The 60948-nt window shown below is 38.1% G+C and overlaps 1 protein-coding gene, 1 long non-coding RNA gene and 1 other non-coding gene across 3 annotated transcripts; 2 read left to right on the forward strand and 1 right to left on the reverse strand.

The window, feature by feature from the left end:
• The first annotated feature begins 5848 nt into the window (after positions 1-5848).
• On the forward strand, positions 5849-11310 carry LOC124159136. The gene is made up of 2 exons (XR_006864903.1): positions 5849-6121; positions 9921-11310. It is a non-coding gene; the product is annotated as an uncharacterized LOC124159136 (long non-coding RNA).
• Positions 11311-17167: 5857 nt separating this feature from the next.
• Trnan-guu lies at positions 17168-17241 on the reverse strand. Its single transcript has one exon. It is a non-coding gene; the product is annotated as a tRNA-Asn (tRNA).
• An 8727-nt stretch (positions 17242-25968) lies between these two features.
• Positions 25969-57504, forward strand: LOC124159137 (bromodomain-containing protein 4B-like). The gene is made up of 4 exons (XM_046534714.1): positions 25969-26229; positions 50376-50534; positions 52207-52659; positions 56277-57504. The coding sequence occupies exons 1-4, from the start codon at positions 26178-26180 to the stop codon at positions 56918-56920; spliced, it is 1308 nt and encodes a 435-aa protein (XP_046390670.1). The 5' UTR covers positions 25969-26177; the 3' UTR covers positions 56921-57504.
• The last annotated feature ends 3444 nt before the right edge of the window (positions 57505-60948 follow it).

The following is a 60948-nucleotide window of genomic DNA, read 5'->3' on the forward strand; positions in this document are numbered from 1 at the left end:
GAATTCAAATGCCTTCAGTGTAGAAAAACTTTCCGCTCCATCACTAAGCTGGGAGATCATTTCAGTATTGGATGTGGTGTGAAGTTCTGCAGACCATGCGTGTATTGCAATTTCCCTATTTACCTGTACTTGTGGAGTGGTGCCAAAGCTGGGAGTCCTTATGTGAGAGAGGAAATATATCACAAGTGTCCGAGAACAAGTTGAGAGATATTTGTGGTTAAATTGTGCATCTGTATTAAGTCTAGTCATTATGGACTAGCCCTGCCATGAAAGCATTTAGTTCCCATTTGAAATGAAATTCTAAGTTTCTATCTACCTATTATCATGCATTCATGGTTAAGTCGCCTACTTAAGATTGATGTCAAATAATTTATATCTACAAGATTCCTATTTATGGAGTACATATTCCTTTACAGAAAAGACAGTGCCAAAGTTGATCTGTTGAACAGTGTAAGTGTATTGAGTCCAATATATAACACTATTTGCAATCTCCTAAAAGTCTGTGCCAGGTTACAAGCACATGTGAATCTGGTGCCATTATTATGGATCAGTTAATTTGTAAGTTTGCAGTTAATAAGCACCAGATTTTACCCCGTGGAGTGCAAATGTGCAGCACCCATAAAATTCTGCTGTCCACAACATGTGATAAGTTCATTTGGTTAATCATCACAAACCAGGCAAGAATAACTGGTATAATTTTATTTCTCTTTCTTTTGAAAGTGGTTTCCGTAAGGTGCAAGACCTTGTGCTTAATTTTGAATCCAAGGTGAAAATATTATATTGAGGGAACTCAAGTTTTTTTGGTTCAAACTATTTATCTTTGATGAAGTCTTTTAATGTCATCAATGGATAACTTATTGAATGTATATATTTTGTTTTTTGAAAGGTGGTTATTTTTTCATGAAGTTTTACTCCCTGTTGATCAATTTATTGTTATTGTTTTCTGAAATAAGTTTGATAATATGATGATGATATTTATTTGACCAATATCTGAACCACAGAATTGTCAATTGTAACTAAATTCTGATTTTTACAATTATTTAATTGCATGGAATCTCATTAAGAACACAGCAGAAGAAGCTGATTTGATAATAAATAAATATCATCCAGGAGCTCTTTGTCTATTACTTTACATGCCTTGAAAAATAATTGCAATTTATGCATGTATATTCTTGTATACCGTCATCGATGAAATCTGCATGAAACGTTTCGTTGTCCCTTACACATTTGATAGACACATGGCAAAGATGAAATAGTATGTGTGTTATCTAAAGTGTCTTCAACTGCTCACATTTTGGTCTATTGTTAACCTACTCAGTTATTTTCAATGGGTCTGTGATGTGGAAAGCTAGTTAGAGCATTTCTAATTTTATCTCAAGCTCACACTTGTTTCGCATTTGAAAATTTACTCTTTGAGTGAATACTTACTCAAAATTCATTAAACAGAACATTCAATGATTTTCTTAAAACCAATTAATCTTGTTCAGTAACGCATGGTCACTGAAAGTATTATCCATACATTTTTCACCATTGTTAAAACTCTAACGTGAGTCCCAAGACATGAGAGTAGAGCTCACTCCAGATTAAGCCATAGACATGTGAATTTAGCACATTCAGAGTGGGATGGGAGTAGCCTCTTTCCCTAGATCTCCTCAAACTGCAAGGATTTTTTAAGGGGGTTTCTAATAGATGCAACCAGGATTTGAACCTGGGACCATATGGTCTGCAGCCAAGCACTCAACCAAGTCACCATATTGCAAGCCATACCTAAGTGGAATGTAAAATTAATGATTATTTTTCAAATATTTTACACAAACTGGATACCATAGTATCACTAAAGTTAATTTGAGCTTGGACTACGGTTGAATGGGTGGCCATTCATAACTCAACCATCGTTATTAGGATATATGTAGAAGGATAACATGGGGTTGGCGTGATGATTCAAGAAAGGCGTAAGTGCTAGGGCCCAGACAATGGTTATGCAATCTACATTAATCTGTTAGAATGGAGAGAGGGATTAGAGGTGCTGATGTATCAATCAATTAATCATTGGTCAACAATCCTAAGATCGATGTTATACTCAAAATCTTCCCCTACGTCTAGTGTCGGCATTCATCTTTCAGGTTTCTGTCTCATTAGTTGAGTTTTGTTGACTGCAGTTTATGGATAAGCAACATCATACTGGCATCTTAGGGCCATATCCCTGACATCCTGCGAGATGGTGTCTACAAAATCAAATGCAAATGTGGATATTAGGGTAGTTTCCTTCATCAAAGAAAACGAAAGGCATTGATTGCGATTCGTTACCCACCATTAGTGTATTCATAATACACAAATTATTTGGTTTTTGAAATACCGGTTTAGACGAATGGCAAGGTTCAAATTTTATCCTCATTTGAAAAAGGCCAGATTGGCGCCCATGCGATTCCACTCCACGTGATGTCACAGGGACCTAGTTTCTACACGAGAAGATAGGAGTTATACATCGTCTGAGGTTACCAATGCATGCATGAGGCACAGAGCTCAGGGAAACATGTCTTAATAATCACTTACTAAAACTGGCTAAGGTCGGAAAGTTTTCTTCGTTTGATAAGGTATTAATAAACCTTTTTTAAGCCAAGCGCTACCATTCAGCAAGGTACTCAGCTACCCGCTGACAGCCTGCGACGTATCAGCGCTAAGCCTCGCCTCAAGGTCACCTCATCGGGTGGGAGGGGGAACCAGAAATACGACGTACGGAGATATTTCCCGGCATTCATACTTGAGCGTCGCATTTTCGCCCGCTTGAAAGTTTTCACTTTTCATTTAATCGCGAAAAATAGATATTGTCATTTAAAAATCTAAAAGCGTGAAATACGTACTCCAGGAGTAATAATCTTTTGATTAAGGCAATAAAAAAATAATAGGAAACCACCCTATTATAAATAGGACAGACAAGAAGAGCCATTACTGGCAGAGTCAACACACATCTTAGAGTAATAGAGATGAAGCCATGCCTTTAAATGTCCATGAAAGAATATGCTTTGTCAGACCTAGGAATTAGATATTCTTTGATGGCATACAAGTGTTGGCAAGAGAGAAGCACTACTTCCCAGGGTTGAAGAATCTCTCAAGAAATGAAAAAATGTTACAGTGCATATGAGGACATAGAAATTTTAATTCGACCATGCGTACCATATTCCCCACTATCAGATAACCATTAAAACATATAAACTGTTATGTCTGTGAATTCTCACAATGTCTCACTAATATATCTTATGATACAAGATTCACTTTAGATTACTTATTCTGTACTCAATGGCATAGCCTCAACCAATCCATAATATACCGAACGGCATGGTCTTATGGCCATATTCCTTTGTTTAATAATTACCACAAACCTGGTCTCAATTATAAAGCTTGTGATATTATGATAGGAAGTCAATGACGGGAGTGCATATCCTTGTTGAGATCCCTCCTTTTCTGCTTCTCCTGACTGTAACCCAACTTGGTCACGACAAAGTCAATGACCAAAACAGTCAATGAATGACAAATAATGAAATTTCCTACCTATAAATTCAATTTACTATCTTCCTAAGCATCCCTAAGTGCAAAAATATTTCATCACCATGAAGGTGGTACTGTTGAGCTCCGAGGGGAATTAGGTACTAAATGTCACTGTTTCATAATTTTTGTGGCCATGTGTAAAGTATTGTAAATGGTCAGGTGTGTTGGAAGCCATTTTTACCTGGAAGTAACGGTATGGATCAATGTATTCTTCATGTACCTGGTTAAATAGCTGATGTTTATTTAATATTTAATTTATAATATGTACCTTGTAAAAAGAGTAATTACCTTTTCAAATCCTTATGACCAAATGCTCATTGATCCAAAAGATATTTTCCTCTTTAAATGTACCTTTAGACTTTCAAGTAGGTGGATTTTAATGTGAAAATTATCTGTCTGTTTCTCATTGTTGAACGGAAAATAGATAATATATATTGCTATTTTTATATAAATGTACAAGATGCGGTGTTTTTTGAATTAAAACCTGTAGTGTTTTCAATCTTGTATTCTTTTGAATTCCTCGTCAACCCTGTGACTCCTGTCTTGGCAGTTGTGGAATTAATGCATCCTAGGAATTTGGTCAATGAATGTGTATTATGTACTTCAATATACCCAGTACTATTCCCTTTATTGACAATAGGATTATTTCTTGGCTTAAGCATATGCAATTACTTTATTGGTAGGTACCTGGTGTAATGATTTCTTTGCAATTTCCTAAAAAATGGGTACTAACTTTATTTTTAGCTACAGGTTTTCACTGTCATGCAATGACACAAAAGAAACTAGTTGTACCTAAAGTTGTTTTTTTTTGCAATATTTGCCAACAAATCATTTTTCAAGTTCTTTATAAATGAAAAATCTTTCCCATTACCTACTTCCAGCAATGAAAACTACTGTTCTTTTTGAATTTCCTTCTTAGAATATTCCCTCGGGTATAAGGCTTTGCTAATTATCTTGTCAAGATAGCCTTGCTGATGCCATGCTTTGCATATTTTCATTTTTGCATGTCGATTGAGTCAAATCCTAAATATTCTCAGTATACTGATTCAGAAAGTGTTGCAAACATTCAGTTTCATTCAAACAGTTCTTCCACATTTTTTATGACTGTGATTCAAGTTGGCTGCACAGTTTCTCCAGTTTTTCAGTGTGTTCTTTTGGCTGGTTTATACTTTATTAATATTAACCAAATACATAAAAGCCTACTAAGCTTGCTGTAGTGTAGAACAAAACCAAATAGTGGAAAACCTGGAAGATGATATCTTTAACTTCGCACTAAGTTTTCTATGATGCTTGCAATGTCTGCCAGGAGAAAAAAAGGCATGGAATGTGATGACTATTGGCTAACGTGTTTTTGAGAAATATAACCGATGACTGAACATGAAAATTAAGAGCAACTTACTACTAGCTTGGCTGATAATCAAGTAGTAGCTTAAAAGCATAGACCTAATATGTAGAAGTTGTCATTGCTACACTTAACTGATTTTAAACTGTAATAAGGAACTTTAACTTAGTCCAGTTATTTTTTTCTTAGTACTTAACTCATGTAAGATTTAACACTTTCCCGGCGAACAACATGTGAAAACTCTTCTCGGGATACCGCACGGGTAAGATTATATGAGGCGCTCTCATATAATCTTACCCGCGCGGTATCCCGAGAAGAGTTCTTACTTAAGTCATGTTTGAATGTACAGTACACTCCCGTTAACCGGGCTAATGATAGGAAGAGACAGCACGAATATGTAATCGGGAAACACCAATAATCCAAACTTTCACTTAAATTTCTTGTAATATTCATAATTTACGTAGAACAAACAATTTATTATTATTAATGCAGTTATTCTGATATTTTAGAGCACTTTCCGGACTCAATGAGAGCTTTCTTCGCCAGTTCGCAATCTTTTTAGCGGCGATAACATGGTTGCGTACTCGTATGCTCCATGAAAGGCCTGGTTTCGAAAACCACACATCCGTGGCTGTGTTGTGGTTAATCCGCAGCCCTAATCAACCGTAGCCGGATAATCGGGAGTTTGCTGTTATATTATCATCAAAACTAATTTACATACTAAAATATCAGCTGTTATAAATCACTACATCCGACTCTCTTCCACTATCTCACAGTATTACCAGTGATGAGATCACCACAAACTCACTTCCTGGAGATAAGCCAGTCATCTTCTTTCCTCACAGTTATCAAGATTTTGAGTAAAGAAGATATTTTGATTTTTTTTCTTTCTTAGATAGGTGTGAATTAACTTTCCTGAATAAAAATTAACAGCTTATCACTTATCTAAGCAAACTTGAATCCCTCTGGGTGGGTTGACAGTTAGGAATTTCTATTGTATCAGCAGAAATTAATCAGGATTCGTGCTCAGTAAAGGTTCAAGTTCTCTGAGATTACAAAGGTGATTTTTAAATTATAAAACAGGGATTTGATTGTAAATCTATGTGGAATTCACTTCGTTAAAAATTGGGTTACAAGTGAAATACTAGATATTCCAGATTTTTCTGAGGAGTGTATCCATCTCACAGATAGATACTGCATTTGTAAACTTATGGCTTCCTCATATTAAAGAAGGTAAGAAAGTCATGCCATCATCATTCTCTTGAGCTAATGCTCCAAGAAAATTGATTTGGAGGTGTGAATACGATTCTCCTTACACATATGTTTTTCATTATCTTCAAATTGCATTACTTCCAGTTATCGCCTTCTTTTATATTTTGAATAGTGATTTTTAATCAACTGGTGTACCCCTCATGCCGAGGTTTAAGGTGAAAGCCATTTTCCTTATTCTATTTAAACCTCAATGATGATGTGTATGCTCAAATGATGTAAAAAAATACCACATGTTAAAAATGTGAAACGTTTTGGCAACACACCAGGTATCGAATCAAATGTAGCTGGAAGGGTGCTTTGGAAGAAATTTATGGCATGATATTTGAAGGAGGCTATTGACTGCATAGGTCATTAGTGCTATAATGGAAGGAATGATAGGGAGAAACCTGGTTAGCCTGATCTGAGCATCATGCTAATCAGAATCTACATATTTTCTTATTGTGATGTACGTATTATTATTATTATTATTAGTGTATTACATATTTTCTATATATAATTCTACCTTTCCTTAAGGTAGAATTATATATAGAAAATCTTGTGTTGGATAGGGATTCCAAAGACCCCTAGAGCGGTCCTATCAGGAGTAATTTTCAAGTAGTAGGTACCAGAAGTTTCAGATAGGCTGTCAGATGAAAGGTATGACTATGATAATTATGATCGAGAATGTAATGTGAAATATTGTCGGAATATACATAACAGAACCTACCAATTACCTCATCTGAGAAAGGACGCAGCCTTTGGTAGTGGAAAAGTAAGCCTTGGAATCTCATCCAATGGGACGAAGGTCTTCATACAAGAATGCATAAGAGATCAAATTAATCTGTATTTTAAATGGGCGTGTGTACTTTATGAAAGTGGTGGTAGATAGCATGATTTCCTCTTGTGAATCAGCTACTTTGTTATACGATATATGTTTTATACTGTAGCACTCCCATTATGCAAAATTAGACGCTAGAGATGTAAAAATCGGTGTCTCTACACTATTCATGATAAACTAAGTGTTGTATTAGGAAGGTAAGTGTGATCCACGTGTGGGTCATGCAACCTTTGAAAAAAAATTATTTAACACTGGGGCAGACATGACCCGTGGGTCACACTCTTGCCAAACTGACTGGTGCCTTGGGAACTGGCAAACCATTCACAACTTAGGCAAGGGCTAGAGGATGAACCTATATGTGGCTCATCAGTGGGTCACACCACAGTATGAAGTACACCCATGACCCATTAGCAAGTCCCAACATAGTCTGAACCCAGGAAGATATATTCAGCTCGGAAGAAAATGTGTTAAACCTTACTGCAGTCTTCAAGTTTATTTACCTTACTTTCTCCCGCTGGTAGATAACCTTTACTTCCATTTTCTTCAGCCACCTGGAATCTGTCCTTCCCAAGTGATGCTTTTTATCCTGGTTCTAAAATGGTGCGTAGACTTCATCCGATGATTCATAAATGAAGAGTACCTACCTACTGCATGTAGCAAGTAACTTTGTATGCAGTCATGCACACGGGTGCCAAGTTATCTATTCATAGGGTGAAATTTGCCATGGGAAAATCATTTGGCTTTGTCTGGGATTCAGCCTGGATATTCCAATAGGATAGTTTCCTTCATCAAAGACAACGAAAGGTATTGATTGCCATTCGTTACCCACCATTAGGGTTTTCATAATATACAAATTATTTGGTTTTAGAAATCCCAGTTTAAACGAATGGCATTGGTCTATTTTTACCTCATTTGAAAAAGACCAGATTGGCACCCATGAGATTACACTCCACGTGACGTCACAGGGACCTAGTTTCTACGCGAGAGGATAGGAGTTTTACATCGTCTGAGATTACCAATGCATGCATGAGGCACAGAGCTCAGGGAAACATGTCTTAATAATCACCTATTAAAACTGGCTAAGGTTGGAAAGTTTTCTTCGTTTGATAAGGTAGTAATAATCCACATTTAAGCCAAGCGCTACCTGCTAGCAGGGTACTCAGCTACCTGCTAGCAGCCTGCATCGTATCAGCACTCTAGCCTCGCCTCAAGGTCACCTCACAGGGTGGCAGCGGGAACCAGAAATATGTCACAATACGTCACTTTTCCCATCATTCCTACTTAGCTGTCGCGTTTTCGCGCACTTGAAAATTTTCACTTTTCATTTAATCGCGAAAAATAGATATCGTCATTTGAAAATTTAAGAGCATGAAATGCGTATTCCAGGAGTAATAATCTTTCGATTAAGGCAATAAAAAAATAATAGGAAACCACCCTATTGTTGGTAAGGCATGATACCAGATTTATTAGCAAGCCATTTTTCTCCAAAGATAATTTCAGACTGAGTTCTCTGAATAATGAGTTCCCACATCATGTTCGCACTGTGGTGCTAGGGTTGAAGGTCGTGCTTAATTAGACATTTCTAGCGAGAAAATTTAGTGGTAGATATTTTCCAAAACACTGCAGGGTGAATGAGTAACTTAGAATTCAGTCACACACGTGGGTGCAAAGTAATTTGCACCAAGGGTGATAAATAAAGTGAAAAAATTTAAATAGTGAATGCAATTTGATACTACTCCTGAAGAAAAATAAGTCCTGGCTCTAGCAAAGTTACTGGTTTGCATTGAAATGGTTGAGTGACATTTAATAAGCAATTGTGCATACACTATGCGAAAAAATAGTGCAAATAGAATGTTGTAATTTTTAAAGATTGAAGAGTATATTTATCTCTGAGTAGTTGGGCTATTTTTTGACTCATGAGTAATGTGAGTTAACTAATAATTTTTAAATTTATGCATTGAATATTTGATTCTACTAACCTAATCAATATTTTTTGCATGAGAAGTTATTCAAATTTCCTGAATACCTGCTCCAGCACATGCATAAGAGGATTTCAATAAATATGTCCGACCTAAATCTCTCTTTTAGGTGCATGCATAAATTATTTTTGAAGTTTTCCTTTTTGCCACCTAAATGCTGAAGGGGAATTATCATCTTTTATTATTATCTTTTGGTGTCTTTTATTTTTTTTCGCATGAAAGAAAATGTGTTACTGTGCTATTTTGTAGTCTTCATCAATGGGTATGACAGAATAGAAAAACCCCTTACAATTCAAACAGTAAAGAAGATGTCCACAAACTCTTTTATGCCTGTTGAGACCTTTGCAGAATGTTTAGTATTAATTCTGGAAGCACTGAATTGTTGAGGCCTTTACTTTGTAGAATTCCATATTTAATGTTTGGAAGGAAATTTCTTAGCTTTTCTACAAAAACACACACTTTATTGCCAACTAGTTTCGGTTACACTGTACCATTTTCAAGAATGGTACAGTGTAACCGAAACTAGTCGGCAATAAAGTGTGTGTTTTTGTAGAAAAGCTAAGAAATTTCCTTCCAAACATTAATTCTGGAATGTGGTAATGGATGAATTTTTTTCATTTGTATGTAATTAACTTAACAGAATGCTTGTGAAACTGTCTATGTATATTTTAAAAAACACCACATTTCAATGACTATAGTCCCCCTCCGAATATGTATTCCCCCCCCCATTTTTGAGATTTGGGAGTTATGGGAAAAAAATTTAAAAATGCATGAGTATATAGTCCCCCCATTTACTTTTACCACTGGTATTTTTGGAAAAAAAGTGGGACTATATTCAGATAAATACAGTACCTTGAAACCAAAAGGTAATTTTTCAATAATACTATGAACAATGAAGATAAAGAATACATACATAGTATGTTTATGTAATTTTTATTATTTTATAAACTATTATATTATTCAGGTTCTATAATATAATCCACATCATGGAAGATGAACCAGTAAGTCATCATTATGTTGAAGAAGAAGATGAAAATGATGGGGTTGCTAGTGATGCCATTCATGGAAGATTCCAGCCACCTTTAGCCACATGCCTGGACTGTAGACAACTGGTGAAGAAAGAAGACTTGGGTTACCACAGGCTGAAGAAGTGTTTGGAAAATTGTGGTAAAGGATGTGAGGCACACCTGTGCAAAGCCAGATTTAAGGGCCATTGCAAGTTCTGTAGTGGCTATGTCTATCCTTACCTTCAAGGGATGGAGATTCTATTCAGTCATTCCTGCAATGAAAGGGTTCATGATCGAGGTTGCAAGTTTATCTGTGCTGCCTGCTCCACATCTTTTAATTCGCGGAAGCACTTTAAACATCATGCAGACAAAGATTCTTGCGATAATAAATGTTCTTATTGCAACTGCCCAATGTTTACAAAGCAAAGTGTATTTGGCATTAAAGTAGACCATGTCTGTCATACACTGTGAATACAACCAATCTCATCGGAAGTGGACTTCATTACTGGAGGTTACGTACATCAACTTAAGGAAATGCATTTGGATAATAAATAGGATGCTCTCAAATATTTTCTGTACCATAATGATTTAAAATATTTAAGGAATTTCTCTGGACAATTTATTGGAAGAAGTGTAAAATAATTTTAAGGAATAGATTTTGTACACAGTTGAAATACCGTTGTCATGAGAATGAATGGAATGGATTTTTTACCCCCTTTTTGGATGAGCTGGAAACATCAGATTCAGAAAGAAATGCATGCAAAACATCTACTTTTGGAGGGGGAGTGCATTACCATGCCCACGAAAGGATTAGGTGCATTCTTAACTCTCAAGATGTGGTAGTCGAATGATTAGTCTTCCATTGTATGCCAACTTTATGGAGCCTGTCTTTTTTCCACACTAATTTATTTCCTGACCATCTTTTCCTAGTCCTGCCACCAAGATTCTGACAAACAGTGACAAAAGTAATGTTGGTAATGATAATTATATACCTTTACCAGAGCAAGTTAGGAACTTGGTTGCCCCTTCTTCCATAAAACACATGGCAATCAATTTGTGGAACTTAGAATCAAGAGAGCAAAACAGTGTACGGTCTAAATTGTTTCAAATGAGATTATTATAATGAGCTTCCTGGTCATTTATTGATTACTTTGATGAAATCAAATCACCTCTTGCCTCCAAGTGGATTCTAATGCGAGATAGCAAAGACTGCCTGAATATGCTGAAGAGGACTGATGCTTCGAGCATCAGTCCTCTTCAACATATGGGCAATGAAGCACAGGGCCAGTTCTACACATTTTTCTAGTGTAAGCGAACAATATTCTGCCCTCCCACTGCATAACCTGCTAACCTGCGAAAAAGTAGGGATTCTTTCCGGATACATTTTAAAATAAATACAAATATTTTAGGAATAAAGGCCGAGATTTAAATATCAGCTTGAAGTTGTAACGTGCCTATTCTTTTATATATATTGAATGTGATTATTTTAGGGGGTATAAACCAGGGCTTAGGTGCCCCCTTTTGTTTGGCACGCTACGTGGCTGCTTACTTTGCTTTAACACATTCAGCAGGGAGCACGTCAATTGACATGGTCCCATCCAAGCCGAGATAGGGAGCAAGTCAATTGATGTGCTGGGAGACGGGAGCTGACTTCGGGCCGTGAGCCCTTTCTGTACACAACTAATATCCACTTCCGAGTCTTCCGATTGTGTGCATGGCCTTCAGCAAGTTTCCCTCTTTCGACCCGTGTGCACCGTTTGTAAATAGCAGTATTTGAACGGAAGTTATGGCGTGAAAGCATATCTATATTTTTCTTTCTTATTTTATCGGCCGATTCTGACGACTTTCATGAAAATCGGGTCCACATTGAATGTGTTAAACCGACCTTGATGAAGCATAAAATCCACAAACGAGGGAAGGAGAAACTGGTTTGGGTCAGGGGAAAGGACCACCACTTGTCTCCCAATAAGAACAAAGTCTGAGTCTAAAAGATAGGTAGGGACTGAGGTAGAAAGAGCCCCTTCATTATGTAGAGGCATGAACACACACATACTTAATATTTTTCCTATAGTCTGCCAGTGCACAAGTATCCTCTACAGCTGAAGGTTTAAGTAATCTTATTTCCCAACATTGTTTTTTCAGCCTTTTAATTCCTGCCCATTAGACATCAAGAAGTCATTTATCCAACAGAGCCTAAAAACTTTTAAGCATGAGATCGATTTCAGTGGTCATGTGTATTGCAATTTGTGTTATTGGTGCTAATAGTACTGATTTAAAGCTAAATGTTACATGTTCTATTCTGTGAAATGCTGTAGGTATATTTTATTGATCAATTGAATACATAGTCAGATTTGGTTGGCAACTACTTATTATTGAACGTCATGTCATACAATTCACATGCCCACACAAGAGACAGCTGCATCATCTACTCAAAAATGTTCATTTAGTGTTTGATTTTTGATAATTTAATGAGATGTTTTGTGTTGAAAGAAATATATGTAATGTATGTTAATAATTAAGCTACATAGCTACTTTACTAAAATGATCGTTCGACAATTCTATCCTTCCATATGTATGCCCTTAATATGTGTTGCTCTTTAAATATTTGAATTTTTGTGTTTTCCATTCATCATGTAGTAGGAATATATTTTGAATCAAGTTCCTGATATTTTGATGATCCATTTATTATAGATATTTTGATACAAATTTATATTATTTTTTACTACATAATATGTATGTACTTTAGGGCTAAAAGTTGACTGCCTGTCATAATATACCCACACTACATCATGCTACCTTAAATATTTGAATTTTTGTGGCATTGTTAGCACATATATTTCGTTGATACTTTTTATTCATGGGTTTTAGATTTATGGTGTTTTATTTAGTCATGCAAATAATAGTTGAATTTAGAGACTATCATGTAAACATGCATGGAAATGTTTTTTTCATTTAAGATTAAAAATATGACAAAAAATACCATGCTTTAATATCATTTGTTTGTGGTTTTCTTCATGTCAGATTGTGTCCATAACTCTCTGCAGTTTTCCCTTTGAATATTTAAATCTCTGTGAATTATAAACTTTATTTCATGGCATTGGAATTAATTTGTATTCAAGAGTTTTAACCTACAGTGGCCATTATTACAGCCAGAGGATGTGCCTAATTTTCCCTCATTACATATTATTTTAAAAGTAATTCATGTGCATCAATTTTATTGCAGTTTAAACTCGTGAATTTTTACCAGATTTCAAATGAGTAAAGTATCTTTTCCATTTTCAGAACAGATAATGTCATGTGGGAGCCTTAGTTTCTTAACATACTGAAATTGTTTGCAGTGGCTCCTATAGCTCCATAACAGTGAAAGGAATTTTATTATTTTTAGTATTATTTTAGGTATTTTTTTGGTAAAGTTGCCCTCTTAACAGTTTGTTTCAAATATCTTTGCGGCTGTGAGGTAGGCCGAAGTTTTTGGGGGGTAAGGGCAGAGGGCACATGACTTCCTGAATACCAACCAAAGTGCAATAGGCAGAGCCTAACCTGCGGAAACTTTAGTGGCCTTCAGACCTCCGTGGTGTAAGCTTCATGGGTTACGTGAGGCATTTAGGGGGATGGTTCAAGTCGAGTCTCACCCAATTTCATATGAGGGGGATCCTGGCAAGAATTATGTGATTTTTTTTCCGCAAGAAATAAACACTGATCTTAGTACATATTCTTAAAGACTAGTCTTTCTTATTCTTACCGTATTTCTCAGACTATAGTCCCCATCTGAATATAATGCCCCCCCTAATTCTGAGGCTTCAGTTTCGGGAAAAAAATTTTAAAAATGCGTTTGAATGTAGTCCCCCCCTTTACTTTTACCATGCACATTTTTGGAAAAAAGGGGGGACTATATTCAGATAAATACGATAAATAAAAATAATTAAACAAAATGTATTTTTTAAATAAATTCAGCGCTATGAAGCATAGATTAATGTATTTTAACTGAAAATATGCATTTTTAACAATCTCACGTGAGATTAGAGAGAGGGGAAGGGGGTCGATACAAATCTCACTAAGGGGGTAGGGAGTTCAAAAATCGTCAAAATCACTTCACGAAAGTAATGGTCTCCCCATTAGCTGTATAACCTTAATGGTTACGAAACATGGGTCGTGCCCATATTAAAATAATAGTGAACCTAACAAAGTTTTATTTCTTTATTTCCAAATATGTCAATGCCCGCCTCTCTCTCTCCCAATCTCACAACCCTAATTGTGTCGCAGGTCCCATTTCCTGCCTCAATGCTGCTCAAAACATTTCGAGTTTGCACGACTGATCCAGTCGCAAAGATATTTGAAAAGTTTCATTGCAGTCTAGGTCATGTGATTTTCTTCCTTTGGAATCGAGTCCTTCAGGGGCGGATCCAGGAATGTTTTCCTGAGGGGCACAAGGATCTCAGCGATCTTTTCATATTTGAGATTAAAAATCAAATATAACAATTGCTGTAGAACATTTTCTCTTCATTTATTTAAAGTTAATAATATTAAATTAAATGATTGAGGCTTTGTAATACACAAAAAAAAATGAATGTTATGTTTACCGTATTAAAAATCTTGTATACATTTTAAGCTTATTGGGGGGGGGGGAGGGGCACGTACTCCTGTGACCCCCTCTAAATCCACCTATGGAGTTTTTATGCAATGTATTTGTTGGTGACTTCTTGCTTTGCATCACTCTTTTGCTTACTTGTTAAACCACATCTCTTTACACAAATTTTATAACTTTTCATATCTATTGCTTGCATTTTATCCTCAGAAGGCTAATTGGGCCCATTTCAGACCATTGGCCTGCTTATGGGTACTTTGTGCCACCCACGGCTTGGGTTTCAGTGATGAATGTAGTCATCTCATGGTGCAAAAGGAAGAGTAATTGGATAAGAATGGGTGTCCTGATCATAGAAATATTTTCCAGCGTAGCTCTGCGTGTCTGAAGAAACTCACTCAGCAACCCTTTGTTATTTACAACTATGGAACTTGGAACTTATTAAGTCACAGGCAAACAGCTATGAGAGGCCTGAAATGAGCCATGTAGGATAAGTTATTAAGGATGTTAAAGGATGAAATATGCAAATGTGAAAGGATTAGTTTATACCAGGAACAAATCTGGATGAGGGATGAGTTACATTTTGGGGGATTCACTTGAACTGCACAATTAAAATTGATTTATTCCATTGTGGCGATGATGATGAATTCAATTCAAAGCCAGAAAAAAATCCTGAATCCACCCTTGCCCCACTAGCAATAGCCTTAATTGAGTCAAGAATTGAGCAGAGACAGGTGTTGAACACTAGAGAAAGGAATTACGTTAGTGCTCTCAAAATAGGAAAATAGGGTTATATGAAAAGGAACAAATTTCTCTGCCGAAATGTAGGTTGCTTGCTGTCGAGTCCACTGTGGAATTTACTTCTTACCACCACACTACATCATAATTGCAACACGCAGTGGCAATGTCTGCCCACTTACAATTAGTGCTATGACTTTCTTTGAATGAAGCATATTGTGGTAGAATATTCCAGTGGACTAGTTTGATCATTTCACATTTTCCTACGTTTTGCTTCCCAATGGATCCAATCATAGGCGAATTAAAGGGAGGCGCACCCAGTGAGAAATGGGTGGTGGAATCCACGTTGAGTGGTGGATATTTGGTGGTGGTGGGTATTGAGTGGTTGGACCCATGTGGAATCCACGTTGATTTCAAGTGGATTTGTGGTGATTATCATAAAATGTTAAACAGAATTTCTAATTTGTGCAACTTAACTCTCTGGTGACATTGCGTCATTTATCATCCTGAAACCACGCTAGTTATGTGAAAATGTATCGCACATTCTATTTTTATATAATTCGTGGAAAGGCAGCCATGAGAGCACAGGAAAAATCGTAGACACATATATAGAAGGTTTAGATATAGAGTGGTTGAGGTTTTAATGGTTTTAGGACAGCACCTACTGCTGTTTTAATTTTTCCACCAAATTTCCACGTGGATTCCACGTTGATTCCACGACCAAAAACACGTGGTATCCACGTTAATTCTCCACGTGGGTTCCACGTGGATTCCACCACCCATTTCTCACTGGGCAGGGGGGCATGTGAAGCTTAAAAATAGGATGCTTAAAAAATGGACAAAAATTTTTATGTGGATATCATTACGTTCCTTTTGTTTAGTGTATTATGGAGCCTCAATCATTTAATTTCATATTAAAACAAAGAAAATATTTTGGAGAATACCGTTTGCTTGTCAGACGTTTATGCCCCCTCCAGAAAAAAATCCTGCATCCACCCTTGGATCCATTTCAAATCTTTGCTTGCTAGAAGTCTACAAGTGTCTTGTGACCGGTAGCTGTACATGGGACTGGGTTTATCTTAGTGGTCTTCCTTGGATGTTTTCTTTTATCGCTTTCCTCAACCAGACTACAACCTCTGTGAGAAGTGTGTGATTCTGGTGAAAATATCACCTTTGAAAAGCACGTTAATGTGTAATTTGCATACGATTCGGCCAAAAGGTGTGGGAGAAATTTGTTTGCAGTGTCTGCAGAACTCACTTCATTTGTGAGCATTCTAAAGAAGATGAGAGTCAGTCGCTAATTTTTCAACTTTCCCAAATCTGAAGGATGAGAAATGCAGATTTATTAGCTCTTCTTTGGAATTAATTTTACTATTGAAAAATCATTAAATTTATACGCAGTTTATTTTCCGAAATATACTTCGTTGATTAAATATGAGGAAAAAATTATTCTCACAACAGGGAAAACAATAGCATACGATTATTTCTCTCAGGGTTAGGGGGGATCTATTATAGTTACGCCACTGCATCTTATTGTTAGTATTATTATTAGCTATATTATTGAAACTTGCAATTATGGATTAAATGCCATTGTATTTGTATAGTAAGTACACCTAAAATAGTTCAGAGAATTATACTTGTGGCTACATTTATTTCAGTAATGAAATGAGAGCTTCAACGTCAAGAACGTAAAAAAATGTTGAAGCCTGGGAACCTAATTTAAAAATTCAAATTTAGCACACAGGGTGTCAAAAGTTTTTGCAATTGCAATTTAGGAGCCTTTAATTTTCAATTTATCACACGAATTATGGAATGCAATACCGTTACTATGACAGATAGTGAAAACAAACATGCAATAAAACCATTTTATGGATGAAAAAATTTCGCCCCCGGGTGGGCTCGAACCACCAACCTTTCGGTTAACAGCCGAACGCGCTAGCCGATTGCGCCACGGAGGCTGATGAAGGGAGGCGGCGAAATAGTGCAACATATCAAAAAAAGAGAGAACTGGTCGCAGTGAATATTAGCGGACATTGAATTTGAACTTGGTGAGTACCGTATACTTAGGGAGTAATTAGTAATCCTAAGAGAGTTAGTTACAATCTTAGAAATATAAATAGCTGTCCATCGAACTTAACTGTGAGTTTTAAAAGGAAGCGTTTGATTGCGGAGTGATATTTTTCGCCAGTTTTGTGAGGAGTTTATGTAGGAGTAACAGTTAAAGATAACATAGCACATTGCAAAATGCTTTATATCACAGAATGCAAGTCCGAAAAGTAATTTTGAAATGCATTAAAAATCCTCGCCTACGTGCAAAACTAAGGTCTAAACACAGTATATTCAGTTCAGAATGTATTGTATCTATAGCGATCAGATTTGCACGCGTAAACTATAATTAATGCTTTCTAATTAGCGATCAGATTTGCACGCGTAAACTATAATTAATGCTTTCTAAAAATAGTTTTATTTCCTTAAAAACTCGCACTGAGCGTCCCTTTCATTAAGAGGTTAAATTATTCGCTCCGATAAACGCATACGCTGTTGCTGTCACTTGGCCGTCTCTCGAACCCGCTTCTACGCGTTGTACTACGCCGCTAAAAAGAGTGGGGAGTTCAAAAATTTTTATCCTCTTCAATTTTCTACATCTGCATACTAGGAGATTCACCTCAATATTTTTGGCGTGGGGGATATCTTACAAAAAAATCATTAAAAAAAAAATGCCAATTCATTTCGCAAAATTGTGATCACTCTTAAGAACCACCGTTTCCACATAAAAATCAATATTTTAAAAATTCACGAGGCTAAATATTTTCAAACAGCGTCAAAGATATTTGCGTGACCGAACATTTTGTAGTCGACTGGACGATGCGCAGCATATATAATAATATAATATACGGAAACATATTCGAGAGGGGGGGAGGCACGTGCGATTTGGTAATAAGTTTAAGATACATGATTTTCAAGTAAAACTTTAGCTAAACAAACAGATACTACAGTACATGAAATACCAGAGCAAGCTTTCTGTCACAAATATTTACGCTGTCAAAAACAGAAATTTTTGTTGAGTACTTCTCATGTGGTCACCAAGGAACTTCTTCATTTTAACGCGGCCGTAAGAGGTGTACTCGAAATCAAAGTACTCGAATGTGAACAATTCTAATGCACTTATTACTCATTTTTAAATTTTCAAAATAATATTTTTCAAAATAATATTTTTCAAAAAACATGAATAGCACCAAAGTTTGGCGTCATTGTCGTAGCCCTTCATCAAGTACCTACTGTAAAATTCGTTTAGGGAGGGGTAACTTTTCAGGAGGGTACGTGTGGAGGTGAAGGTAATCCAGTGGCGGATACATATGGGGGGCGTAGGGGGCGCCCCCCCCCCTTGCGGTGCGGTGCCGCCTCCATTCTATAACATTGTAGAACCACAATTGTAACTATTTTAGATCATAAGATGGCATTGTCTTGAATAAGTGTATAATCAGTAAAAATAAAACTTGGTTAAAATTTGCATGCAACTTATTTTTCTTCACGACTAAAGTAAAGGCAGCTCAAGGTATGTTTTGTGCCCCCTTAACTTTTTTCTGTATCCGCTACTGAGGCAATCCCTGCCCCTCGCTCGTTACGATCTTGCAGGCGTCAGACAAGTGACCGACAGGTAATTGCTCAAAATTCATATTAACGACGCTTGAATTTTCTTACTGGTTACTTCGGCATTTCATGGTTACCAAGGTAACCGTGAAATTTCGGAGATAGCTCGAGGACGCATGAGCTGGGTCGCATCTTCGGTCGCGGTCAATTTTATGGGCGAATAATAACACAGAGAGCCTCAGGTGCGCGGCGCCGCGCAGAAAGGATAGGGTGGTTTCCTATAATTTTTTTATTGCCTAAATCGGAAGATTATTACTCCTGGAGTACGCATTTCACGCTCTTAGATTTTCGAATGACGATATCTATTTTTCGCTATTAAACGAAAAGTGAAAATTTTCAAGCGCGCGAAAACGCGACGGCAAACGTAAGTCGGAATGCTGAGAAAAGTCCGTGTGACGTATTTCTGTTTCCAGATATCGCCGTGTGAGGTGACCTTGAGGCGAGGCTTTGAGCGCTGATACGACGCAGGCTGCTAGCAGGTAGCGCTTGGCTTAAATGAGGATTATTATTACCCTATCAAACGAAGGAAACTTTCCGAACTTAGGTAATTTTAATGGGTGATTATTATGAGATGTTTCCTTGAGCTCGGTGCCTCATGCATGCATTGGTAATCTCAGACAATGTAAAACTCCTATCCTCTCGTGTAGAAACTAGGTCCCTGTGACGTCGCGTGGAGTGGCATCGCATGGGCGCCAATCTGGCCTTTTTCAAATGCAGTTAAAATTAACCATTGCCATTCGTCTAAACTGAGATTTCTAAAACCAAATAATTAGAAAATTATGAATACACTATTAGGGTGGTTTCCTATTATTTTTTTTGCCTAAATCGAAAGATTATTACTCCTGGAGTACGTATTTCACGCTTTTAGATTTTTACATGACGATATCTATTTTTCGCGATTAAATGAAAAGTGAAAAATTTCAAGCGCGCGAAAACGCGACGCGTAAGTATGAATGCTGGGAAATCTCTCCGTGTGGCGTATTTCTGGTTCCCGCTGCCGCCCTGTGAGGTGACCTTGAGGCGAGTTGAGCGCTGATACGACGCAGGCTACTAGCGGGTAGCTGAGTACCCTGCTGGCTGGTAGCCCTTGGCTTAAATAAGGATTATTAATACCTTATCAAATGAAGAAAACTTTCCGACCTTAGCCAGTTTTAATAAGTGATTATTAAGACATTTTTCCCTGAGCTCTGCGCCTCATGCATGCATTGGTAACCTCAGACGATTTATAACTCCTATCTTCTCGTATAGAAACTAGGTCCCTGTGACGTCACGTGGAGTGGCATCGCATGGGCGCCAATCTGGCCCGTTTCAAATGAGGATAAAAATGTACCATTGCCATTCGTCTAAACCGGCATTTCTAAAACGTAATAATTTGTATATTATGAATACAGTAATGGTGGGTAACGAATCGCAATCAATGCCTTTCGTTTTCTTTCATGAAGGAAACTACCCCATTGCCGGCGCCGGCCACAAAAGCTCTCCAGCACATATTCGTACATATGCCCTCTACACTACGCTACTGAACATGTTTTTTTATGACGAATAACTTACACAAAACTTATTTCATCATATTATAATATTCAAGGAATAAATGTATAACCTGGACAGCATTTGCCTGCAAATTAGAAAATTTCACCGCAATATTTTGTTCAGATTATTTCTTTTAAATATTTCAAATGCAGACAAATGTTGAAAAAGGTTTGCTCAGTAAGCTCTGAATCATATTAGTCATAAAGAAGTAGCCAGTCGCCAAAAAATACGAAATGCGACCAGTAGAAAAGGAGTAAAACATCATTTCAATGTGATTATCTTCGAAGTTGCCTTGTAAAATATTTTCAATGTACGGTAAGGAGGTTTCTCATCGCAAAAAAAGCTCAGATACTCAGAACAAACTCAAACTTGTAAACCAAAAAGACGATAACTGCCCCGGAGAATTGCGCTCTACCAAAACGAAGATTTTCGTCTTTTTGGTTTATTTTAAGTAAGGGGAAAAATATAAACATTTCCTTACATGAAAAGTTTATAAATATTTTTTTTACATGTAGCATACGTAACTTCGATATTCATTTTCTTTTGTACACCTCGGAAATTGAAATCTACCTTTTGGCCATTTAAAAAAATCGAAGAACGGGTAAAATATAGTTTTAAAAAGTTTTTTGTAATGCGACACTGTAATCTCAATAAAAAAATACAATTAAATGCACCAATCGAATATTTTGTCCATGACGAGATGAAGAAGACGATCGTTTCGCCGTTCTCATAGTTTTTCGCCTGTTCTTCTTCACTCTTTTGACCGTAGAAGCTTAACGTTTACGTTTAAACAATGCTTAATTATTTATTGTTGAAGTTGACTAAACAATTAGCAAAGCGATAAATGACATGACCTTATGGAGCTTCGGCATTATTTCATACAAATGCTTAAAGTTCCGTGTTATACCTTTTTTGCGCCAATAGTAGTTAGTAACAGAAAACTAAAAGTTAGCATAGTAAGTGAATCATGCATGAGTTATGACATACCAAGAAATGCATGAAGATAGTAGTCGTGACATTTACAGTTAGTTCCCTCCAATTCACGTGAGATTGTTCAAAATGCGTAGTGCCAGTGTAAATACGTTAATCTATGCTTCATTGTGTTGGATTAAAAAATAATTTCTTTACGTATTTTTATTTGATAATCAGTTAAAACTAGTATTTAAGATTACTAAGATGGCAGTTTTACACTGTTTCTTGCAGTTAAAAAAATTACGTGAGAATTGCCATGACCCCCCTCTTCCCCTCGTGAGATTGGGTGAGAATCGGATTGACACCCTCCCTCCCTAAACGCCTCACATAATTAATGGATGATTCCTTATTAACTATACCTGCGGAACCTATTTTATATAGTCCGAGTCAAGCTATCCTAGGGCTAAACTATCGCAGGTCCCCTATTGTACGCGGAAAAAACGTCATCTTAAATCTATCGGTCCTACAGTCTCTTTCCCTAATCTTATACTTGTGATCGTTTCTACATCACGCATTCTATGCTAAAAAAATATGGTTCCATCATTAGTGATACGTCAACGAGTAAAATGGTGCGTTCAAATACGATTTTAATACAGACTAAATATGACCAATCTCCTGTGCCTAGCGTTGCCAACTAACTAACGTCTTTCCGATGTCTTTTTTGTCTCTCCAAAGTGGAAAAAAACATATATAGCAAAAAAATATTTAGCTTAAAAACTCCCATTGAATATTAATCGATGGCGCTGTCAGAAGGTTTGGCTATCACGAATTTAAAAAAAATTGGATTTATAGGTCATCGATTTTCAATTTCCTGACCTTTTTGCGTGCCACATCGCTCATAAATGTGCTTACGTTACAAAACGATCCAACTAAAATATATGCATGCTGGTGAATGGAAAATATTTTTTGATTGAAAAAGCTAAACGAACCCTTTGATTTGAAATTGCCACGCGTCGAAGGATAGATGACCCGAAGGTTCTAGTTATAGAATGCCGACACATAGCCCACGATAATTTTTCCCAAAATTTGTACGAAAGCATACGCGTAAATGGGTTGAAAGAATGGTTGGATATTTATGTACTACATACTTAACCAACTTATCGATGTACTGCTATTTCAGTCATTAGGAATAAATTTAAAAACAATATTGATCCAACATCGAGGAAAATACAGAAAATTGTAGGCAAGAAATATTTGGGAATAAAACATTCATTGACGAAAAATTTCGGCATAGCATTGGATATTCAAATAAAGAAAAGCAGTTATATCGAGAGGGTAACCACTTTGGATTTAAACTTACATAAGTGATTTATTACCAGAAGCATCGCAACGCTGCATTCCAGGAATGGGAACGAAAATGCTTGGGCCCCTTTTATTGTCCACGGACGTCTGAATGAAATTTATTGATTGACTAGTATCACTTTACTGGAAAACCTATCATGAATTCAATACAATCAAGCACAATTGATTGCAACACATACTTAATTTAATTTTTACAACTTTCCTTTGAATTTTGTAAATAATTTGACGACTTTTAAGCTGACAAATTTAATATGATGTATTTATTATAAAAATCTTGGTCGAATAGAAAATATAATTTAGAAAAGTTCTTGTAGAAAAGGGGAATAAAATAATGACGACGTACCATCACGGGATGGGAGATGCTGCGAAAACATTAAGGATCCATTAGAAATGGGGCCAATTAATTAGAACACACGAGATATACGGGGGTAAACTTTTCTCAGGGTTCCCACCGGGTTGAAAACTATATTACTGCTATGCATTTTTCAACCCGGAGGGAATCCTAAGAAAGTTTTATCCTCATATTTCGCTGGGAAAGCATCAAATCTTGTTCCACAAGATATACGGCTTGAGGGAAACAACAATGAATATACCATGGAAGAGTGCGATAAACAAATGAAATTAGGAATGGGAGATCGGGTTGGTGTGATGGCTATAGTGTTGGCATTCCATTCCGTGGGCTCAGGTTCAAGTTTCAGCGGTGGCAGAGATTTTCAGAGACTTCCCGAACCCTGCTTGAGAGTTGCTTGGAGGACAATTCCAGCTCAACACTTCGATACCTCCACTGTGTAAACGCTCAACAATCGCCCACCGAATCAAATCGTAGCCACCGATTTGATTCGGTGGACGATTGTTGAGCGTTTTTGCCATGGCCACCTTGGCCATGGTTTTTGCAGTGGAGGTATCGAATTCGTCCGTTGGATGTGACGTTAAGCCGTGGTACCCTTGGCCCTTTCTTTAAGAGTAGGCTTATTCCGACGCCGGGTTTCTCTCCACCATTCCTTCCATGAGAATAATATTATAAATTTTTATTATGTATTATTAAATTACCTTATAGTAACCGTGCAGCCCATTAATGACCGATGAAAAATTAAAATATTTCGGATTCTTTTTAGAAAATGGAATAAAATAAAATATGGAAACACATGGATCGGCTCAATAGTCATATTTCTCATAACAGCTGAATAAAAACAGAAAATGGATGATACATTTTGCTATGGCCTATTTCCGCGATACATAAGATCTTACAAGTTAATATCTAAATTTATGAACGCGAGAATGGACGCCAAAATGCACCGCGTAACCACCCAACTTGTACAAATACATGAACACAAAATGGAACCTGTCCCATTTTGATTTTGTACATGTTCCGTTCCGGTCCACAAAAATCGTTCATGAAATCAGACACTAACTCGTACGCGTAAGTGAATCGTGTAAACACAGAACTTGAACAGGCCTTTGGAGATTTCATCTCTTGAAAATCGTCTAGGTAAAGAGGGTAAATAAGTCTCGAAATTCTCGATGCTGTCAAGTTCATCGCGATAACAACATTTCCGCTGGTACAAGAGAACGAATGATATAAGGGTTCTCAGGAGAGATGGTTAGGAAGAAGAGGCTTTACCCCACCACAGGTAAAGTAAATCCATGAAGAGCGAGGTGACCTAGGAGAAAGAACTGGCCCAGGAAAAAAAAGACCACAGTAAATCTCCTGGGGCTTAATCCGGAGTGAGATCTACTATCACACCTCTCACATATCAAAACCAAACTCAGAGTGTTGAAACACAGAGTACTCTTCACGGCATTCATCGCCGACAAGGTAACATTCATGAGAGCATAATATGGAAAGGAAAATAATCAGATATCCGCTGAAAATCTACAAAAATAAAAATAAAATATTAAAACACAGCAAAAGTGTGGAGAACTGGAAAGGCATTAAAGTGAGTAAACAAAAATTTGATGAGGTGAAGGAGTTTTGATACATGGGAAGCCGATATACTAGCGATGGACGATTGCAAAAAAGAAATAGTTAGTAGAATAGCACAGGCGAAGAGGGCTTCTACAAAAAGAAGAATCTACATGCAGCAGAAAATACATATATGTAAGTAAGGAAACGATTCATCAGAATTAGCTACATATGGAGTATGTCTCTGTATGGGAGCTAGGTTTGGACGTTGACAGCAGCAGAGAAGTCAAGATTGGAAGCATTGGCAATGAAGTGCAACTGAAAAATGATGAAGAAAAAATGGGTCTACCGTGTAAGTAATGAAGAAGTGCTAAGTAGAGTGGTAGAAAAGAGAACTATTCTAAAAACCTTATGGAGAAGACGGGAAAACTTAGTTGGCCACATTATGAGGCATGATGGCCTGATGAAAACAATTGTAGAAGGACAGGTGGTAGGGAAGAACGGCAAAGGACGGTCCCAAATGAGGTACATAGGGCAGGTTACAAATGATGTAAAAGAGAAGAAATCCGTCGCTATGAAATGGCTAGCGGATAGGAGAGAGGAATGGAGAGCTGCGTCAAACCAATATCACGATTTTACGTAATGAAAGCACTCGTTTATTTTCCCACTTCTTTATTTCCACCGACCCAGGTTTCGGCACGTAACGCCATTACATGACTTTTAGATGACAGCCTATGCATAGTTTTAATGGGAGAGGGACGGGGTGGAGTTTTCACGGAAGAGGGGGTTACAAAATTCATGTACCTATCTTGAAAATGGTATTTTGTGCCGAAGCCTGGGTCGGTAGAAGTAAAGAAGTGCGGAAATAGACAAGTGCTTTCATCATCTTAAATATCAAAGATTTCCACCGAATTGTGCCGGAAACTCTGTCTTTTACTTGATGTCACGAATGTTGACTTACGATGAAGATAAGCGATCAGTTGGGTTCGTCCAGATTTCCGTTTCGAATCGCGCAGTCTCACTGGAGCCATTACATCGTCGAAGCGTCTTAATTTACAGTCACAGGTTTCAATTCCCCGATTCAACCGTCACGAGGACGCAACGCGCGAATGTGCACGGCACGCGGACTAAACTTTAGAAGCTCCTCCCCTTCCAGATAGACCGCTTTTTTCCGGATGAGACGGTTTTGTCCCTCAAGGATTGGTGGAGTGGAGTAGCCCAGATAGCGCCGGAGGAGGAGGTGGGGGAAGCGAAGGGGCGGGAGAAGGAGGAGGGGTGCAAAAACACTATAAGGAGGGAGGGGGTGAGGAGAGGTGTGTTGTCGCTCGTGAGACGAACGGACGTACGGAACTGCGGAACCAAACACTGTCATCATCCATTGCTCCGTCTCGAACGCGCGGGACTTGTACAACTTCGGAGGTGTCGAGACGCCGGCAGCCGAGAGATAACTAACTCCGAGGTTTTTTCTCCACGTGGTGAAGAGATCGAGCGAGTGGATTTTTTGACCGGAGGGGAGGGAGCTGGACGGAGGCCAAAATGTTCAGCTTCTGCGTTGAGCAGGTCTCCCGGATGGAATACAACCCGGAAGGTAGGGTTGAAGTGGCCGTACGACCTTGTTTGGCCGGGATGGTCCCCGTTTTGATGGCTTGTGAGGGCGTCCCGTCGGGTTTCCGAAAATTCTCTACAACGTCCCGGTTTCGTTCAAAAAGTATTGGGATTATGTTTTACAATAACAGCTTTTATGTTTATCCGTTTACAATAACAGATTATGTTTTGCCGGCCTTGGTGGCGGCGGAGTTTGGCCCTTGCCTGCCAAAGACGAGGTCGCGGGTTCGAGTCCAGCCTGGATGGGTTGTCCCTGTCTAGAGCATGGTTGTTTGTGCACGTGTAATCATTAAATTTGTTGAACACTCGATGTGAAATGGCCAAAATGTGCTATATGTGGTGGTAAGGGAATAAATTAAAAATAAATAAATAGCAGTAAGCGTAACACAATACGGCAATATGTGTTCCGAGTTTAGTTTGTCAAATAGGGAAAAAAATAAAATAAAATAATAGTAATAAAAATAATCTTAGTTTTGATTTTACAAACCCATTTCCATTGAGGAAGGCTATGGTTTTCGGACTTCACAGGGGAATGCTTCCCTCCCCCCCTGTACTAAGATGTCCCAGTCTAAGACAAAACATTTTAGCCCCCCTTAGTTAGGGTTTAAAGGGAAATGTCCATGGAAAATGGGACTACCAACACATTGGAGATGCCCCAGTCCGTCACGCAGAAGCTTGATTTTTGTTGCCGCTTCGGGCGCATTTTAATAGGTTTTAAAAATAAATGAACGCCGTACAGCCGTTAAACAGTTGAATCGGTGGCGGCGGGGTAAAGTTCTTGTCTGTCAGGCATCGAGTTCCGCCTGGGTAGATTTTTCCCCTGGACAGGGCAAATTAACAAATTGTTAAGACGTTAAAAAGCCCGATGTAAAAGACCATATTTATATAAAGGCTGTTTTCGGTGGTATGGGAATAAAAAAAGAAAGAAATGAATTTCATTAGGCCGTAAAAAATGTAAACTAAAAACACGAGAATACACACAAACGTGCGAGATCGCTAACTCACCCAGCAGATTTGCCTAAGGTACAAATATAATCACAGATACATTAATATATCATTATTAAAGGTAGTGAATAGTGTCAAAACCTGGGTCAGACCATTAAAAAATTTGTGGAGCATAAAACTTACAAAAATGAAGAAATAAGATGGAGAGTATAATAATTGTAGAGTAAAGTATACTACCGCGCAGCTTCAATCAAGTTCTCTTTGTCCATTTTTGCTGCTATAGATGCGCACAACTCAAGTTCTGTGAATTAACTGACCGGAGGCTATTTTTTCAAACGGAGAGAACAGCATCAGACTTATTCCGACGCGTAGTGCGTCAGACAAAACATTCTTCCGTTGAATGACGAGGAATGAGCCCGCTGTCATTCCCTGTTTGTGCGGAAGCGCAACTAATAGTATGGACATTCCCATTTAACTTGCCATAAGAAAGTTATACAGGACGGCAACAATACAGACACGCCCCGTGTCTGAGCGGACAGCATAGATCCACCTTAGGACGCTCAAGCTCCACGTGGAAGCGAATCAGCCGCTACGGCTTGAAATTCCACGGTTACACACGCTATATTCCCCATTCTGTTTGCCAAGGGCTCATTTATCTCAGGAGTTCCTAAGCCTTATGCCTCCCACACATGTCGCCTTCCCTATTCTGCCCATGCAAAGGACGTTACCTCTCGCGATGGCTGTGCCATGAACACGGGACAGATTTTCGCATTTGACTTTGTTCATTGACTTACTTCGGCATATAGGCAAAAATAAATGAGGAACAAGTAAAGAGAGTATAATTAATTGTTTCTCGGTCGGAACTAAGTGGAACTGCCTCATAAGGAAACACGGTATTAATCCACACTTCACGTAAAATCAAAGAGCAAGATCAAGACGGATGACCGTGGTTTTCGAAAGACCTTGATAATAACGATTATCGTCGGAACCTTACCAAACGTAAAAAGCATTACAAAATTCCAATGATTTATTTTCACCGATGTAAACACCTCCCCTGAACGATAATGCCAGTGACTAAATATGTTTCCAACACCCACCAAGTTATTTATTCCCATTTAAGTCACCTTTTTATTATATATTTATGTTGTTATTCTAAATTTTATACATGTTTATGTTCTGATAATATATTTTATTATTTTGGTAGCATTTTGGCGATTTCACGAGTTTTCCGCCTCCGTAAGTGAATTTAAGACGTAATACTATCCTATAAAAGTCCAAGTCTCAGAGCATCCATTTCAAAGAGGCGGCATCGGGTATCACTCCAATCCTTTCGGATGATCGCCAGAGAATTGCCTCTTCTTACGTCAGAGGTATCGCGAATACCTGTTGATATTGTTGCGCGAATCGAATCGATCGAATTTCAAAAGTATTTCCTCTTGAAAATAAAAAAAACAATATCAACAGAGGACTTGGCGTGACGGTGACGCCAGAAAAGTCAATTTGCACTGACGACACTTTTATGTCCATACAGCGCCTATATTCAATATTCTGGCTAATGCAGACAAGTTATTTATAACTGCGCCCCGAAAATTTCAAGACGAATTGTAAAGTATCATGTAAATACGAGGGTTGTTTGATAAGTCCGTGACTTTTTGAATTTCCTGCATAGTTACTGTGGGAACAACAATACTCCCATTATTTGCCAACTAATATTAGTGATCAGCTGTGAAATTTTGAGCTAGTTCGTTGTTCAGTTTGTGTTTCACAAGCATTTAAAGCTGAAAACCTTATAAATTTTAACGGAAATGGAAAAAACTGAATTTCCTATGCCAACTTAACATAATTTTTTTGCGTAAAAACTGTCGCCGTAACCAAGGAAAGATTTGTTAAAATCCTATAGAAACTCTATACCATCAATTATAATGGCAAAGAAATGGTTCACTGAATTCCTTTGTAGTTGTACCAGTGACATCGAGCGTTCAGGACGCCCGAAAGAGGACGTCACGCCAGAAGTCGTCAATAAAATCCATGGAATGATACTGAAATATCGGAGAATGACAGTGCGTGAGATAACTGATGCTTTAGGCATCTCAAATGAGCGCTTACATCACATTTACTAGAATGTTTTCTCATGAAAAAGCTACCCGCGCGATGGGTGCCGCGATTGCCCACACTCGAGCATAAGCACAACCGTATAATAACTTCTAAGGAATGTTTGGCAACGCAACGCAGAATTTTCTTATATACTCTTGATCGAAGCTCCCAGCCAATGAGCTGTCTTCTCCGGGTTTCTGCGGCGGTGGTGGTTTCTATACTTTACTGGTGAATTTTCTTTGAAGTTTCAGTCCGGGCAATTGCAGGGGTTATTAGGGTAAGGGAATATGGGAAGGGATGAGGGCACATTTAGGAGTTCTGTGGGTAGAGGAGTTAGGAATAGCATAGTCCCAAAGATTACACAATAATTTATTATTAGTTTTTGCAAAAGTACGTTGAAATTTGTTAACAGTGGATTTTAAGAGCATTAAGATTGGTTCTAATTTAAGGAATGTTTGGCGATGTGCAGTCGCAAACCGAACAAGTTTCTGCGCCGTTTCGTAACCGTGGACGATACATAGATTCAACGCAATACACCAGAGACCAAGTCATAATCAAGACCATTGGTATATGCGGGTGAACGTGCAACAAAGAAGGCTATGGTGGGTCTGTCGGCCAACAAATTCATGGCCACAGTTTTTGGGATGCACGTGGTGTCATCCACGTAGATTATCTTGGAAAAGGTAAAACGATCAGTGGTGAATGTTAATAAGAGGTTTTGGACTGATTCGATATTGATTTGAAGGAAAAACGACCGCATCTGAAGACGAAAAAAGTTCTGTTACATCCACAAAATGCACGGGTGCGCACGTGTGTAGTCACCATGGTGAAAATCCATAAATTAGGCTACAAACTACTTATTCATCCAGCATATTCTCCATATTTAGGCCCATGTTGTTTAGGCTACTTTCTGTTTCCAAATATTAATAAATGGCTGAATGGTAAGAGATTTGAGCCGAACCAAGAGATTACCACTGAAACGAACGCCTATTTTGAAAACCTTATAAATGCCATTTTTTAGATTAAATTTTAAAACAATTGGAAAAACGTTGAACTAAATGTATCGGGCTAACAGGAGACTATGTAGAGAAATATAACCCTTTTTCCCCAAAAAATATATTTTATTAAAAAAGTCACGGACCTATAAAACCATCCTCGTAATACCATAATAATCTGTAGTAATACGTCACGAAAAACACAAAATTTGCTCAGTTGAGCAGGAGAAAATCATCCTGACACGGGCATTGTGGAATGGTTTTCGTTTTCGAGACACTAACGATTCTTTAAAAGGGTGAACTCTCAGTATTCATAAAATTACAAGATGATAATGAAGTATGAAACCAGTGATCTGTCGCGGGAAAGGATTAAATCTGACCGGTCGAGATGGAGTGATGCGTCTTCTTAAAATATATGACCATGAATTAATGTTTCTCGCCTAGGAAATAACGTGATGATCAATAATTTTATGAATAAATTCAAATCCTGAGGTTTGTGATTTCAAGGGTAGGTTCAGATGACGGTTGCATTGATTTGGTGCATAGCGACGAACCAATGTCAAGATATCGAGTCAAATGTGAATTGAATGACGTTCACCGCTTTGAATTTGCGAATCCATGTCAAGGATGTCAGTCCATCAGGCATTGCCATTTATCTCCCTGCATCAATCAAGCGTTCTTCATTCTATTCACGTCGACCTCGTCTCTTCACACTACTTGATCCGGTTTTATCCGAGGGATGCAGTCATTCGAAGATTTCGCTGTCGCGTTCGCTATATTGAATCTGTACTAGGTACTCGTGGTTCATAAAAATGACATAGCTATGAAAAATATCACGGATTTCGTGAAATATACCCTAGGTCGTCTTAGGGGTCTGATTTGCACGTCAGTAAATCCGAATATAAGTATCTGGTTTTTGAAAAAATAGAAATATATCAATCTTATTTTTTAGTTGTTTTTAGGGTTCTTGATACCTAAAAAATGATATTTTGTGCGAAAAATACTTAGGCAGAGAATGTGTATAGATAATTGATACGAATAGCTAAAAAAAAATAATAAAAGGCCCTAATGCCCCACTCAGTTGATCAAGCAATTCCAACGCCACAGTGGCGTGATCATTTCATAAACACGATTTAAGAAACATTTCGTAAAACATATTAACAGATTTACATATTGCTTGGCAGAAAAAGTAATTATACTGGCGAGTAAGATTTAAGAAGATGTAGGGACACCAAATTTCAGCAAAAAGGGTAATATTTCTCTAGAGGCTCGGATAACATTCTCATTGTGTGAGTGCGCCATTAGCGTCAAATTACGGATCAGTTTTAGCAATATATGTTAGACTTCCACCAAATGAAGTCTGAAAACAATCACAATAAACTGCCATATTAAATAGGGGATAAATCACGTCGGCCTCCTTTGAATGTGAATTTTACCACGCGCTGAGCTTGCAAGGATCGTTGATGCAAATGAAAAGGGGCGGCCTACGAGAAGCACGGATAAATATTTGATCAGCTCCGAGATGAGATCCTCGGTGTTCCCATTAATGACTGTATACCTTTCTCTATTCCGCTAGGCCTGTACCTTTTACCGCTTAAAAGAATAAATCAAAAACGTCGCTGCGAGAAAAGCGATGTTTTCATCTGTTCCGATTGATGCCTTTTGATTTCACCACACAACCTAAACGTTCACCGATCACCTCCAATTCATTACAACTCCGCTAGGGTTGGTGCTGTGATGACTTCCCTGCCATATTGACCTTCGGATTCTTCGCTTATCTTTTAGGCATGAAGCTCTTTCGTCATCGAGCGAATATTTTTACTGTCACTTCTCTATCAAATCCGCACGACAGGTATTGTTTCCCAGGCTGTGGCGTAGCGAGTTTTGAGGTCCGTGGGGTGCGGACCCCTCTCCCCCCCGAAATACGCAAAAACACAATTATTTCCCTTCAGAATAGAAAACAAATTATTGAAAAATTATGAATCTACAAAAGATTTCTTCCACAAATGAAGTTTTTTCAATTTTGAAAAGTGTAAAAATTATTTTAAAACCCTCCGCTCGGTACCCTGTTTTTCAAACAATTTCCCTCCTGTATTTACTCCCCCGAACGAAATTCCTGGCTCCCCCACTGTTCCCAGACACATTAATCTCTCAAATTTAAGTTACCTTCTTAAAATTTGCAGAGTTTATGGAAATAGCTCCCGTCAACATTTTCTCGTACCAAAAGTATAATAATTTTACCCAAAATAAATTATAGATTAATTAATTCATTCATTCATTCATTTATAAGAGGTAAAAGTTTCATGATGGTAAATTCCGACCAAGTTTTGCACACATATAAAAATAGAAAGTTTCAAGATGATTTTATGACAGCAATTCATTGTAAAGTATACAAAATACTGCCGGCTGAGGGGGAATGATAAGTCCTCTTAAGTCACGTTCACGACAACTTAACTCGGCGCATTATAGCCCAAACCATCATGGAAAATAGTCCACCAATCATAGCTAGGATTCGTCTAATTATAACGGTTCCAACGCGAGTGTGCAGTCAGAAACAAATAAGTTATTATATATTTTCAAAAATATTATTTTAGATTTACAGCTTTTTCGTTGGATATCCTTCGATATAGAAGCGTTGTGGTGATTCGTCTTAGCATGCATATCAGTCAATGAATATATAACTTTAAATACTTCTCAACATTCCCAAAATTTGATCCAATTGTGGAGCCATTATCATCATACTGGCAATTTATTTGTAGGATAGCGTTTTAAGGCTTTCGTAAACATTTTTTATGGTTTCCTGTTAATTTTTTTTACTAGTGCAGAGCAAAAATATTACAGTGAAAATTTCTTCAGAACTATAAAATCTGTAGAACTTTTTTGAGTTTGTAAGGAATTCAATACAAATCCCATTAAAACCGCAAAGTAATTCAATAGAATGTTTTCGTAATTCTACAGAACTGCGACGGATTATGCTGGAGTTCCTAAAAAAGTTTTCCCATTTTTTAAGGTACACTTACAGCGTTACCTGAGGAAAGTTAATGAAATATTTTTGAGTATGACCTACCAAATTTTTAAAAGTAGCTCTCAGTTCAGAACCTACACTTTATAGTAGTATTATTTTATGCTAATAATTTAATTTATTACATAAAGTTACGCCACCCTAAAGTTATGAAGGTTGGGTTTGACTGGTGAGGATAGATCTCACACCGAACTAAGACAAAGACGTGTGAATGTTACTCTGTCAGGGTGGTGGGGCCAGAACCTTTTCCTGAGTCACTTCATTATCTGAGGATGTTAGTGTGGGATACCCGATAGATGACTTGATTACCACGTGGGAACTCCTCAAGTTCACTCCGAAAAACGACCTTCGGATTCTCTGCTAATGTTTTAGGCATGACGCCCTTACGTCATCGGGCGAAATGTTTTTTTTTCTCTTTTTTTAATCCAAGCGTCCGACCTTCCTCGAATCCGAAGTTCAAATCTGTTTCGACAAATGTAAAATGTTTTCCAGAAAGAGTGTTGTCTTCCCAATCCGAAGAAACGCGACCCTCCTCGTCGACGAAAATCCCTTTGATCCGATTTAATGAGGAACAATTCTGTCTTCTTTTTTTTGTTCCCGTGATTCCGCCTTGAAGATAAATTGGTTCGACCGTGTAAGCCAAAGGGACTTTAAAGAGAAGACTCAATTCCATCCCTTAGAAGAATGATATCTGTTGCCACTTCAGTCGCATTTTAATCGGTTTTCAAAAATGTCCGCGGCGCGGTGATGAGTGCAATGCGATCCACTTTTTTTTCAATATTTTGCAGGATGTATGACCTTAGGTTTTTCCCGGCGTATCAGGTGCAGAAAAGTTTCTCGGGTTTTCCACCGGTTAATGTTAATCCCCTTAGGATGAACAGCAAGTCGCTGCTCGAAACGTCGGTAGACATGGAGAATATTAACCGGTGGAAAACCCGAGAAAATTTTCTCCAATTTCGCAGTACGTTTGCAAATGCGAGAAAGAGCATTGAAGAATTGTGGATTTGATAAAAAAACATCATCATTAATGTAAATTTCGGTTGACACCCAAAATTATACCTTATCTCCCAAACTAATAATGATAAAAATAAAATAAAAAATGACCTCGGCGCGGTGATGAGCGCAATGCGATCCATTTTTTTCCAATATTTTGCGTTACAGAGTTTGTCATTGCGAGGAATATCATTGAAAAGTTATGAATTCCATGGATCACATAATCACGCATGTAAATTTCGGTTAAACCCCTAATTATTTATTATTTCCCCGTGAAACTCGGATCACTTTGTCTGTCAGCGACGCTAGTGGCGACTTTTGTGAACCCATTTAAAATGCGCGGTGTGTGACAACACATTTAGAGGCAGAATTTAGGGTCCTCTTTGTTAATATTCGTAGTGAAAGCAAATAGGAAGTGGTAAGAAGAGCGGGAGAAATGAAAAGGAGAAAAGGTTGATGAAGCAGACGCGTACTTAAAAAGTGCATTTTTGTAATGCTTTGATTACGATTTGTCTGTTACCACAGGGCGATTTTCCCAATTGTAACCGTTTTCATAATAATAATTATAGTAATAATGATAATAATAAGGGTGATAATAAGGATTAATGTCGAATATGATGGTTCATTGCGTAAAGCCCTTGGATTCTGACTTCTTCCGCATTAAGTTTCGATCTTCCGGCCGTATTTTGTATTTTTTGTCTGATGAATGAATAAAAAAATAATATTTAAACTTTCGATTTATATGCATTAGAACTTTATAACAATTGACCCGTACCTCAAATATGAAAAATTTCACCGATCAGAAAATACTGAATGACTCTTTAATTAGTTACTGGATCGTATCCCGGGATATATATCTTTCGGTCATTCCGTAATAACATATTCGGATAATGAAGTGGCCCAGGAAAAGGCACTCGCCCCACTACCCTGAGAGAGTAATTCACACACCAGTGTCTTAGTTCGAGGTGATCAGAGTCTTCTAAAAACCTTAAGGAGTAGACGGGATAACTTAGTTGGACACAGTATGAGACATGTTGGTCCGATGAAAACAGTCGTAGAAAGACAGATGGAAGGGAAGAAAGGCAAGGGACGGCCCCGGGTAGAAATACAATAAGGAGTTAAGTGAAGCCTCAGAGATGGGGTGCTATCGAAAAGTCTTTGAAATACATATATCGATAAAGAAAGAATCTAATAATAGAGGAACGAAGAATACGGTTAAACAATTTTTTAACGGCCACTTTCCTTTCTTTTAAGGTGGTAATTTATTCAGACAAATGATTTTCTTGTAGATTATTTAAAGAAAGGTTATTGCCGATGTCTTTAGAGGGTAAAAAGGGTACAAAATATGTGGAGATTTTAACACCAATATTATCACTTTAACGTTTAATAATTACTGTGGCAAAACACGGACTACGCAGGCAATAAATTAAAATAATACTTCAACTAAGATTAATTAAGAATTTCGAAAGTGTTTTATCTAATGTCGCTGAACCGCGAATTCCTTGCCGCCATTAGGCGCGTGGGCGGTCCTTGAAGGTATCCGCGTGAGCTCGAGTGGGAGAAGGGATTGGGTGGCTCAGAAGCAGCAAGCTGAGGACTCCTAAATATCTCTCTGATACATCCTCCTCGTCCTTACCTGGAGTGCACAGAAAGGTCGATGAACCTGCTCCATGCGATCACGACGTGATGACGGTGGCACTCTCGTATTCAAATTCGAGGAATATCTTACTGAGGCGAAATATTATGTAATTCCTCTTTTCTACCTAAGTATTAGTTTCAGCCTGGGAAAAAATTTCGAATTTCTGCGGTATTCTTTAGTACAAATGTCACATAAAATCTAAAAATAATTGTGAACTGAAAACTCTTTCATTGCCTCTCCTAACTAAAATTGACCGTAATGTTGCTTTCTAACATCGATTTATTTATCTAACAACTATTTATTTTTAAATGTACTTGCGAGAAGTCGGAATTATATTGATTTGGAATGCACAGTCACGGCCGCACGAATGCCAGGGAAGCTTATTAGGACGACGCAACTTTCCCGCTCGGGTGGTCTAATTTCCCGACGTCGTAGGTCTTTATTTAAAATTCACATTCTCATCTTGAAATTTTTACGGAACATAAATACGGTCAACGATCACCTTCAATTCAAACATGAATAATTTACCTCAATATCTTCTATGACTTTCAAAATTGAGATAAGGGTTCTTCTTGACAAGGGTCTAAGTTGTATATACCTTACAAAATTCAAGACGTGAACGTAAGGCCTGAACAGGTAATAGGCGACGAAATGAAGACAAAATACGAACAATGTTTTTTCCTTCAAAGAGGAGAAATGTTCTTCTCTATGCCGGGCGTATATTATCTATTTTTCGCGATAAACTATTCCCTTAAAACTTACGCTCACTCTCTCGACGATACAACCCGGAGATTGGTATGGTTCGGTGAGGTAAAAGCTCACTCAAGATTAAGCCATATAATATGGTATTTCCTGGAGTATAGGTCATTTATACAAAAGTTAGCAGCCAACGTTTCGATTTATTTTCTTAAATCATCTTCAGGGCTATGTTAGAAAAAGTGTGAAACAATATAAAATACAGAGAATAAGACGATACACAATATTTATACATAAAAAAGGAACAATTGGGTTTTTTTAATACAATATAATTTAAAGAAATATGTATATATAAACATGTATATAAGAACAGAATGGAATATACAAAAAAATATGTATGTCAAAATATGTATGGCACAATAGACAACGGCGCGCCGTTGTCTATTGTGCCATTGTCACCAAACAGTTTGCATTCCTGTTTCTCTTGATGTCAGAAGGCAAGCGCCAATATTCTCAAAGCTGCTCCCAAATCCAAAACACAAAGGCCAACATCCCACGCCCGTCTGCTCTCGTTTCAATTGATGGAAAACAAGTACCACTGCATCAGCTGTTTGGTACGATGGTCAAAGGGGGTAGCGGTGATTGCTTCGTGTCGTGTTCCACAAACAAGCTGCTCTAAAAATACTTGGTTTTAAAATTTACCCATCTGAAATTATTAATATATGAAATTATACATGTATGCTTTCGCTTCATGATCGATGGTACTTGTCTCGCCTATCTGGGCGTAGATAGTGAATACGTGGGGTCATTAAGGAACGGAGCAACTGACCGCTTGGTAATTTTAACACTTAGAAACAACTATTTTCCTCGATAATTGAGCGCTATTTCGTTCTATTTTTTATGTACAAAAAGGTAGAAAATGGCCATTATGTCTTCATAAGTAGGCTTTTTGTTTGAGGAGTGTTAATTTTTTATCTCCTAATCCTATAAACGTAATAATTTTATTCCGAGATGAAACGAAAGCAAACTTTTTGCTGCACGAGTATCATTTTCTGTTATCTCTTGATACACAAAAAGGTATAAACAGTTACCACAGAGTATGAAAGAAGCACGTGGGTTGAAGAGTGTTAAGACAGGTCAATAATGGCCATGAATGGTCTATGATTTTCAGTATATTTACAAATTTAGAAAAATGGGATTTATGGGTCAGTGAAAGAGGTTATAAGGTATTCAAAAAATTAAGGTACGGAAACTTTTCCGCTCCGAAATTTCAAATTTAAACGAGTAAAAAAATTAATATATACATACTGCACTGAATTTAAGCTCACATATGTCCCTATTAGCACTTATGCAATCCATTGTGCTTAATTAGTATACTAGATAGAAAAATGATAGATTTTTGCGGCATGCATAAAATTGCACATTCCTGGTATAAACAACTTCGGGCGTATCATTGTGTAATTCCGTTATTGTTAAATATGCATAATTTGTAACGATTCACAGTTTATCTCAGGTAGTGGCACCTACGGGTTAAAAAATACAAAATGGAGGAAAATACAAAGTATATCATTTTAAGTAAGGAAAGAAAAGTATAGAGTTTCATATTACATGCGCAAAAAATATAATAATACTGGTGGTAATCCAATGGGAATGAATGAGGGTCATATTTTGTTATTTTAACTCGAGAGATGAGGTGTTAAAATCACCAAGAAACGAAAATACAAATACAAATGCCCAAATTTTAATTTGAAATAAATACGAAGTAGGAAGAGATTATAATAACAGCTGACTCTCGCACTAGCTTTTAACACAACCATTTTACAATCGACTACGTACCCAATATTTTAAATTCAGCCGTTATCGAAGATTGTTATATAACCTTTATCTAATAGGCACTGGAAATCTCATTGTAGTACATTACTGAGGAACTGAGAGAATTTGATTATTTCGGGGTTTAAGTACAAATAATTAATAAGGTGTACATACAAAGGATATTTAAATAGCGAATATTGGCAAACTTGTTCTTTGGGGGGGGGGGGGGGGGGGTAATGATGCCATAAAAATTCACGGGGAACAAGGTTCACCCAGGATAATAATTTTTAGGATAATTACAAGATTCTGTCGGCAATTTTCAATGACATGCCGATTAAAATAGGATAAAGGGTAGATATAATAAGAAAAAAGTTAAAAGATACCCTGCGTGGCACCTCAAGAGAATTTCGACAGAGGGTGAATATTCCTTCCAAGCATACCCTCAGCTACATTTAATTGCTACTGCTACGACACGTACAAATATGTGGCAGGGGTCAGCTTTCACCAGGCATGCAACAATCATTCCGCAATCAGCGACAGCATTTAGGGCCATGGGTGTGCGCTCAACACTGAACGGAATTATTCCGAACGATTGATTCCGATTGGTTTCAACGCGATCGGAATTTGTTATTTTTGAAAATTTCCAAAAAGAAAATAAATCAAAATTTATAAAAAACAAATAATAATAATGAAGAGAAATAAGTGGATTGCTTTTTGTGAAATAATATATATTTATATGTGGGCAATTTGCAAAACCTCTCCAGTTATTTTTATCATGTATCTATATATTTTTCATTAAAAAATCATCGATTGTTTAGAATTTAAGTTTCTGCTAACCCAAAAATAGCACTACACTCAAAACGTAAACAAATGCGGAAAAAAATATTGAACTGTTAACTGGCTGGCTATGGTAAACATTATTTATATATGATGTGAATAAAAACTCTCAAACGGCAAATCCATAACACATTGCCAACAACGGCTTCGACCGTTCGGGGTGAAAAACGATCGGAAATATGCAGAAACAGGGTCAAGCACACCCCACTGATTTAGAGTTTCTATGTCGTCACTTATAGGACTGCATTCCACAACTATGTAAATTAAAAACTGACAGCACGCAAGACAAGCTGCTGAAACGTTTATTTTCATTACAAAAATCAAATTAACACAATTTTCAAACGCAATAGGGTAGTTTCCTTCATCAAAGAAAACAAAAGGCATTGTTTGCGATTTGTTTCCCACCATTAGTGTATTCATAATATAAAAATTATTTGGTTTTAGATATCCCAGTTCAGACGAATGTTAATCATCAATTTTAACGTCAATTGAAAAAGGCCAGATTGGCGGCCATGCGATGCCACGCCACGTAACGTCACAGGGACCTAGATGCTATATGAGTAGTCATGAGTTTACCATCGTCTGAGATTACCAATGCATGCATGATACACAGAGCTCAGTGAAACATCTCTTAATAATCACCTATTAAAATTGCCTATGGTCGGAAAGTTTCCTTCGTTTGATAGGGTATTAATAATCCTTATTTAAGGCAAGCGCTACCTGCTGGCAGGGTACTCTACGCTACCGCCACGCTCGGCAGCAAGCGGCCTGCATCGTGGCGGCGCTCACAGCCTAGCACCATGGTGGCCTCGCATAGCGGCAGCCGGAACTGAATGACGTCACACGGGCTTTTCCCAGCATTCATACTTAGCCGTCGCATTTTCGCGCGCTTGAAAATTTTCACATTTTATTTCATCGCGAAAATTAGATATTTAGTCATTTAAAAATCTAAAAAACGTGAAAACCGTACTCCATGAGTAATAATATTTCGATTTAGGCAGTAAAATAATAGGAAACCACCTTATTAATAAGTATTCAGGACGAAAAAACTGGAGCGACGACGCGTAGGATCGAACGCCGCTATTTCCATTACATGTCTCCCTTTTTGTTTAATTAAGCGTTGCCAACAAGAATTGTTGTCCATCACTCCCATTATTTTCTCCCGTCGTCAAGGAGAATTGTTATACTACTTGCACACAAGCCTATTGGAATGTGACGTATTAGACATATGAAGTTGTGTGTACGAAAAATATCCTTTTGAACTCTTAATATGATCAATTCACTCTAGGCGTATTATCGCGCGAAAATATTTTTATCCACTGGCCAGCAGGCACGCGTGAACTCGAGGGCCAATGGTCGTCCTTCGCGAACGCCGTTGCGTCTTATCCTCCGCGACGACTCGCGACTGTCATCCAGTTAATATGATGGTGTGAATTGAGGCATCAAGGAAAACACAACCGGAGATATCAATCAGAGGGAAGTGTATTGTGGGAGGACTGCGCAGTTTCAGTCGCCGTGGTTTGTGACGCGCTAAAAAAACTGTCGAGAGCTAATTCGTAAGGGCCCCATTCCAATCGCTAAAAGAGCTTTCACGAGGACGTGGCGGCGAACGACCGAAATGGTCTGAAATATTCGTCGAGTCAACATGAAAATTAATCGAGGCAATCTTTGTGACTAAGGTCACGTCGCGACACAAAACAGTGTCGAAGAGAAAAAGCCGTTCCATACATTTCAAATCAAAATATTTTAGTCATAATTGTAGTTTCATCGTGAAGGCCAAACATTTTACAGTCATTAAAATATTTGATTATCACAAGGAAACAATCTCGCGAATACCCATATTTTACATTAAGCTAGCTCTAATTATATCAGGCATGATGAAAAATGAACTAAGTGTATTCAAGCCTTAAAAACTTTTTCTGAACTTGCAAGATGAAAATGATTACTGCCGTAGCCTTAACTCAGATAGCAGATAAAGTTTTCTGTACTTACATATTATATTTAAAGTTAATATTTCGTCACTTGTAGGACTGCATTCCTCAAATTCATGATTCAACCATTAAGTTTATATATTTTAGGTCATCGGGCAATGTTAAGTTTGAAATAATTTGTATGAATTCCTCATTTGCTGAGAAAACAATAACACTTTCAGCTTAATGTCAAAATTTGGTAGATTACCGATTGTAGCTGTTGGCGGGATATCAAATTATTGACACGCCATCTGTCATTTTTATCACGTGGTAATAATAACCGCAAGCTTAAAGTAAGATATTCCAAAGAAATGGTCATCGTTTTGTGAAAGAGAAACCGAGATTTATGCGTGAGCAGCGTCATTTATGCCTCGTGCTCAAGGTAATTTTTTTCGAGCTGTCCCTGAAGAGGGCAGCACCATTGCAGTTCTTCTCCCCCAATTAGAGCGCGAGGCTGGATTGAAATTAGCATTTCAAAAGGAACAGGAAAACAAGTGACACTCGCGGAGGAATTTTAAGGGCTTCCCTGTGTTGTTGGCGACGCGAAAATGGAAACTAAAAAACTTATTTACTGAGGAGACGACGGACCTGGAGGAGTATTAGCGATGTGTGCTCCTACTTTATATCATTTCGGAAATGACAAGGTGATTCGCAAATATTTCGCTTTCCTAGGAGTGACTGATTCTCTTGAACCTTTACAATCACGATAATATCTTCTTACGTGTAAGAGGCTGGCCGGCTTAACTTAATAATTTAATTAAGGCAATAATGATTCAATGCTCAAATCCAATTTCTGGCCATTCGTACGTATAGGAGACCTCCTCCTAACTCATCGTAGACGAGATTAAAATGAAGTGTTGAAAAATAAAATATATGTAATTCAATAGGAAATAGTTTCTAGCATAAATTTATGGAGAGTTCTAGTATTCACATTGAAACTAACAACAGTATATGTATATCTATACTTACTCTATGGTAATACTCAACACTAATCAAATAAAAATCGACCCTGGTTTCGGCAATTAAGGAACCTCTAATAAAAGAGAAGATTTTGTTCGATTTTAAGCTTCGTGCATGAACTATTTGGAGCACATACATGCCGATCTTTATTTATACAAGGATCCTTAGATAAATAGATGGATCCTTACGGTATACAACAGATGATTAATTTGTGGTAAATGAGTTAATTTGGGTAAGCGATAAATTTAATCGTGAAAAATATGAATTGAAGGAATGTGTGGAGTAAAACACAATTATTAATTATCTCATGAAAAGTAGAAAAGATATTTTAGTACTCGTAGTAATAGTAGTGGTAATTTTAAAAGTAGTGAAAAAGAGGGTGAAGGCATTGATTTTCACCAACGAATCAATTTCTTTCTTCATCTAAGGGCGATTGGCACACACCAAGTGACGGTGGACTTAGCTCGCAACTTAGTTATAATTAAAACTCACTTATAGTCACTTATTTCACTTATAATTAGACGCGCCGAAGACAGAAAACTAGAACAAGTCGCGGTGCTGACGCCGATGGAATGCGACTTAGGATATTGAAAATATGATCGTGAAACTCGCGGAATAGACGGAGTACTAATATGTATAGTCGCTATTCAATCTTAAATTCTTGGAATTCAATTTTTAATCATTAACAAGAGACAGGTTGCTAAAACTTTGATTCGGAAAGAATTTCGGTGGTATGCAGGTTGCCTGTACTGATGTTTTGCTGTAAACTCTCACGCATCGGATAACAATGCATTTCATTCATACAATCAGCTATATACAGCGTGTTTCAGGAGGAATCTGCAGTACTTCAGGAGGTGGTAGGGGAGACAACTCAAAGTATTTTTTGTCCTTGAACATGGGGTCACAACTCTTCAGTTACAGAGCTATTGCAACGCAAGTATTTTTTAGATGCACTTTGCAGTTACCACGAAAACAGTTTTTCTTGGGTTTCCAGCCTCTAAAATATTTTATTTAATACTTTGTATTTCTAAGGCCATTAAGCCATTATAACCCAATGTTGCCTCTAAGCAACATCAAAAATGTATACATTATATGTACTTCTGACAAATATTTCTCGGGTTTGCATCCAGGTTAAAGGTTTTATGCAAGCCAACGTTTCGGAAGACGACTTGTCTTCCATCCTCAAGGCTGTTTTACTGTATCGAAGTTCAATTTCACACTGAACTGGATCGACCGTTTACCGAGGACAACAATACGGCTCAGGTGTCGTCCGATTGGCTGTAGGTCTTTTGAAATTCTTCACGTTTAACCCTTATGTTTTTCATACAGCTGATTACAGGTCTCCATGTAGTGCTTAGATGAAAGCCGGTGTCCCGATTGAAATTTTTGGGATTGAGGCGGATCTCTATTGCTTCCTTAACTACGCGGTCCCAGTAACGTTGAGCATGGTAAAGGATTTTGGTGTCGTCCCATTTAATAGCATGGTCTTCATTAATGCTGTGTTCCGCCACGGCCGACTTCTCTGGTTGCGCTAATCTGAAAAATCTCCGGTGTTCTTTCAGCCTCGTCTCAATCGTTCTGCCTGTCTCCCCCACATACATTTTACCACATTCACAAACATTATATGTACTGTTTATGAAATATCTAAACTACGCATTGTTTTGTGGTGTGAATTGTAATGACAAAATATTCAGCTGGCACGATAATTTGGATTGATTGCAAAATTTTCAAGTTTTCATAATGAAAAATCTTGAAATTTGAATTCTTCTCTTGGGTTAGAAAGGGTTAAAGAATAAGTTTGGATGAAAATGTGCTATTATAATAGTCTGAAACAATTAATCTTTGATCTTAATTAAACGAAGGTTTTAAGCGACTATCAGCAATACGATTGCGCAATCTGATCTCACTTTGATAGTAATTGTTTCAGAAAAATATGGTCGTAGGTTAGATATCACCGAAAAATAAGATCCTTAAGGCACAAACGGCAGAAAAAAATTGTAAGAGCTGGCTGAATGATCAGAAAAGGCCGCAGGTCAACAAGCTAGTGAAAGCGAGTACAGAGTCACATGGTGGTCAGATTACGTTACGTCAAAAAGTGGAATAGGATGTATGTATGGGAAAAAGAGAGTCTCTAATGACGGGAAAGGGATTCATGAGTACGAATCAGCGTTCCATTCTCATCACAAAATATATTATTTATATCATCCAGGCCAAATTGTTAAGCGACACATTATTGAGAAGTCTTTCCCGTAGAAATGGTTCATTGAACTTTATCAACACAGCACCATTTTTTTCGCGGGAATTGCGGTGTATTGACTATCCCTTTCCGTATAATTTAACTATGAGATCTCACGAGGCAATATTTTAGAGACTATAACGAGGATGTAGTCATCTGATTGCCACAGATGTGATATGACCGTCGATAAGTGAGCGACGGGCGATAAGAGAATCCCACCTGTGAATGTTGACACAGCCGTCGTCGAAATGTTTACACAGCGAACTTGAGTTAAAATCGAAGAATTTTCTGGAGAAAGGAAAATAAGTATGCTTCATATTACTATTATTATTCGTACGGAATGATGAAAATTAAATGATCGGCCTAGTGAGAAATGAAAACGTCCTTATTAGAGTAGGAAAGAAAAGAGGCCTTATAATAACCTTAATAAGAAGACGGGACAAGTTATTCGGCCATATCTTGAGGTATAATGGTCTGATGAAGACAATCGTCTAGGGATAAGTAGACGGCTAAAGCGGAAAAGGATGATCACACATGAAATATATGGAACGTGCAATGAAAGCTGTGAAAGAGAAGAAATTAATAGGCGTGAAACGATCAGCTGATTGGAGAATTAATGGGAGAGCTGCGTCAAAATTATCTCAGGATTGTTGGCAAATAAAGATATTCATAAGGTTGAATTTGAATCGAGAGATAGCTTCATTATTAATTGACTATCAAGAGGTCTAAAAATCCAACTCTGAGAATCATTTTGCATCAATGAGATCGAGGTATCTGAATACCAAAGAAAACCTTTTTCCATGGTAACTGCAAAGAACGTCTAAAAAATGTTTGCGTTGCCAGAGCTCATTTACTAAAGAGTTGCCACCCTGTGTTTTGGAATATAAATTATTAAAATTGTATCCTGAATTATAGCAGATTCCTCCTGAAACAACCTATATAATCCCCCTTGTGGATTTGTTTACTTGGTTAGGGGACACACCACTTAAGGCTCGTGGGCATCAGCTGGGAGATACTTTATCGTGGGAAAGCATTTCTGGCATCAATTTTTACTGATTTCATAATGATATTTACTTAACGATAATGCACATCCTGGCTTATCTGTAATGCTTATTCGTACGTCTGATATCTCGTACGCAGACACTTTGATGAATGGAAGAGGTGATTGGGTTCTGTGATTAGAACGAAATTGGTAAATCCACGCCTTATTCGTTCATTCACTATATATTATGACTGCTAGAGACGTCAAATTCCGCTCTTTAATCCAAGAGGGTTTCACAATTATTCAGCGGTACTACTAATAAACCTTTGCTCACTGTTGCAATATAGAGATGCAAGTATCGAGAAGTTTCCTAGCCTAAGCCCATGTAGTGTGAAGGGATGACAGGCATTTGGGAATACAGCTCTTGAAATTTCTTCACACGAAGATCTCCGTAGATTTGAAATGTACCGTGGCGTAAAAAATTAACGCAAAGCTCATTCGTGTTTCGAAGCGGCTGGCTCAGGAACTACTTGAAGGCGTCCGACTGCGTAAATTTTGTCCTCGTGATGCTCTCATACAACCGGGTATTTGAAAACCACTAAACCCTTGTGCCGGGGAAATTCATCATGATCATCGCAGCATGACAACGCGTAAGAGACCCAACCGCGAATTATTCCTCAATTCTCAGAAGTACTTACTCTTTGCTCACGTCTCATCTAGAATGGGGGTTACTCTCACGGGGTGTAAACAGCCGACACATTGGGAATATAAACTGCCGCTTTCAAACGCAAATGAGTTTAAGCGTTATCCTTTTCTGGCACCGTACATGCAAACATTTAAGGGGTGATCATTGATTACGTGAGGTAATCTTCGCGAATTTTGGACCCCCACTTCCTCCTTAGTTGGATATCGTGACATTTGGCTCAACCCCCTCCCACATCTTCTAATCTCACGTGAGATTGTTCAAAATGCGTATTCTCAGGGTATATTCGTTAATCTAGGCTTCATTGCGTTGGATTTATAAAAAAAAAACAATTCGCGTAAATATTTTTATTTGAGATTAGTTAAGACTAGTATTTAAGATTACTATTATCGCAATTTTACACTATTCTTACGGAAAAAAATACGTGATATTTTCGAGGACCCACCTTTTCCCCACGTGAGATTGGGTGAGAATCGGCTTGACGCCCCCTAAACGTCTCACGTAATTATTGGATGCCCCCGTAGCATAATTTCAACCCCTAACATAGTTTTAATAGACTGCGTAGCACCATGACGATTTTTCTGGGGTAGGTTTTAAACCGGGCATTGATTTCAGAAACTATGGGATTTCAGGAAATTATTAGAAGAGGCTCCAGTCCACCCCGTAGAAGCTTCTTTAACGTTGCCACAAAGGGAGCATTTTCATCGGTTGTCAGTGGTGGATACGGGATTTTTTTCCGGGGGTGGCACAAGGGTCTGACAGGTCTTCTTATATTTGAGGAAAAAAAAAACAAAATACAATAATTGCTGAAGAAAATATTTTCTTTATTTTGATAAGAAATTTATTAATATTAAATTTAATGATTGAGGCTCCGTTATGCACATAATAAAACGAACGTAATGATAACCGTATTAAACAATTACTACTTTTTAAGCGCCTTGGGCACGTGCCCCTGTGCCTCCCCCTCCCATAAATCTGCCTATGTCGGTTGTCAAAATATCCGCCGCATGGCGATTAGTGCAGAGTGATCAATATTTTCTCAAAAATTGCAACAGAGTATTCCCAATCGCGAGGAAAAATATTGTATAGTTATTAAACTCTTTGATAAAATAATCAACACTAAAAATTTTGACTGAGGCAGGCGAGATGCAGTGGAAGGAATACATATTGGTTGAAGAAAACAAGATAGCACTTGTGGACAGCGGCGGATCCAGGATAGGGTCAAGGGGGGGCGAAGTAGGGGGTGACCTCCCAGGACTTGAAGGGGTCCGAACAAAATTACCATTCTATCTAGTGTATATTGGATATCCAAGGGGATAAATTTTGGGGGCTATAGCCCCCTTAGTGGCTAAAGTGGCTAAATCCGCCACTGCTGGTGGATGAATGATTTGCGGAATTCCCACCACGTGAGCTTTCCTATTAGAGCCGACGTTTCATTTACATTTCAAGCATTCATCCACATCATTCGCCAGGAAAGCACCAAGTCTTACTTAGCACTTTTACCACAAATTTGACTTATGTACTACTCGTTTCAACGGCTAGGTCATCATCAGGCACAATGTATGTGCTCAAGCAAAGTGGGTGAAAACTTTTTGCTTTTATTTTTAAATTGTGAATAATTATTATTAAATTATTCCATTAAATTATGGTGATAACTATTAAAACTCATGGGGAAGATTTTTCTCATCCTTACCTACTGCATCTACTGAATAATTATTTTCGAATAGCGGTTTTACGTCGCAGTGAACGATCACATTTTGGCTTTTGATGATTTTTAAAAATGAATGTCACGCTGAAGTCTGATTGAGTGTTCTACGTATTCCCATTCATTTAATTGGAAAAAAGCATGCAACAAAGTGACGAAATTAAATGGGTGAAGGAATTACAAAGCGCGAGAGCTCACAAAGAGCAAAAAAATTAATGACGAAATCGCCAATCAAGTTAATGAAACACCGCGAGTCCCACAACAGTTCATGAAGATCACGAAGTTATCGATACCGGTGGCATCACTATCAATAAGCTCTCGCTAATTCCATGATGATGCAGGGATGAAACGCTAGATTGGTGGTCTTGTTGATACGCGGGTCTTACAAGTGGATCTTGACGTGATTGACAGCAGCGCGACTCTGGAAAGAGATTGAACTTTTGACCGAAGCGATAATAACACAGCAAATATTTCGGATAATAGGAATATTAAATTCCATTAGAGGAGGTGCTACGATCGATATGCTGCACTTTTTCATCTTCTACTTTTTAAAGTATTTCTTGAAATGACCGCTTGCGACAAACTGTATTGAATTTATTGCCATAAAACATCACTTGACATTAGGGCTTACTTTGACATTAAGGGTAGCTTTGAAATTAAGGGTAGCTTTGACAGAGTACCAATGAATTAATAATACAGCACACTAATGCAGAATTTAGCGTGAGGAGGGTCGCCCGAGATGTTAATAAAACCACAAGCTTCTATTTTAACTCAATGATATTTTGCTTCTACAATGTTGCCAGACTTCCATCAAATTGCTTGAAGTCTCCACCCTGCCTTTGTATACGGGGTATGCGATGACACAGAACATTTGCCATTTTGCTCAATGTTGTATATAAGATGATTTTGATCTCATTGCTAACAATAAAACTTATTAAGCACCTGTATTAGTATTCAAAGTGTATGCAATTTATATGCAAAATGTTTTTTTCGATAAATGTGACAATTTGATTTGTGAATATGATATCAAAGAATCCCCACACTCGAGGTTACTTTGACACTTGTTTAAAAAAATATTTACGATTGTGTGGTGAAAACGTGGCTAGCCTTTCAAATACCTTTGATTAGCAAAGGATAAATTATTCTATTAGAACAATAAATAGTTAGAACATAAGTTGCGAAAAAGAAATAACGCGCAAAAAACATTCAAAACCAATTTAAAGTACGGTGTAAGACGATTACATAAGTAACGTAGGATATACAGGTTCAAAAATGACACAGTGCATCAATAAACAGTTTAAAAAGTAGAAAATTGCGATTTCATTCACCAGAAGGTAATATTGCATTGGATAAGGTGTGCATAATTGTTAATATCGAAATTGGACGACCTCATGACCTTTTTAAATAAATGGATAAACATTAATATTTTGCCTTCGAGAAAATGGGGGGATAAATTTTCATATTTAAGATACAGGCCAATGGTGAACGGGATTTCCTATATACACCCTGTAATTTCAAAATGGCTGCGTAGGTATGTCAAAGGGACTACTCAGTCCGTCCCGTAGGGGATTAATTTATATTGCCACTTCGTTCGTGTTTTAAGTCTTTCAAAAATGTCCACAGCGCGTAAATAGGTGCTGAGCGATCCGTGAAATTCCGAGAAATTTTCACATTAGATTTTTTTGCACTCGATATGAATAGCTTTGAAAATTTATGATTTCGATAGATTTATCGCAAGGGACAATATCAATTTACTGTCTTATTTCTATCTCATTGATAGAAAGAAATTGGTCAAATATCTCCATCTATCGGATGAATAATGTTGTTTCCGTTAAATGTACTCCGTCTGTTATTAAATGTGTGTCCCCCAGGGGTCAGTTAGAGGGCTTCTTCTTTTTATTATCTTCATGAATGATTAATCCTTGTCAATGTGTAACTGTAAACCCTTCTATATGCAGACGACACTTCTCACCCAATATCTGCTGCTAATCTAACGACTCCCATGGAAACAGCCTTATCTTCAATTAGGGACATGAATTCGTACTTAGTGCGCTTTCCACGCTAAGAAGTCCTAGCCTATTTTAAGTCCCCTCCTTCCTTTAAATGGGGACACTATTAATTTCACGCGTCCGCCTAAAAATGTTCACCTCTAGTCTCACTAAAAATGCCGCAAACTTTGCCTGTGCAAAAATTGATAATCACCTTCCCTACAAATTAAAATAGGTCACTAAAATTATTAAGTTTAAGAGATTAATCAAGGCTTTCCTACTTGAACTGGCTTTTTACAGTACCTTAGGGTACATTGAATGCAGTGGGAACTAACTTCTCTTTCTATAAAAAAAGTATATTATAAAAAATTTTTTTTGTAAAACGTCATTTTTTTATATGTATTTTTTTGTAATGTGTATTTTTTTGTATTGACACATTCCAATGTCTGCACGACCTCTACGGAATAAATAATAATCTTATTAATGTAATACTTTCTCCATCCCCCTCGGCACCCTTTGATTTAAGTGACTTTGTTTGCATGATACTTTCAGGGGACCACTGCGAGTGTCGTAAGTCTAAGGATGATCTGACGGGGCACGGGAAGCACCACCGCGAGCACAAAGAGTCGACCTCGTCGAGGACGAAGAAAGTGAGCAGTCCCGCCGCTCTCTGGGCCTCCCCTGAGCATAGCCACGGCAGCGACAAATCACGTGAGAAAAACCCTCTCCCACCATTCTTAGATGCATTTTTTCAAGTGCAAACTTTACAAATTCTGTAGGGCGGCGTGCCTAGTTGAAAGGGAACTCTGGGCATCAAGCTAGAATATATACAGGAATATGATAAAAGAATGGTGGGTTTTAAGTAATTCCAAGGAAGATAACACAGGCCGACAATGAAAAAACTTTTATACTGAAAATACCTTATTTTTATGTTTTTAAAGTTGCTGAATCCAAATATGATGGTTTTAAAGTTTTATAACCCACCATTTATTCACATTTTACAGCTAAATTAATGAAATCAAGTAATATTTTTATAATTTAACAGATTTTTTTATAGTTATAATAAAATTAAAAAAGTCGGTCTAATGAACGAAGATAATGGGGATTACTGTTGGTACTTCACCGATAAGTTCAGCAAGCGATTCATTGCAGAAAAAGCTACGCAAGAAGCTTCAAGGAAAAAAGGGATAGAAAATGTAGACCAATTCCAGTTGACAAGTGAACCACGTATTATCACGCTGTTGTAAATTCAAACAATTTTATCACGATGTGGTGAACAGTAAATACAAACAATTTTATGATGCAACACAGTGTTTCATTGATTTCCCTGTATACCGTATAGGGGTATTAGACTAAATATTAAATACATACTGTTTGGAAACTATGGGTGATACAAAAAAACTAAGGCCAGGTCTGGATTCGGCACATCAAAATCTATAAAGATGAGCTATTAAAATAAAAAAAGTTTTCAAACAAAATTTTTTTGTTGGCCTGTATAATTGGGATAGGGTGGCAGAGGTATATCAGAAGGTGCCCGAACCCATCTTGAGGTGGGCACTTCAAATGCAGCATTGCGTCTGTCGAATGGGACATCGCAATGAAAGAGGTGACGTTTTCTATTAAAAAATAAATAAACCCGAATACAAGACGTACATTAACGCATTGCGATGAATTCCATGACGAAATGACTGTTAGTTTACTTTATCTGAGAATTAATAATATACGCTAAAAGCTGCTTCTGAGAAATTAAGTGACATGGGGAAAGATGACATTCATGGATCACAAAAGACAGATTAGTCATAAGACAGTCAAACCTGAGAGGTATATCGTAGAGATATCTTGATTTACGCTTCCTAGAATATGATCAATCCATACGACCTTGAACACGTCCGCTAAAATCATACGCCAAAAGAGAAAAAAAGGTAATGTACAGCACTTGATACCCGTTGTATCCGGCACTTTATCGTCATAATCGATAGATAAAAATATGCCATGCTGAATCTTGTGGCCCTGAATCATACGATGAGGCGCAGAAACCCGCGACATGTCCATATGCATGACCATATCGACATCGGGTACACCGTGGGTGGAGTATTTACTCTCCTCTTCATTCGCATTGATCTTAATCAATAGATTGCGACAAGCGTGGCGCCATCTAGATCTCCTACGTGATGCCTTCATCAAATATTTACTTTGGAGAAACGAAGGATTGAAATTATATTTATAAGGAGGTGGATTGGAATATCTTTTTTTTCAAGGCCTGTCGAGGGCCTGTCTTTTTTCCAATTAATTCAGTCGTTGACCGTTCCAAGAAATTGCTATTCCTCCCTCATCTCTCGCGCAGACATGACGCCCGAAGCTGAAGCTCACCTCTTTCTCGCAGATTTCTTCGGGAGGACCAAGAAAGTTTCCGCCCCGCCCACGGCCCAGTTCGAGGCGCTGCTGTCGGCGGCGAGTCACCTCCGCGAGGTCGAGAGGGAACGTAAGAAGAGCGCCCACGAGCCGAGGTCAACTCAGCACCACCACGAACACCACCACCATCACCACCTCTTCCAGCAGCGTCACCAGACACATCACCACCCGAACCCTGGCAGCTACCTGCAGCGCCACCTAGCACATCACAAGGGCGAAGGGGACCATCACAATGGGCCGTACCAGTCGTTGCCGGACGTGGAAGAGGCCCCGACGCCCCCGCAGCGGAAGGCCCACGGGGCCCGGAAGGAGAGGAAGAAGGGCTCGGTGATGGTCCCACCGACCCTCGAACAGCTTCAGGCTGCTGTGCTGGAGGAAGCAGCCAAGCACGGCAGGAAGAACACGGGACCAGTCCATCCATTGAGTAAGTGAAACACATTCCTTAAACAGAGGACCTTCCCTTTACGGTATTGATTCGGAATATCGGGTCGGTGGGGTGGCTAGGGTGTTGCCTTCCCTCACAGATGGTCCAGGTTCAAATTCCATCTTAATGGCCCGCGCAAGTGCCCGTAAAGCCACCAAGGTCAAATGTTCGAATCCTTATCTACAGGAATGTTTCAGGGTTGAATTTTATTTTTCGTTAGTTTTTTCCATAAACAAGATCCCAAAAGTTTACATTAATTGCCACGAGAAAAAAATTCACCTAGATCGGGAATGGAAACACGGACCTTAGGCTTTCCAGGGCAATTAAAGAACCTGGATAGCATAGTGGTTTTACACAGTGGCCCGAAAAGCCAATGGTACGTGGTTCGATTCCCGGTGCAAGTGAATTTGCCGGCATCGGTACCGGTGGGGTGCAGCCCACTCTGAAGGTTCGCAGGTTCGAGTCCCGCCTGGGTAGGTGATTCCTAAGTAGGGAATGGTTGTTTGCGGTTGTTCTATGTTAATTGTTATAAAAACCCCGATATTAAGCTCAAATAGTGTTGATAAAACTTTTTTCTCATGGAAATTAATGAGAATTTCATCGCCGATCATGCGGCAAGTTTAAAATAAACCACAAAAGATCCCGGAAGCTTAAGACTCCTTACAACGCTAGGCATTCCATTAACGTCGTAAAAGAGCTTCCCTTCCACTTGAACCCATTCATTTCCCCTTTTGATATGAAGTCCTAGAGAGAGAAAGAGGGCAGCTAGCTCTAAACTAGTGAAAACTGCGAGGGCGGTAAATATCCATGGAGGAGATCGTGTGGGCTGAGATAATATGCCAGAGAGTTAATAAACCCGTGGCCTAATTACTGAATTTCCCGATTATTATCTCCGTTTTTTACTCTTCGGGAAATTAATTAGTGAAAACAATCGGTAGCCCATAAGGCTCACACGCTCCTCTACGCCCACCCATCCGGAAGGAACGGATGATTTAATGGGTGTCCTGAAAGTACGATTTTAACTCTGTAGCCGACAAAATTCACGAGCGTTTGCATATAAAATAATTCATTATTAAATATTAATATCATAATTATACCGTTAATATTAAAACAAATTCCGTATTATGGTCTCGTGGAAGGTTACTCGGGATTTCCACCGGGTTACGTTCTCCATCACGGCCGTCGTTTCGATGAACGAGTCGTTGAGATGATCATTTTTTCATCAGGGCATGATGCCCTGTGCAATGCCGAGTAACCTTCCGCGATGCAATACGCCGGGAAATCCTGCAATTATTCCTACAATATGGTGTATAGGAATATTAGGAATCGTTATTGATGATATAAAGTTTTTCACTACTAAAATGTTTCAGCACAACATGCTCTTAAGTTTCAATTTACCAACCAGCATCATATGATGATTGGCAACGTGATGAATTCTTTCAGATCAATAGTTTCACGGCAAACATAATCTAAGATTACGGTAGTATATATTTCAATATATTGCAAGGTCAAGTTATGCGGGCCTGCCAAGTTTTACAGTTACATTCAACAACACAATATGGCGAAAGGTGACGTGGATATTTCAAGTATTGTTCCAGTAACCCTAATTTGAACTGTAAAACGATGAATTATTTGCAAAAATTTACATATCTATTACTATTTACTATTTACAACTCTATTACTATTTACATATCTATTACTATTTACTATTACTATTTACAACCCCTCAGCTTATGCCGCAAGGTTAAGTTATGCAAAAGTAATGCGTTGCAAGTTATACGTTTCGAAGATGAAATATGAAGCAAATGAGGGAATTGATACAAAATAATTAGTAGTGAACGTTACAGCTATCGTAAATACCCATTAACCTGTGGAGCATCGAAAAAATAGGAAATTTTTGGAAAATGACAGACATTTTTTGTAATCCTGTAAAGCTGTTTTATCAGTGTCACTTGCGTCTTGCGTCTGCGAGGCCAAGGAACAGTGAACAGCTCTATCTCATTGGACGCCACGAAATATTGAACTAACATAGGGGATATGCATTTCTATACATGATTTCATTAGGCATTTTTAGGCCCTAATTTTGATTTTTCTACAAAGTTTGTATCAATCTAAAAACTCTTTCCCTTACTTTGCCAATGTGGGAATTAAGGCCGTAGGGAGAGGGGTGTATCGATGGGTGAAAACGCCTCTCCACCCCCAAGTGTTTATATTCTTTTGTTTTCCGGCAAAATACAGGGAAAGTCTGTGTTGTTAGATTTAAATCATGGTTAAAATAGGACTTTCACTTTTTAACGTCACCTTCGACCACAATTCCCTAAAACCTTATGGAAAAACTGCAGCGATATGCTGAAATCAGTTGAGTCTCATAGAAATATTTGTCGAGGATATGCGGGGCCAAAGGGCAAGCCATATAGTAGAAAGATGTACAGGAAAAGTAGGCAGTACAGAAACTGTCATCACATTCTGAGAGGAGATCAACTTCAAACCCTTTTTGTCTCGAAAGTAAATTCAATGATTGCGGACGACTCATTCCAAGTAGATGATGTAATGGGATCTCAAATATCCCACGCTCTTTCACATTTGATCCTATGTATACGCTACCCGGTATACAACGGTATATAACAAACGGCTCTGCAATAGTGACACGTAGCAGGAAGCCAATTACGATGCGATGCATTACCATGCCTTGAAATACAAAATACGCATCAAATTCGCCTATAAAATGCTAAGCATCAATGCAATCAAATGTAAGTACAGGAAAAAATAAGATATATAAATTTTTATTTAATATAATCCGGCTCACATAATGTTCAGCAGCCCATTAGTCTTAATAGCAATCAAATTCTACAAAGGAATTGTGCCCTTTGAATAAATACATTTTGTTTTTAGGAGAAAACCCACGCATAAATTTTCGAGATTCATAGCGTATTGTTGACCGTGCCATCCCCCTCAGACCGTTGACGATGTTTAATATCCCGATGACGATGGCGAAGTTCCTCTTCATCGATTCGTAGGCAAATGTTGAATAGCCCTATGAGAATACTAGAACGAATTTTCTCAGGTTACCGGCCATGAAAACCTTAAATTCTTCATCCAAATAATGTCTTTTTCGTTTATTTTATTACGATCTTCCAAAAAAATTAGAGATTCCTCCAGTATTATTCCTTGTATTTATCATCACTTGTGTTAGTTGTTAGTTGATTAATGAATTTTTACTTTTCCAATAAAAATGAAGATTCTTGTTGATGAAATGTTGACGAAAATTGATATTCATCACGTGAGCAATAACTTTAGACATATGTGCACGAAAACGTGGAAGCTAATTTGAAATAATAATTACAATTCATATTGATCAACTATATTGATTTATTTTCTTGAGATACTAGTTATAATCCGCAGTGGCATCTTTTGGCTCAGGAGCTAACTCAAGACACCATTCGGTGATGAAAACCTTGTCGTAAGAAAATAATTTTATGAACCATTAAAATTTATTATTTTTATTTCCGCTCTTCATAATATTTTATGTCCCTTATATAGTGCCACTGTGAATTGGCGGGTACGCTGATGGTGGAACATAATTTTTAAAAGCGGCATTTATGAATTTTGATCCTCAGATATCTTCGGGAGAACTAAAAAGGTGTCCGCACCTCCGGTGGCGCAGTTCGATGCCCTGATGGCGGCGAACGCGAGAAACACTGGGGAGCAGGAGAGAAAACGGAGCGCCCACACACCCGGCACCAACCAAGGCGCCCATCACCACCACAACAACCAGCAACACCCTCACCAGGGCCAGCTCCTCCACCACTCACCCCAGCGGCTGGAAAACATACATCTCCACCTCCACGAACCGCTGCTGTCGCAGAGGAAGTGCATGAACGGTGCCTCGGGTCATAAGAAGAAGCAGCTCCAGCAGCCGGGAGAAGACCTAGACCATCGCCTGGACGGACTATGGATCTCCCAGTGCGAGGGCGAGGTCGTGAGGCCGAGGACGCCGGCGGAACGCATGGCTCACGAGCTGGACTCGGCCCTTGCGGCAGTCGCGAAGCGCAGGAAGGAGAAGGCCGCTGCAGAAAGCGGAAGGAAATCGCCGATGACCCCTGCGGAAGCCCTGGGGGCAGAGATGGACTCCGCCCTGGCGGCCGCGCTCATTCGCCGCGAGAAAAAGCTGACGAGCGGCGATGGTCAGTGGGGCGGTGCCCGGGGGGTGACGGGCCATACAATTCTTCACCGCAGCACGGAGATGCTGAGCAGGGGTTGAGAGGAAGGGGGTTGGACATAGGAAAGCACTTCGGTTCCGTCGGCGGACGCCCTCTGCGCCGCTGTTTCGTGTTGCCTCCCGGAAAAAAACTTTCGGCCCCAATCAGGTGCCTTGGGGTACCTCCTCCGCAGGGCACATGGCAGTGGATTTATTCCTCTTTTACAGGGCGAGGCCGTAATTTTACTGGGTTTTCGACTGTGATTTACGCATTCTTCATTCGTAGCAAAAATTAGCACAAGGAGTTTTGCCAAGAAGTTTTTTTAGTTTTTTTTTCACCCTGCACATTAATAATCGCTGTAATTGAGGATGACTCCGAAAAATATTCGTTCGAAAGTCAGTTCTGTCAACTCCGTGGCGTTTAATCAAGAACAGCTAATGAAGAGCTTTTGTTTTCCTTTAGTACATTTATCATAAAGCAGGGATAACTATTTGTTTATTTACTATTGTTTACCATTTTATTTATGCAAAAAGAATGGAAATTGAGGATAATTTCTCCGTTAAAACGAAGTTATTATGTCAATAATCTCTAATATGTACATTATGTAGCGATTTCATAATATCATTAAGGTTGAGAAGAAAAAATACGACTCTTTTATTTTTTGTTTCTAGACAACTTCTCCAGTGAAGACAATTGAAGTATAAATCTACAGAACTGAATGTACCTTTGGAATGAAATCGTTGATACAGTTGAATCAAGGTAAGAATATATAGGTGGCGTAAAGGTACTAGTTTGCTTACCTTACCCCTCAGATCATTATACTGTATCCCCCGAATCACAGGCACATCATCATCTCCCCATTTTCTGCGCATCAAAAAAACGTATGCCTTCTCGAGGGCTGTATTATCATACACAACTACTGGTCATTTCTTCTTCTACAGTCAAGTTTGATTTAAAAAATTGATACATTATATGGGTTTTATTTATATTAAAAATCTTAAAGGTTCTTTATTTTAATTTAATCTTGTATAAAGTCAATTAAGTTTGATTTTAAAAAATACTCCAGATTTTCCATGAATTGTTCATGAGAAAATAGCGATGAAAATCTTTTCTTGTCACAATTGAAATAGACTGGGACAAATTTGAGGTTTCACCGATCAACTACAGTAAGTACCCAATTGATGTAACAATCATCAAAATATACCTACTCTTTTTAATGCGTCTGGTCCATCGACGCACAAATTTAATTTGGGCCTTGAGTTGGAATAACACGAATTTTTAATGCCGATTCGACTGTATTTCAAGCAAATGGTTATCGAAGAAAAGCATACTCTTGGAGCGTAAATATTCTTCGAATTGCCTGTAAATCAAGTATATATTAATTTCAACTTAAAAATTTCAATGCTCAGAACGCTTTCGAATCCAGATATTCCTATTATTAGAAAAAGTTCCTCTATTAATCTAAGAATTCATTAAGGTAAAATATAATTGCTCTATCCAAACAAATTGAAATTTAGAACTTCTGGAAAAAATCCTGAACTAGTCGACGGTCAAACGCATTGGCCTCTCCATGCACTTATTCCTCGAATTAGCATTTGAAAATCACACTTTTCCATGAGTTATTGTGGAGATGCTCATCTTAGCATCGGTATATAGAAAGAAAAGTTAGCAATGAAATACCTATAAATAGATTTAAATAAAATTCTGGCAATTCGTCTTTTAAATAAGTATTAGTTTTAATAGACGAAAACAGTTACATAAAATTGTATCCTTTAAAATCAAATGCATTGAATAGCCCACAGCCATTGTATCCTGATTATGCCTCCATTAACGCCCAGAAGATGACATCTATGAATAGAATCTTTTTATTTCAAAAGTATTTGCTTGGAATCGCACAGTCACGAATGAACGTGCGAGAGGGTTAAGCGAATTGAATCGTGAGGCCAAAGTTTCCTCTGGCCCACTCCCAAAATAGCCGACCAATCGGAGATCGTCCCATGACACGCGAAGTGTTGATGAAGAGCGAGGCGGGCTCGCTAATGTTCGCTCGTGCCGGAAAGATTTCGCGAGTCTCTTGACACTCGCAACGCAGAGGCCGACCAAGGTGGATATGAACACGTGATATGGATGTTTTTCAATTAGCCTCTCGATTAGCGCAATTGCGCGTCGACGGCGACAATAATGCCCGCAATTCCGCCACCAACTCCCAACACCTCCTTCTAAATAGACGAAGACATTTGTAAGTCATTACACCCGCTAGCGCCCTCATTGCACTCGTCAATGACCTTTCACGTGACACAGAGACGACGTGATGGTCGATCAACGCCGATTAACGAATGGAAAACAACAAAGCACAGTAAATTAATTCCACAAATAATTTCGGCCCGGGGATTGGGTTGGTATGATCGCTTGAGTGCTGGCTGGCTTCCCACCCAGATGGCCCGGTTTCAAATTCCTACGGTGGCAGAAAAGTTTCGGAGACTTGAGTGTTTATTGAACAGCGCAGAGTACAGCACTCCGTCCGTCGGATGGGACGTTAAACCGTGGTCCTCTTGGCACCTTTCATTAAAGGCCTAGTTACACGATACATTAACACGTACGGGTTAATGTCTAAATGTATGAACGCGTGAATGAACACGAAAATGTACCGTGTAACCACCCAACTTGTGCGAATGCATGAACGGAAAATAGAACCTGTTCTAATTTGGTTCATGCATTCGTATATGTTCCGTTCCGGTCCACCAAAGTCATTCACGCAAGACGTACATTAACTTGTACGTGTCAATGTACCGTGTAACCAGGCCTTTAAGAGTAGGCGACTGCCGACAGCTGGTTTCTCTGCACCCTTACCTCCCTACACTTCCCTCATGGCGCAAATGACCTTAGCTGGTCTCCTCCAAAAATCATAGCTCACTTCTGCTCGGCCAACCTTGTTTTGTGACACATTAATTGATAAAAATTAACGCTATCAAACTTGTCTGTGTGCGTTGCAATGGAAATAGTATTTGGTAAAGTAGGTAATTTATCGCTAATTCGGTTTTTAAAAGAGATGAATGCAAAAAGTTTAAGATGGTAGCCCCATAACTATACAATAAGGGGTACCTATATATTCCATAATTATTTAAGTATGTCCTAATGTAATATATATTTGAATGTAAATGGAATAAAGTTATATATTATTATTAAATGCGAAGTGATGCCACACGCTACCAAACATTTTGGTTGGTACGCGGATTGCCTAATATATGTAAATTTGTTGACCATTCCTATAACCATTGCAAATCCTCATTCCTAAAAATTCCTTAGATAAAAATTTTACTCCGTATACATGATGCTAAAAGTTATAATCATCATTAGTTAGTTAGGAAATGGGCTCAGTTGGAGTAATTTCTTCTCCATAAGTTCATGTAAATCAACTCATTCTCCACATTCCATTATCGGAATATTTCCTTTTGAAATCCAAAACGAATATTGGTGGTCAAATTCTATCATCAAAGTGTTGGCAAAACGTACAAAAAATTGAAAAATAACTCCTTATATTCCTTTAACTACCGCTATTTATTAGCTATTAGGAGGATATTTCTAATTTTCATCCAAATATGTTAATTTAGACCATGGTTTTTAAAAATGCTTTGCCTCACCGAGTGCAAATATTTTAAGAGTTTGTGTAGCGGGTGAATAATGGCAGATTAAACTGAAATTTAACACGTAAGTTTTTATTTCTATAAGGAGGTAAATAACAATGGATGCCATAAAAAAATCCAAAATGGTATTTTTGGGGAACACCTTACCATCCAGCTTCATATTATGTCTCATTTTTGTCCTAATATTTATTTTTCGATAGTGAATGTATTAAAAAACCTTGATATCTTCCATTCACCCTTATCGGAGCATTTATCCTGTATTTGTTGAAAAAAACCCTGATAAAAATTCCCCGTAAAAATTCGGGCAAGGCTTTTTTTAAAATTTCAGGTTAGATCCCTTTGGTTTTATTTTTTATCGGTAGCTCAAGCAACAAAAAAATTATTACTTATTAATCATATGAGATTTTGAAAAGGTCAAGTAAGGATAAAAAAGAAAGTTCATGCTT

The sequence above is a fragment of the Ischnura elegans genome, chromosome 5 (assembly GCF_921293095.1).
Source record: "Ischnura elegans chromosome 5, ioIscEleg1.1, whole genome shotgun sequence".
Classification (NCBI taxonomy): Eukaryota; Metazoa; Arthropoda; class Insecta; order Odonata; family Coenagrionidae; genus Ischnura; species Ischnura elegans.

What these genes read in the sequence shown, in the direction of transcription:
- LOC124159137 (XM_046534714.1), top strand. Translation starts at nt 26,178, where the DNA reads ATGTTCAGCTTCTGCGTTGAGCAGGTCTCCCGGATGGAATACAACCCG. An exon ending in GATGGAATACAACCCGGAAG is followed by an intron (nt 26,230 to 50,375) that starts GTAGGGTTGAAG and finishes TGATACTTTCAG; the next exon opens with GGGACCACTGCGAGTGTCGT. An exon ending in CCACGGCAGCGACAAATCAC is followed by an intron (nt 50,535 to 52,206) that starts GTGAGAAAAACC and finishes TCTTTCTCGCAG; the next exon opens with ATTTCTTCGGGAGGACCAAG.